Source organism: Anabrus simplex, chromosome 2 (genome assembly GCF_040414725.1).
Source record: "Anabrus simplex isolate iqAnaSimp1 chromosome 2, ASM4041472v1, whole genome shotgun sequence".
NCBI lineage: Eukaryota > Metazoa > Arthropoda > Insecta > Orthoptera > Tettigoniidae > Anabrus > Anabrus simplex.
This window is the reverse complement of record NC_090266.1, coordinates 691,844,389-691,916,477: the sequence shown is the minus strand read 5'-3', so window position 1 is coordinate 691,916,477 and position 72,089 is coordinate 691,844,389.

Here is a 72,089-nt window from a genome sequence, read left to right as displayed (position 1 = left end):
GGATTTTCGGAAAACAAAAAACACATATTGCTTTATTTTTAAAGGTAATTTTAAATAGCACTTTTTACGTCTGTAAACTTTTAGGTTTTTGAGATATAGATTTGCTCATTTAAACAATTCACGTCCCCCCCCCTTTTCACCCCCTCTGCGAAGGAATATCCAGAAGTCCTCCCTTAGTGAGTACCTACGCTCTAACATAAATTTATCCCCAAAATTTCATTTCTTTATGTCCAGTAGTGTTGTCTCGCCGATGAAGAATCAGTCAGTCAGTCAGTCAGTCAGTCAGTCAGTCAGTCAGTCAGTCAGTCAGTCAGTCGGTATATATAGATTGGAAATCATTTGAGGCTTACATACAACAGGGTACGTAGTGCAGTCGGTTGGGGAGCACGCATTCGATACTCAAGGGCTGCGAGATTAATTGACTTTTGAAAAAGGCGTAAATGTGATATAATCGTCTCGTAGATTTATTGGAATTTTAGAACAAATTTAAAGACAAAATTTCGGCACTCTGGTGCCTATTTGAAGGGTCATTAAACCCATATTAATTATTGTTTTAAAAATCCTATGTCTTATATAGGATAGTCGGAAACAACGTTAACCGTCTATAAGTTATGAGCATTAGAGATTTGGTCATACTGTCAAAACCGGGTTAGTTTGCCGTGCGGTTAGGAGCGCGCAGCTGTGAGCTCACATCCGGGAGATCGTGGGTTCGAACCCGACTGTCGGTATCCCTGAAGATGGTTTTCCGTGGTTTCCCATTTTCACACCAAACAAATGCTGGGCTGTACCTTAATTAAGGCCACGGCCGCTTCCTTCCCATTCCTAGGCCTCTCCTGTCCCATTGTCGCCATAAGACCTATCTGTGTCGGTGCGACGTAAAGCAACTAGCAAAAAACATACTGACAAATAATTTTAAGAACATGATTCTGTATCTCGCAACTTTGTTATTTATCAGCTGCTAAAGTTAGCCAATCAGATCGGTTTTTTTCTTGTTTCATTCCCCACTCTGAGGGAGTGGGGCGGGCCACCTAAAGGGTAACGCCCTCTCTCTGGCCAGGTGGCCAATCAGATCACTTCACGGGCGAATTTAAATGGCTCGGTGTTGCCAAATCAGCACGTGTCTTAAGACTGGCTTGAGAGCACCAGTCCAAGGAAAACTTCGCCAGGAGATGCATTTGAACACGGACCACCGAGCTGACAAGTACGCTACGGTCACACCACCCGAAACCCGCGGTGTGTTCGTATTTGAAGTTGATTTCTCGGCATCGGTAGCTGCTAGGCGATCGGTCATGTACGGAAATGTTCTTTAAGCAGCCATGTGGCATGCGTACAGCGGACTTGGACTCAAATTGCGATGCAAGCCGGTGTCAAGCCATGTGCAGATTTTACATCACCATCTCACAAAGTCCATTAAATTCGCCCACGAAGCGATCTGATTGGCTAAATTCAGCAGCTTATGAAATGACAACGGCGCGAGATACCGAATTGTACTTTTAAAATTATTTATCGGTATAACCTAAATTCTAACGCCCATGTGGCAGGTTCGCGTTGTTTCCGACCTACATGTACAATCAATTTTGGGCTTAGGCTTGCCAATAACCAGCACAGATTTGCAATGCCGGTGCCATGTAGTAGGGGCTGCCTGGCCGAGGCGGTAAGGGCGTGCTCGGTTCGCCCGAAAGGACGTGGGTTCGAATCCCCGTCAGGAAGTCGTAAAATTTAAGAAGCGAGATTTCCACTTCCGGAGGTGCATATGGCCCTGAGTTTCACTCAGCCTACACCAAAAATGAGCACCAGGTTCATTCCTGGAGGCAGAGGCGGCCGGGCGTAAAGATAGCCACTCTACCCCATCACGTGCCGAGGTTAACAATGGTGGAAGTCCTTACCTTCCACTTCTCCAAGGGCCTTCATGGCCTGTACGGAGGTGACTTTGCTTTGCTTTGCTTTGCTTTTGTTTTTGGTGCCATGTAGTGCACATGACGAATTTACAGTGCTCAACATTAGCATGTTCTGGCTTAGCGCACATCTTATTTTCCTATGGGTATGTACATACATTATACCTTACGAAAGCATATAAGAAGAAAAACATACTCTCAGCTAAACAAACCAAAGAAACACGACAGAATCCATGAAGGTGGTGTTGTTGTATTTTGAACAAAATTTCTCGTTCACTGTGTGGCAAATAAATACCTTGCATAGCCACGTCAGGCCCTAAGGCGTACTTGAGTACGACGAAGCATACTCATCACCAAAAAAGCCAACTTATGCTGGGGCAGATTATCCCACACTTGGATAGAGTCTTCGATCAGTTGCTGAATGTTAGCAGGTGGATTAGGACGGTCATATCACTCCTTGTTTGCTCAATACAGTTCACGTTCTCAGAATTGCCGGCCGAACAATTTGCTGTATGTGACGCGTCTCAAGGAACTGATTAACCACTCTGACTCAATGGGCACTGCTATTACTATCCACTGCTGTGCAACTCTCACCCAAAGCGGCAGCAAATACTGTAACTACAGGCTGGATGATTTTACCTTTGTATACCAAACCAGTCTTGTTACCCTGGATAGGAATTAGAGGCGTACGTCGATCAAACATGACCCCACCCAAAAATATGACGGAACCCCTTTGTTGCTGATGACGCTCCGTGATGAAGGGCTTGTTCCATCTCGCACCGCATCGTCTCCAGACACTAATGTGCTCGTTTAAGGGCGCAAGTTTATGATCTCATTAGAAAAGAGCACACGCATTCACTCTTGATGCCGTGGGTATGAGTTGTTGTCCACCTGAGGCGAGCTGCCCTATGGTATGGTTTAAGATGATGTTTTTGTACAGGCTTCCTTGATACCACTCGTCCATCGTGCAGCCGATTTTTCACTGTCTAATTCGACACATTCGCTACGGTAGGTTTCCCAATGTCCTGGTAGAAAGAGGTGACAGTAGCAGTAAGCCTACGATGTGCTGAAAGCATCAAATGCCGATCCTTCCTGAGAGTTGTTTTCCGTGGGCATCCGTGCACTGCCGAACGGCAACCTTTCTTGCCTCCCTAAACTTCTTCCCAATTCTGGAAACTTCATTCTAACTCACTCCAAAACGAATGGCGAGATCCACTTGTCACCATCCTTCTTTCATCATCATCATCATCATCATCATCTGTTTACCCTCCAGATTCGGTTTTTCCCTCAGACTTAGCGAGGGATCCCACCTCTACCGCCTCAAGGGCAGTGTCCTGGAGCTTCAGACTCTTGGTCGTGGAATACAACTGGGGAGTATGACCAGTACCTCGCCCAGGAGGCCTCACCTGCTATGCTGAACAGGGGCCTTGTGGAGGGATGGGAAGATTGGAAGGGATAGGCAAGGAAGAGGGAAGGAAGCGGCCGTGGCCTTAAGTTAGGTACCATCCCGGCATTCGCCTGGAGGAGAAGTGGGAAACCACGGAAAACCACTTCGAGGATGGCTGAGGTGGGAATCGAACCCACCTCTACTCAGTTGACCTCCCGAGGCTGAGTGGACCCGTTCCAGCCCTCGTACCACTTTTCAAATTTTCGTGGCAGAGCCGGGAATCGAACCCGGGCCTCCGGGGGTGGCAGCTAATCACGCTAACCACTACACCACAGAGGTGGACCCTTCTTTCATCATTGTCACAATTCGAATGCGTTCAGTAGCAGAAATGAGTACTCATGGCATGTTTGACTGAGTCGTACACATACTGTCTGAGCACCACCGATCTCACAAGAGGCGTTGTTAAACTGACTGACATGACAAATGCATTCTCGAACCTGATCTGGGTTTAGCGTTGCGATGTGTCTCACATTGGCTTACATTGCATACCACAGTGACGTTGGGCCACGTCACAGGCCCTGAAGAATAGGCGAAGTTCTCCCGGTCACCCTCGATCACTGCAGCGATATCCGAGTTTGAAATGGAGACAGAAAGTAATAAAATAAAGATGGAAAATAATCCACGTCATTTTCAATTTACGTTGTAAGAAATAAGTTTTATGTTCATTGCAGTTTATATATTTTGTCAGGATTCAATAAATGGTTAGGCCTATAGCCTCAAATATTTCTGTAATCTACGTAATAAATTATAATTTTCACTGTTACGTTATGAGAGGTGCTTTAGGAACAGTTCTAATACAATACGGAATTAAGGTGGATAAGTTGTGGGTTGTGGTTGTTCGGGTTTAAATTATCTGATAAACTCTTAGGTAGTAAATGTCGATGTCCACACTCCCTCTCGACATTTAGAGGCTAGCTATTATCACCGGACGCCTATTAAATTTGAAATACTATTTTGAGAAATTCAGTGAACAGGGAAACATTACAACACTGTGCATTATGTAATTTTATTACTTTTTGTTTAATGAATAACTGGAATTTTACTTTTTTAATGGAAATACTGCATTCCCATCCAAGGAATGGTAAATCGTAGCTTGTACACTTAAACCCTCTTCCTTTGTAGACTGCAGCAGAAAATTATAACGTGTCAGTTGTCTTTGAATGAATAAATATAAGGAAATAAAACTGACTGTTTATGTCGAAGGCAGGATAAATCAAACCGGATTTCTTGAAAAGGTCAGCTTTTTGTTGCTGTTATAAAGTTTTATTTTAAACAATGTGGAGGAGAGGTTTCTAGTCACAATCGAACGTCGCCGCTCAACATTTCTCTTAAGTATGTTCGCTCTCTCGCTTCACAGTGATGTATGCTTGCTGCATAAGCTGCCCGCATTTACGTCACGACAGCCCGGCCGCACTGGGCTAGCCTCAACGGGTGCCCACCTGAGCACCTCTGTGTTAGCATATTCCGTGCGAAACAGTAATATGCAAAATTATTTTTGAGCACTGTATTATTGTTACTGATGAATTGTGTCTGCGTCTGGCTCCTTGGCTGAATGGTCGGCGTAGTGACCTTCGGTTCAGAAGGTCCCGGGCTCGATTTCCGACGGGGTCGAAGATTTTAACCGCGTCTGGTTAATTCTTCAAGCGCAAGGACTCTGTGTTATTGTTCATCTTAATACACATCTTCATTAACGTACAATACATCGCACTACAAACCACCACAGAAGCAGACAGTAGTGAATACAGTACAACACTTTACGTAGGGTTGTAGTGAGGAAGGGCACCTGGCCGTAAAACTGGGCCAAATTAACAAGTACTGCTGATCTCAAAATAACTGGGAAAAGTTGAGGAAAAGCTATAATAAAAAAGGAAGAACATAATAGAGTATAGGAATATGCTTCAGAAGTTTCCATGGTGAATTTCAAAACTAAACATCTTGTCTCTAGTTCTGTAGGGCCGTGGTCGACTAACTTGCAGCCGTCACGCCAAAATTCAAACTACGCGTTCGAATAGTAACTTTACAAACAAATTCGTCTAAGTGGAAGCAGTTCGCAAGAAATTAGCATTATTGATTGTCTAGGAAATTCTTCTTCTTTTTCTACCGCTATTCCCACACCTGTGGAGTCGCGGGCGCGAACTGTGTCGCACATGTGGATTTGGCCTTGTTTTACGGCCGGATGCCCTTCTTGACGCCAACCATATATGGAGGGATGAAATCACTATTGCGTGTTTCTGCGATGGTTCGTAGTGTAGTGTGTTGTGTGAATATGAAGAGAAAACTGTTGGGACAAACACAAACACCCAGTCCCCGGGCCAGAAGAATTAATTAGAGGCAATTAAAATCCCCGACCCGGCCGGGAATCGAACCCGGGACCCTCTGAACAGAAGGCCTCAACGCTGACCATTCAGCCAATGAGTCGGACTGTTGATTGTCCAGAACATTATATTAAATAAATCCGCATTTATTAACAAATTCAATTGCAATTTCCCATACACTCTTCATATGAGATTCCTTATGTAAGTAATGATAGAAATGCTTCATATATGTGCTCAAAGCGCCGGGTTGAATGGTTCAGACTGTTGAGGAGCTAGCCTTCTGACCCCAAGTTGGCAGATTCTCTCCTGGCTCAGTCCGGTGGTATTTGAAGGTGCTCAAATACGTCACCCTTGTGTCGGTACATTTACGGACTAAATGAAGAACTCCTGTGGGACTAAATTCCGGCATCTCGGTGACTCCGAAAACCGTAAAGAAGTAGTTAGTGGGACGTTTTTTTGCTAGGGGCTTTACGTCGCACCGACACAGATAGGTCTTATGGCGACGATGGGATACGAAAGGCTTAGGAGTTGGAAGGAAGCGGCCGTGGCCTTAGTTAAGGTACAGCCCCAGCATTTGCCTGGTGTGAAAATGGGAAACCACGGAAAACCATTTTCAGGGCTGCCGATAGTGGGATTCGAACCTACTATCTCCCGAATGCAAGCTCACAGCCGAGCGCCTCTACGCGCACGGCCAACTCGCCCGGTTTAGTGGGACGTAAAGCCAATAAAAGTATTATTATTATTATTATTATTATTATTATTATTATTATTATTATTATTATTATTTCGTGTGGCTATATCTAGCCGGGTGCAGCCCTTGTAAGGCAGACCCTCCGATGAGGGTGGGCGGCATCTGCCGTGTGTAGGTAAATGCGTGTTATTGTTGTGGAGGATAGTGTTATGTGTGGTGTGTGAATTGCAGGGGTGTTGGGGCAGCAAAACACCCAGTCCGCGAGCCAAGGGAATTAACCATTTAAGATTAAAATCTCCGACTCGGCTTGGAATAGAACCTGGGACCCTCTGGGCCAAGGGGAAGCACGCTAACCATTCTGCCATGGAGCCGGACATTATTATTATTATTATTATTATTATTATTATTATTATTATTATTATTATTACACTGGAGCACCACAATCGCCAACACGAGGATATAATCTACAAGTGCAAGTACGAACTAAAAGAAACAGAAGTATTCGTCTTAATTATAATATGTTCACGTGGAAATATAATCAGGATGTTTACACTTTCTGGAACAGATTAAATTATTATTATTATTATTATTATTATTATTATTATTATTATTATTATTATTATTATTATTATTACACTGGAGCACCACAATCGCCAACACGAGGATATAATCTACAAGTGCAAGTACGAACTAAAAGAAACAGAAGTATTCGTCTTAATTATAATATGATCACGTGGAAATATAATCAGGATGTTTACACTTTCTGGAACAGATTAAAATTGCCAATTATAATGTAAACATTTTTGTCGTAGGTACGTGGATTATCAGACATTTTTTAACCACAATTATATTTTAAAATTATTAACGAGTGCATGTGTACGTATGATAGTTGTTATACGTGTTCTTTAGAAAGTCAAACCCTTTGGCTGAATGGTCAGCGTTGTGACCTTCGATTCAGAGGGTCCTGGGTTCGATTCCTAGACGGTTCGGGGATTTTAATCGCGTTTGATTAATTCTTCTGACCCAGGGCTCTCCCAACACTTCCTTATACTCAGACAACACACTACACTACCAACCACCACAGAAACATGCAATTACATCCCTCCATATAGGGTTGGCGTCAGGAAAGGCATCTGGCAGAAAACAGGGCCAAATCCACATGTGCTACACAGTTCGCACCCACGACCCCACAGATATGTGAAAAGCCGTGGAGGAAGAAGAAGAAGATACACGTTCTTTAGAAGCCCCGTACCGAGCTCGATAGCTGCATTCGCTTAAGTGCGTCCAGTATCCAGTATTCGGGAGATAGTAGGTTCGAACCCCACTGTCGGCAGCCCTGAAAATGGTTTTCCGTGGTTTCCCATTTTCACACCAGGCAAATGCTGGGGCTGTATCTTAATTAAGGCCACGGCCGCTTCCTTCCCACTCCTAGCCCTTCCCTGTCCCATCGTCGCCATAAGACCTATCTGTGTCGGTGCGACGCAAAGCAACTAGCAAAAAGAAGCCCCGTATAGTCTTATTTGATTATTTTAATATTTTACGAGTTTTTAGTGGATTCAATTTATTTGAAGGAATGTTTTGCTTTCGAATACTTCCATTTAATTTTGAGATAGTGTGTTATGGCTAATATTATCCTCAGGGAAACTCAAATTGTCTTGGAAGCAGTGTCACGTTTAATTCATAAAGGATCTTAACGGGGAACTGTTGGAAGGGAGATAGATCAGTAAAGTCTTTACGCTGAATATAAACGGTTGACCACTTCGCCATGATGTACTGGACCAATCGGGTATCGACAGTTTGCTATGGTCTTGCAACAGGTAGCATTTTTACCACCTGTGGCTATGGTAGCACAATCGAAATTTGCTATCGAGTACGACAACTTAGTTTTGCTGCGTTGGGACGGTAACAGTTTCTTCTAGACGGTTGCCCACGTTTAACGTTGTGTAGACCGTATATATACAAATGTTTGAACACCTTGTAATAAGATCATTTGAACTACAAACAGACTTTCTTCCTACCTGTAGGTCGCAACTGGTAATGCATAAAAGTAACACTAAACAGTGAAATAAAGATAGCATTCCAATCTTAATTTTATTCTTGTTGACTGGGCGCAATACAGATAAAATATCATGTAGGCCTACAGTAAATTATTTACATCATTACATTCTTATGCTATTCGAACTGTGGCGTGAATGCTTATTACCGTACTTGACAGCCCATCATCTCCTATCAACGTATTCTTTGTGTCCCACGCGTTTCATCTCTAACAACTGATATAAAACCAGTATTTGTGCCTCTCTTGCATGAAATATGAGTGTTACTAATTCAGTGATGAATGTGCGCTGTTGCGAGGAATGGCCAGAAGCTGTTAGCCGCCAAATAGCAGCGTAAAGACCTTTTTATATAGGCTGTGAGAAACCGCGCTGGCTGACCCTAATGCTGCACACCCTCCTCTGCATGGAGGTAAATAAAATCCCTCCTCTTATTTGCCCCGGAGAAGCCAAAAACCAGAAACTCGGTTTTAAATATGACACCGATTTGTGTGCATTCCAGATTTAACAAGGAGGCAAAAAATGAACGGACTGTGTTGGTATTCGAATAAATGGGGTTGTAGCACGACTAAATTAATATCGAAAGTGAGGGATAGAAACGGATGAAGAAAAAACATATAGGATGAGGTGAACGTATTAGGTTTTGAAGAATGAATATATTTTTACCCACGCTGTTTCTTAATTAGGCATTTATTTTAAACGTATGTTAAGAAATAGTGTATCGTTGTTACGAAAAGAAGAGTGGAAACTTGACGTAAAAAATTAAATTTCGTGTCGCTATTTCTAGCCAGGTGCAGCCCTCGTAAGGCAGACCCTCCGATGAGGGTGGGCGCCACCTGCCATGTGTAGGTAACGGCGTGTTATTGTGGTGGAGGATAGTGTTATGCGTGGTGTGTGAGTTGAAGGGATGTTAGGGTCAGCACAAACCCCCAGCCTCCGAGCCACTGGAATTAACCAATGAAGGTTAAAATCCCCGACCAGGCCGGGAATCGAACCTGGGACCCTCTGAACCGAAGGCCAGTACGATGACCATTCAGCCAACGAGTCAGACTACTTGACGTAAGAGTTGGCTATATAGGACGTGTATCTGTCTGGATTAATTCATTATCCTGGAGCCTGATTTCTTCCTCAAATAGCACCTTTAAATTTATGCGGTTACACGGATAAAGCAAATGACACCATCAGTGACGTGTACTAGGCTAGATAAGGGGTGAGATGGTTTACGTTTCATACAATTCAGAACCATGCTCCGAATGTCGTTACTCAGCATCACCCATACCTCAGCAGTGTGTGTAGATCTACTGCCACAACCATGACTGAGAATTCCACAATATATCAAAATATGCTCACAGCGAATGTTTACCAACCCGGTTTACAGCCTGCGGCCTGGGAATACGATTACTGATCAGCGAGATGACCTAACAATAGGTCCAATCACGTGGTCAGTATGGGTTTCTTCCGTCATAGGCTATCACTTGATTTTCTTGACAAGATTCGCTCTCATTCATGTCATATAACTCCCCAGATGACTTCAAAGGCCTACACTTCGTTCCAACCCCCGTAAAAGAGCCGGAAATCGAACCCGTGATCTTCAGGTATGAGGCTGAAACGCCACCCCTACACTACATATAGCCCTATGTGTGATGCGTTTATTAAAAATATAGCTTGCTTGTTGGTTTGGTCCCTTTTAAATGCGAGAGCAATGTTTCAATAGATTTACTGGCATATCAAAGGAAGACTCGCATTTCAGGGCAACGCTATGACACTCCGGCAACTTTTGAAGGCTATATAAGTTGAAGGAAAGTTGAGCACTTATTATTATTATTATTATTATTATTATTATTATTATTATTATTATTATTATTATTATTATTATTATTATTAATGTGTGGGGGTATTCTTTATAAAGTCGCCGTTTAGCACGTCCGCCACTGGTTAAGAGTGTTGTTAAGTTTGATATTTTCGTACCGTATTAAACACACCATACAGCAGCGAGAGCAAGTAGTGGGAGCTGTGGGAATTGGCAATTTCCTGGCCAGGTAACTGTTAGGACGCTCCAGAGAGTTTGAACGCTCCATGACTCATTATGTTTCTCATCCTTCCATGATGCTTCTTAATCAAGCACTAAATAAATCTCTGGCAAGCCTCCAAGAAGATCTCTGGAAGTGTTTCTGCTAAGAGTATTAGACATTAACTGAAATGAGGAACCACCACTTACAACATTCGGTATCTGAAGCGTTGGAACGAGGAAAATAAAAACAATCACATGCTTCGCATCCTCATTAAGAAACATGAACATCAATTAATCAGAACAGAAGTGAATACTACTACTACTACTACTACTACTAATAATAATAATAATAATAATAATAATAATAATAATAATAATATCTGGTCTGTGGCTGAATAGTGAGGCTACTATTCTGTGTTTCTAAGGGGTGTGGGCTGTACATATGCGCGACACTGTTCGTACCGTCGGCCCCACCAGGACGTGCGATAACAGAAGAAGAAGATTCCATTATATGAATGAACTGCTGTTCAGATATTTCCTAGCCATTACTTAATCTGGAGAAACCATTATTGAGCAATATTGGTAAGCTGTGCTAAATTCAGTAAAATCTTAAGGTTATGCCGAACTAACAGAACCCATGAAGCATCCGTTGTGGCAAGAATATTTTTTAGCTGATAACGTAATCAGCAGAGGACTGTCAGTTAACAATCAGATATTAAGGTGTGGTACGAAGGCATTATGTGCAAGCTAGCTTTTACAAGGTTTTTTATTAATCAGGGAATATAAATGTAGTGTCTACTACCATAGTTTTGGGGTTAGTATAGTATAGTCTCGTCTGGTTAAATGGGTTCCATTTTTCTCTCTATTATAAGTTTAAGACGAATTTGGTGATGGGTGACATAATTATTGAGTACAGACAAGTGGGTTTAAGTCCATTATTGATATCGTAGGGGTAGTTTCCCGTGTCTCCTCACTTCCGCTTCCAGTGGCACCTAAAGTACAGGTCGCAGACACTTTATTTCCTATCCCAATTCCAAGTTATTAAATATATCATAGGTTGTCTGTATACCCTATAAATCACTAAGCACCTGCACAAGGAACTCAACTTACATGGAGCACAGCAACTAGAAAATAACAAAAAGAAAATAGAATCCAGGAGCCACCAACTTAGTTCACGATCATGCAAGCTCGGTTTATTCGCCTGCACGGGTCTGTCATTCAAGCACTGTGTATGCAGCATGGGAATTAGGGGGGTGGGGGAATCAGGTGATAACAGAGGCATCTTGCCAGGCAGTCAACCACTGCAGCGTAACAGTAATTTTAACACGTCATGCAATTAAAGCAAATAAAGGTTTTGTATTAGACATAAAGAATTTGTTTTTCATTTTGGGACAGGAATCACAACACGCTACTAGGTATAGTATATTCTTCTTCATGGCCTCTTTCCCACTTTATTGGGGTCAACACTTGATGTAGATTTGGCTCAGGTGTTATAGTCGGATGCCTTTCCTGATGCCAAACTTACTGTAAATAAAAGGAAGTGTTCACTATTCCATGTTTCTGTGGTTATTCGTAGTGCGGTATGTTGTACGTAATTGAAGAGGAGTGTATTAAGATGAGCATAGTGAGATGAAACCAATTGCATTTAACATCTTTGCCTTGACTGGAAGCAGAACCCTGGCCCTACGCTGACTATTTAGCCAAGGAGCTAGATTATACTAAATCTTACTAAAATAGTTCAAACGAAACAGCTGTTTTAATTTGTTTAAATTAATGTTATTGGTTTTGGGTACCACTAACTACTTATACGGTTTTCGAAGACGCCGACGTACCGGAATTTTGTTCTGCAAAATTTCTTTAACAAGTCAGTAAATCTACCAACACGGGGCGGACATATTTGAAAACCTTCAAATACCTCCGGACTGAGCCAAGATCGAACCCGCCAAGTTGGGCTCAGAAGGCCGGTGCTATGACGTCTGAGCGATTCAGCCCGGAATAGCTGCTTTTGTTTTGAAGTACTTGTGAACATGAAAATACTGACCTTTTCTGTGGCTTAATATATTTAAAATATTGGGCCCAAAACCATGTCTGGATCACAGCCTATTTTTCCTGTGCACAATCCAAGTCAAATTATAGCCTAAATGAAATTATGAATGTTATATTTTGTACCTGAAACTACACAAAACAAAATTCATTCCTCGCCTTGATAGCACGGGAAAGTAGTATTTCTGACAACAACAGGAAACTTAATTTTTTGTATGTCCAGCCCTTATTACCCTTTTCCTGATACGGGGTCGAAGATGAGGTGAGATGAATTAGAGTATATGGCATGTTTTTAAAGCCGCATGCCCTTCCTGTCACCAACCTCAGTAGAGGAGCTGATGAAGATGAAACGAAAGGAGGTGAATGAAATTGCGTAAGTAGGTGGGAGGAATCGGCTGTGGCCAATGAATAGGAACTGTCCCGGCATTTACCTGTAAGTCAAAAATGGAGAACCACAGAACCCAATTCTCAGGACAGCGGACGGTGGGATTCGAACCCACCCGAACTACGAATGTAGATCTTGGCTTATATCTGTAGCGCTTTAACATGCGCGGCCGCTCCACTCGGTAACAAGAATTCAAATTAGCCTACTGTATTGAAATTCAGACAAAAACTACAAAACTGATAAAAATGAATAAATTGTCATTTAGGCTATCAAAAATTATAATTGTCGTCCCAGCCACACAATTATTCATCATTTGCTTTACTTATTGAAACATTCGGTCAACCAACCCACTACTGTAGATTGTAATGAATGTCTGCGACCACATGCATGCACACCGCTGTTCAGGCGTCGACGAAACTACAGGCCAGTTATAGACAAGCCGATCATAATGAAATGAAATGGCGTATGGCTATATATCCGAGGACTTCGGCTCGCCATGTGCAAGTTTTTGATTTGACTCCCGTAGGCGACCTGCGCGTCGTAATGAGGATACATACACCCAGTCCCCGTGCCAGGAGAATTACCCAATACGGTTAAAATTCCCTACCCTGCTGGGAATCGAACTCGGGACCCCTGTGACCAAAGGCCAGCACGCTAACCATTTAGCCGTGGAGCCGGACAGCGATGATAATCATTCTTTATCTCTAAACCCATTAACGGAGGTATGGCATATTACACAATCACAGTGTAAAGATATTAACTTTGCAGGACCCGTGTTTATAGCTCACCAGGAACCTGTGGCATCCTTCTTTAATACTAGAAACAAACGCTGCTATGGAAAAAATATTTCAGACCTTGTTTTCAAACCTCAGCCACAAAGTAATTGAATTTAAACACACAAGGCCTGGGCTCGTTATCTGCCTTATCCAAGGATTTCAATCCTAGACTGAGTTCTGGACCAGAGTTTACGCAAGCTCGTGAGCACATTTTGAGGAGCTAGCAGTATCAGAGGTAGCAAATTTGATGAAGGAAGCCAAAGAATACAGCTGAGGAAATCGTTACGCTGACCATGTGTTACAGCTATATTTGCAGCCCTAATGGCTGAATAGCATCATCATGCCATAGCAAGTGGAGTAGGAGACATATTTTTATAACATACCTAGTAATTTCAACTGCTTAACTGTTTTTGGAATACCGAAATCCTTGATATTTAAGAAACGAGATTTTCACTTCTGGAGCAGCTCACGGCCCTGATGTTCACTCAGCCTACACCCAAATAGAGTGCCAGGTTAATTCCAGGGGGCAAAGGCAGCCGGGCAGAGAACTATTCGCATTATCCCACTTAGTATCGAGGTTACGTTCCACCACCTTTCACTCTCCAGTGGCCTTTATGGCCTGCAAGGAGATGGCTTGACTTTGCTTTTAGAATTCCTCGATATATCCCAACATAAACAACAATTATCTTCGTGTGTAAAAATAGTCCGATGCCATTACCCACTGCAAATAAAAGAAGAGGGTGGTTGGGGGCAGGATAGCTGATTGACATTCTACTGTATTCTCATAAAGGTGGCCGCGGTTCGATCTGAGCTAGCGCTTAGTGAATTTTGGAAATTAAATGCTACATCCACGTTAAAGTTTATATCCCGTAGCCAAGATCACGATATCAAGTCATGTAAAACACCGAGCTTTCTTATTCACAGGAGAGGTATTACCAACCCCACGGAATATGTGTCCACCTCAAATCACCTCGCCGGCCGTGGAGTCTATGAGAGCTAACCTGCCCCTTAGTCGGACACCCCGGGTTCGATTCCCGTTCAAGTTAGGGGTTTTACCTAGATCTGAGAGCTATTCGAGGTCCACTCAGTCTACTTGATTACGACAGGAGCTACCTTACTGTGAGAAAACCATGAATAACGTCCGAGGGGATTCATTACGCTGACCACGTGTCACTCTCTAATCTGCAGGCCTTCGGGCTGAGTAGAATTCGTTCAGGGCTATAGATCGAAGATTTTTTCAACTCACCTCTTCAGTGGCACTTCCCCACTTCGAAGAGTTCTAGGGAACCAATACGTCCCGAATATAATCAAATGGACGAGACATTTATACGGATTACAACAGACAGTATTGAGCCACATTAAATTAGATGAACACCACATAACGAAGGATAGTTTACTAGCCGATGCAGAATGAAAGCTCCAATCCGATGTGTTGCAGAGTGATGGAGTAAATAATTACCAGTAGGACTACTTCGTTCCTTATGGTTCAAAAGCCTATACCCATGAATAGATATAAAATATTTACTTTTTTAAAAAAAATTCCGAATTGAGCTGCGAGGAAATCCGTAGGTAGAATGAAGACGTACACTTCTGATTTGATGTTGCACGAGTCAAGTCTAGAAAAAAATGTAACTGTATTGGTCTCAACTCATCCGCAATGTACCTTAAGAAGGAAATCTCTCAGTCATTCCTGGGATCCCGCCTCTAAAACAGGTTTTTAATCCTTCAACTTTAATAATCACATCACATTGCATTGATATGAAAGAAATTCGACTCTTTTTATTATTCGAGCATTAGGCCTATACGTAAACTTTTGCATGAGATAAGCTACTGTTTCTATTCAAGAGAATCGTATTTTACACCCACTGATAAAATACAATAAGTTAGGTTCCCAGAGGTAACGATTTGGTAACGATGCTTGTGTAAATATTGAAAGTTTGCAAGGATCGGTAACACATAAAACTGTTACCAAAGTGTATTAGTTCACCAGCACTTATAGCAATAGTGTCAACAGGTACGTGCAGAGCGCCAGTGAAAACAGTAAGCGAAGTACACAATATCACATACAGCAAAATCTACGGTATTATCACTTATACACATACCAAGCAAAATCATTATACTCGTTGCAACCGCTGTGTTCCATGGCATTTAAAACTATCTTGAACGAGCAGAATTTCAAATTTCAGTAAGCGTGTGTAAGTTTAACCAATTGACCATTAAATTACTGTAGTCTATGTAGTGAACAAAGGACTGCCGGATTAATATACCTACGCAGTGCTTAAATAGTGAAACGCTTTCATAACTTAACACCTTTCTTTTTGCTACGGTTTTTTTTTGGCTAGGGGCTTTACGCCGCACCTACACAGATAGGACTTATGGCGACGATGGGATGGGAAAGGCCTAGGAGTTGGAAGGAAGCGGCCGTGGCCTTAATTAAGGTACAGCCCCAGCATTTGCCTGGTGTGAAAATGGGAAACCACGGAAAACCATCTTCAGGGCTGCCGATAGTGGGATTCGAACCTACTATCTCCCGGATGCAAGCTCACAGCCGCGCGCCTCTACGCGCACGGCCAGCTCGCCCGGTTTGCTAGGGTTTGAGGTAGCACTCGGACTTTGGACGACTGTGAGACTAGGACTGGGAAGGAATCATTTTTTAAAGTTGCTTTACGTCGCAGGGACACAGATGGGTATTACGGCGACGATGGGATAGGCCTTCTGTTCAGAGGGTGCCCGGTTCGTTTCCTGGCTGGGTTGGGGATTTTAATTGCGTCTGATTAATTCTTCTGGCTCGGAGGCTGGGTATTTGTGTGTGTTCCAACACATTCCTCGTTATACAGACAATACATTACGCTAACAATAACCACCACAGAAACACGCAATTTTGATTACATCTCTTCATACAGGTTGGCGTCAGTAAGGGCAACCGGCCGTAAAACAGGGCCAAGTCCACATACGAGACACAGTTGGCACCCACAATCCCACAGATGTGGAACAAGCGGTAGAAGAAGAAGAAGAAGAAGAAGAAGAAGAAAGTAATCATACTGTGCGGTACGGGTCGTGTAGCAGTACAAGTTATCGTTCGGGAGGTGATGGCTTCGAATCTCACTGATAACAGCCCTCAATATTGTTTTCCTGACTTCCCACCCAATTATCAGGGCTGTACCATGCCAGCGTAACCTTCTTATTCGCAACTCTATCCTATCCTATCCTATCCTATCCTATCCTATCCTATCCTATCCTATCCTATCCTATCCTATCCTATCCTATTCCAGGGTACCCAGAAACCTAAATGTTGTGGACGATTTACATAGCACACTCTATAGTACACTGTAGGCAATAGGACACACTGCTTATTTGGTCTCTACTCACACAAGTCCATTCGTACACATTTTCCTGTAAAGTGTTTAATATTTCCTGTTGATTTAAGGTATGTAGGAGTTCAGTTATAAGTTAGATAGACATTAAGTCAGTAGTTATAAAATATGAGGCAACATTTCTCTTTTTTTGCAATTTGTTTAACGTCGTACTGTCACATATACTACTGGTTTTCGGCGACAATAGGATAGGTAAGGGCTAGAATTGGGAAAGAGTGGCCGTAACCTTAATTAAGGTACGGCCCTGGCATTTGTCTGGTGTGAAACAGCTATATGAACCATACCACGTAGCCAGCTAGCTCAGTAAAGCTACATTTAAGGAAGATTAAGTTAACTTCGAAAGCAGAACGACAATGTCCATTGACAGGTTGTATGTAGCCTACTGCGTTATTATTATTATTATTATTATTATTATTATTATTATTATTATTATTATTATTATTATTATTAATCGAAAGAGTAAATCCCACTTTCGGGCATCCTGGAAGTAGATTTCCGAGGATTCTCTCTTCAACTGCAGTAGAAAATCAGGATGCTACCTAGCATATAAACCATAGTCCCTTCTTTCTCGTTATCGTCGCGCTCAGACGGTCGAGCCCTGGCTTTCTGAGTCCTAGTTGATGGGTTCGATGGCGGCTGAGTCTGGTGGGATTTGAATGTGCTCCAATACGCCAACCCTGTGTTGATGCCTGCAAGTAAATTAACTCCTGTAGAGCAAAATTTCCGATATCCCTGCGTCTCCGAAAACCATAAAATTACTAAGTGGGACGCAAAGCCTACTCCGTTAATCCCTTCCTAATTCTAGTTCTGATTAATAAAATCTGCAATAGTTAGCTTCCTGACACAGACTTTACTTCCACACGGACTAAGTAGGCCTACTCGAAAAGTGCAAGTTATAGGCCTATCAAACAGCAGCAACACAAATAAAGCCCATAGTTAAATCTCGGGATACATCCCGTCTAGAGGATAGGATATCTTCCACCATACTTTGCCTGGGATGATTCCCTGACTGTGTCTAGTTTAACAAAATATGTTGCTGTAGAACTATTTCCATTTGACTCGAGAAATAATTCGAGGTAGGTCCCCGCCTCGAAATAACATAATATTACAAAGTCAATAATCAACTAAATGCAAGATAAACAATCTTCAGTCCAATTCCTTAGCTCAATGATCAGTGTGGTGGCCTTCGGTCCAGAGGATCCCAGATTCAATTCCCTGTCGGGCTGGGAATCTTAGCCTCATTTGACTAACTTCTCTGGCTCGGGGACTGACGTTTGCCTTAGTCTTAAAACACACCTCTTCAAATGCGCACAAAACGTCACCCTATTAATCAGAGACACACAACAGTGAATAGACCTACAGTATATTCTTCACGTAGAATGGCGTCAGGAAGGGCATCTGGCAGTAAAACCGTGACAAATCAACACATAATGCTAGTCCCTAATAACTGAGAATAGACCATTAAGAGGTAAGGTAAGGGTTATTCTGCCCGAAGGCAGGTCAGAACCTCCGCAGAGGTGTTCCTGAGCCGGAGTTTACGTGCGGTAGGGTGGCCAGTTCCTTTCCGCTCCTCCATTCCCTTACCCCAAACCAACAGCGCCTGGCAACCCATCCAACTCCTGACCACGCCCAATGTTGCTTAACTTCGGAGATCTCACGGGATCCGGTGTTTCAACACGGCTACGGCCGTTGGCAGACCATTAAGAGGAAGATGTAAATTCAGCTCCTCAGTTTGGACTTCCGATTTTTTATTATTTTTTGTTTCTTGTTTAACATGGAACTAACACATGGAAGATTTTCGGCGGCAGAAGGATAGGAAAGGGCTAGGGTTTGGAAGGTAGTGGCCATGGCCTTAATTAAGGTACATCCCCAGCATTTGCCTGGTGTGAAAATGGTAAACCACGGAGAACCATCTTCAGGACTGCCGACGGTGGGATTCGTACCCACTATCACACAGCTGCGCGACCCTAACCGCACGGCCAACTCACTCTGTAGTTGAGAATGAATAGTGCTCCAATACGCCAACCCTGTGGTGATACCTGAAAGTAAATGAACTCCCGTAGAACAAAATTTCCGACATCCCGGCGTCACCGAAAGCCATAAAATTACTAAGTGCGACGTAAAACCTATAGGGTCATTATTCTCTTCCTAATTCTAGCTCTAATTAATAAAAACTGCAATAGTTAGTTTTTCAGACACAAAGTTTACTTCCACACGGAGTATGTAGTTAAATAACATTGGGCATGATCAGTACGGTATTCTGATATGTTCTCTGGCCATTCTACTGCAAGTTAATGTAGGCTCCTAATATCATATCAATATCAGTGATTCTCAGGCATAGCTGGGGGCACTGACCAGGTTGTCGTTTGACAAATAGCTAATCAGAGGTACAAATGCAAGATTTGTTCTTACACATATTTTTACTAGGCCTATACCGTATTTAGCTTATGCATCATCATCATCTGTTTACCCTCCAGGTTCGGTTTTTCCCTCGGACTCAGCGAGGGATCCCACCTCTACCGCCTCAAGGGCAGTGTCCTGGAGCTTCAGACTCTTGGTCGGGGGATACAACTGGGGAGAATGACCAGTACCTCGCCCAGGCGGCCTCACCTGCTATGCTGAACAGGGGCATTGTGGAGGGATGGGAAGATTGGAAGGGATAGGCAAGGAAGAGGGAAGGAAGCGGCCGTGGTCTGAGGTTAGGTACCATCCCGGCATTCGCCTGGAGGAGAAGTGGGAAACCACGGAAAACCACTTCCAGGATGGCTGAGGTGGGAATCGAACCCATCTCTACTCAGTTGACCTCCCGAGGCTGAGTGGACCCCGTTCCAGCCCTCGTACCACTTTTCAAATTTCGTGGCAGAGCCGGGAATCGAACCCGGGCCTCCGGGGGTGGCAGCTAATCACGCTAACCACTACAGCACAGAGGCTGACTTAGCATATGCATACTTTAAAATATTCTTCACTCCTGGGAGTGAGTAGGTCTATTGCCCGCATGGATTAGACTTTATTTCTGCAAAGTGGAGGCTCGGCTCACAGCTACTTTCCGAGCCAGATGAAAAGAGTTCTACAAGTTTCATTAGAGCTCAGAGACTCTTCCGAGACACGCTGTTGTTCACCTTGTTTTATTTGACAGACTCCTCGTTTGATGTGCGGAATATGCGAAGATATCGACCCTAGTCTCATCGATCATTCCGCAGCTCCGTCCTAGGCTGTTTGACATAATTTCCCCTTCCCTCTTCTCGTCCCCCCTTCCCCCCGCCACACGACGCTCCATCCTCTTCCTTCGTCTTCCCTCTCACAGGGTGGGGTCACCCCAGCTAAGACAAAATGGCGTTTCCAAACCTTACCGGGGCGAAATTATGCTTTACTGGAATATTGGTGGCTCCGACTACATTAACGCTTACGTTAGTGAAAATATATTGCAGTACCGTAGTTAAAGAACAAATTTATTTTTAGAACTTGTTCGCTGATGACATTAGAATAAAATGTTACATTACATCTTTATTAAATTTATAGTGAAAGCAGGACGAGCTATGCGATACCAATGCAGTACCGTGTGTGTTCCCAAAGCTGGGAACAATAGAACATGGCTAAAATTACTGTCACTAATTGGAATTTGAAGACATTGGAGGTAAATTGCATTCATCATTCTGTAATGACTCCATTCAGTAGTATAGATGGTAACTAACTATAATATTTATGTTTCACTCAACTGTATGCTGTTGCATGAAGGCTTTTCCGGGCTTATCAAATGTGCAGTAATATTATAAATGTCTTTTAGATAATTACCAAGTCTCTCTAAACCCCAAATAATAATAATAATAATAATAATAATAATAATAATAATAATAATAATAATAATAATGTAGATCAATAGCCTATGTATATCCTACTGATGTAGTTATGTATGTACCGTATGCTTCATGTCCCTTCAAATGCAATATTTTATTTCTAATGAAATAACGTAGACTACCACAATAATAAATTTTGTTAAATCAACTGTGATCGAGAGTAAAAATGTATTTTTTTTTAATAGAAAAAGTGATGTGCGAGTGACTGGTGCTGTTCGAGTGAAGACCTAGTCCGAATGTAGCGTATTAAAAAGTGCGCTAGCCACTGGAAGAGATGCGGCGCGTGCGACTGCGCACTCTAACATACCTTACGCGTCGCAGGTGAAAGAATACGGCGTTCTTTCTTTTCGTACATTCGAAATTCGGATAATCCGTAGACTACAGTAGAATTAATCAGTGACATACGTGTGTGTAACTCATTACACATTATTAATATTTTCATCATATCGAGAATTTTTTCCAATAGCCTATTCAAATGTGTCAGATAAACATATTAATATATCGATATCAAAGCAACTACAGAATTCTATCAATATACCTTTTGAGAAATAACATGGAACAGATAGACAGGTCTACTGTAACATATTTCGAGCGAAAATAATTGTTAGTTTCATACTTTTTAGCTATTAGAATGAGCCTTCTCATGACTATTTCCACGCAATAGGGCTTGTGAAGTCTTTACATTCTGTTAGTGAAAATGAAATAAACAGAACTATATCCTATTATTCATAGGATTCAATGTTTCCTGTACATTATAGTCAAGAACAGGATATTTATCATTTATGTTTACCTATCTTAATTACTAAACGTTTCAATCAACGCATGGTTAAAGAGAATTATCTCGAAGAATTTGCTTTACGTTCTGTAAGTCTATCAAATTTCCAAAACCTTCATTGTCAAGGAATATCTTGTCAAGGAATGTCTTAAAATGTTTTAAAAACTTACCATTTTATAACAACATTCACCATCGTCGTGGTTTACTGAGTGCATGAAAACGGGTGAGCATTTCGAAAGCATGTAATCAGATTTGCATACGTGGTTAGTACCTAGGGCCTATATAATCATTTCCTTGGTACAGAGTTTGAAAAATATCAAATATTGGAAGCATTATAATAGATCATTCACAAAATGAAGTATAAATCATAAAAATGGATTATTTCAAGGCACGAAATAGGTCCTACCTTGAAACAATTATTTAAGAAATGATTTAAAAGAGTTCTTCTTTTCCATTCCCAGCACAAAGGCAACAATGGTTACTTTATAACTGTTAGAAATTTAAAACCCTACCATTTTCTCGCGATAGAGAACAAAATCTCAATTTTCACAGTCGTGGATTTTTCCAGAAATACAACGTCGTTGTTACTGTTAATAAAGTATTAAAGTCAAAAAGTCAATCGAACACATATTTAACCTAAGTTAGCATTTTGTGTGAAACTGTGCACCAATCATATTTGTGCGAATCAATTAGGCAAAATCATCTGAAAATGTGACAAAACAAGTGAACACTTTCACACGGATCATTTCAACATTAAAAATTAAATATTCTTCGTATTATTGTATTCGAAATACACAAATTTAGAGAAGAAATAACCTTTAACATACAATAGTTTATGTGCATTGTACTGAAAAATGAATTCAAGAATTAATTTATAGAATGATATCGGGAGTACAGCCTATTCTGTAACTTCTTCTACTTCAACTTTTAGCTGACCAGCGTCGCACATGGTTACTTGCCCCGGTTTTACGGCTGGATGTCCTTCCTGACACCAAACCTATGTGTAGGGTGCGTGTCTGTGTGGTGGTTGATAGTGTAGTGTGTTGTCTGAATATGAGGAGTGTGTTGGGACAAACACAAACAACCAGTCCCCAAGCCAGAAGACTTAATCAGACGCGATTACAATCCCCGACCCGGCCGGGAATCGTATCCGGGACCCTCCGAATCGGAGACCTCAACTCTGACCATTCAGCCAAGGAGTCGGACGGAAATATATTCCGTATAAACTATAAACAGGGTATTAATTTGTGATATATCACAAGCAAGTTGATCACTCTTTCATTTGCAGGAAGTCTGTAGGGCATAAAAAATTATAAGTCATAATTGTTCAAAATTATAAAACGTGATTTTTTAGAATACAACATGATGAATATTTCCTTAACAATAAATATATGAGTAAATTGACCTCGAGTTGATTCATATTGCTCGCAGCATCAGATAGGCCTACCTCTTGTAAAAGCAATATTCCTCTTTATTTTCTCTCCTCTTTCTTGTCTTGTACCACTCTACTCTTGTGTCTAGGTTAATATAAGTATTATGTTAAATAACAAATAATTATGATTACACATATTGAGCTATTTTACATGTTGATAAGTGTAACAACTGACGATGTTATACTAAAAAATCCTATAGGTCTTATGGCGACGATGGGATAGGAAAGGCCTAGGAATGGGAAGGAAGCGGCCATGGCCTTAATTAAGGTACAGTCCCAGCATTTGCCTGGTGTGAAATTGGGAAATCACGGAAAACCATCTACAGGGCTGCCGACAGTGGGATTCGAACCCACTATGTCCCGGATGCAAGCTCACAGCCGCGTGCCACTGACCGCACGGCCAACTCGCCCGGTCGATACAACTTCTAACGTGGTACACTTTAGAATATACCTACTTAGTTACAGAATGGAGTCAGCATTCGTCTTGCATAAATTTTTGTGATAATTGTGGTTTACCGGATGACATAAGTAGACTAACAGAAGCCTCCTTGTTGTTGGATCTTTACCAAATAGTTGTCCGACTCGTTGGCTGAATGGTCAGCGTACTGGCCTTCAGTTCGGAGGGTCCCGGGCTCGATTCCCGGCCGAGTCTGGGATTTTAACCTTCATAGGCTAATTCGAATGGCTCGGGGGCGGGACCTTTGTACTTTCCCCAACATCCCTGCAACACACACACCACACATAACACACCACAAAAACACGCAGTTACCTACACATGGCAGATGCCGCCCACACTCATCGGAGGGTCTGCCTTATAAGGGCTGCACTCGGCTATAAATAGCCACACGAAATTAATTATACCAAATAGTCTAAGAAAATTTTGTTGTTGAAAGAGCTGAGAATAGTGGTGACTGTAGCCTAAATCAATCAGACGGTAAGGTAGGTAAGGGTTATTCTGCCCGAAGGCAGGTCCGAACCTCCGCAGAGGTGTTCCTGAGCCGGAGTTTACGTGCGGTAGGGTGGCCAGTTCCTTTCCGCTCCTCCATTCCCTTACCCCCCACCAACAGCACGTGACAACCCATCCAACTTCTGACCACGCCCAATGTTGCTTAACTTCGGAGATCTCACGGGATCCGGTGTTTCAACACGGCTACGGGCGTTGGTATCAATCAGATATTTTACGTAATAAGTTTTGCACCATATTTATGAAAGTACCGAAGCGTGGTTTGTCCACTATTATATGTTCAACTTTAATTTATGTGCAGAGTGCTAAGTACTATGACACCATAAGGTTACGTAATATTTTGTTATTTCTGTGCCCTCCACATTTGAGAAAATTATCTGCTTCTTTTGAATTACCCTATCTCCATCTTCAAAAGTGGAAATACAGTACATATTTCCTGTTCAACCTTCTGAGAGCTAAAACATCGTTAAAGATAAGATTGAAGAAAGCTATATGACAGGAATTGTAGTCTATAAAAAATGACGATTCTTTGGAGTTGTCGAGATTAAAACAGCAATTTTAGTTCCGTCTGCCTTTGGTCATCTCAAGGAGGTTAAACATTTTACAGTCTAAGATTTTGCAGCAGTGTGTAAGGATGTCCTACGAGAAATACGTTTATGTGGACTGAAAACATTGCGTGTCATTAATTACGATTATATGGTGAATCGTGTCATATTTCATGGAGTAACTAAAGATTCAGGAAGTAGCTAGGTAGGCCTACTCCTTCCAAATTGAAAATTGTTCCATAACATGCTTTGTTCTCTATAACGCCGTGCACGTACTTAAAAACATTTTGTAGGGTATAATTCGTAGGCAAGTGTAAAAACAAAAGGCAATAACAGTTAGTGTCATCGTCATAAGGTAAACAGGCAAACGAAGACTGTATGTTATAAAAGTAAAGAAATATTTAATGACGTTGGATGTAGGCCTATTTGTTTTGTTGATTGACTTCTTAAATATTCAGTTTAGGCTTACGAGAGAATGTTGACTGATGTAGTTCAACAATCATTCACCATCGTGTTGAAATACAAGTACGAGTACCTGGGTGTTGATTTTACTCCCGGCTGAGCCTAGTTAAAGGACGACAACCACCTCCCTCTAAGACTTTGCTACATAGCGTAGGCCAGGCCATGGTCAGAGACAGCCGTGGTAAAATTCATCGCCCAATGGGGAAAATACTGATAGGCCTGTTTTAAAACTGCGATATATTGTTCGAAATAACAGACATTTTGAAAAATCTGGGTGATGTGGTCACGAAATTGGCTGAAGAAATCTTGTTATGAGGTGTAGTCTAATCCGTCTCAAGTTGCTCTTTAGAAATAAGTTATTTTAATCCTTTAAGAAGGAACCTGCGTCTTTCTCGTTTGCGATAAAACCGAATCATTAAAGAAATTCCAAAATGCTTAGGACACGGTTTTCCGCCACCATACTTCAATAATTAACACTTCTTATGAAGAAGACTAGGGCCTCCATGGCTCAGGCGGCAGCGCACCGGCCTCTCACCTCTGGGTGCCGTGGTTCAAATCCCGGTCAATCCATGTGAGATTTGTGCTGGACAAAGAGGAGGTTGGACAGGTTTTATTCCGGGTACTTCGGTTTACCCTGTCATATTTCATTCCAGCAACATTCTCCAATATAATTTCATTTCATCTATCATTCATTAATCATTGCCCCAGAGGAGTGCGACAGGCTTCGGCAGCCGGCACAATTCCTATCCTCGCCGCTAGATGGGGGCTTCCTTCATTCCATTCCTGACCCGGTCGAATGACTGGAAACAGGCTGTGGATGTTCATATTCATGAAGAAGACTACCCCGTTTGATTGCTGTCAATTTAGTCTCTCAGTCCACTTACGGTACTTTACCCAAGCATTGTTCTGAGCTTCTGACGTGAACTACAAAGTGAGTAACATAGCAGCCGGTAAGCGGGCACGTTTTCCTCAATGTTTTGGTTAAAGCCAGTTGTTACGAAGATGTTCAATTGACAGTCATTGTGAGGTCTTTAGTCACTATGGTATCCGCGTGCCAGTGTTGACTGTGAACGTTTCTTTTCTTCCTACCGAGGAATCTTGAGCGACCTGCGTTGCAACATGAAACGAACACCATGGCAATGTTCTCCCTTGACATTAAGTAAGCCTCCGTGGCTCAGATGGCAGCGCGTCGGCTTCTCACAGCTTCCGTAGTTCAAATTCCAGCCACTCCATGTGATATTTGTGCTGGACGAAGCGGAGCCGGAACAGGTTTTTCTCCGGGTACTCCGGTCATCTTTCATTCCAGCAACACTCTCCACTATCATTTCATTTCATCGTCCGACTCGTTGGCTGAACGGGCAGCGTACTGGCCTTCGGTTCAGAGGGTCCCGGGTTCGATTCCCGGCCGGGTCGGGGATTTTAACCTTAATTGGTTAATTCCAATGGCGCGGGGGCTGGGTGTATGTGTTGTCTTCATCATCATTTCATCCTCATCACGACGCGCAGGTCGCCTACGGGAGGCAAATAGAAAGACCTGCATCTGGCGAGCCGAACCCGTCCTGGGATATCCCGGCACTAAAAGCCATACGACATTTCATTTTTTTCATTTCATTTCATCTGTCAGTCTTTAATCATTGCCCTAGAGGAGTGCGACAGGCTTCGGCAGCCGGCACAATTACTATCCTCGCCGCAAGATGGGTTCTTCATTCATTTCATCCCTGATCCGTTCATTGACTGGAAAACAGGTTGTAGGTTTTCATTTTCAGTTTCACTAAGTGAGCGAATCTTTGACTGAATGGTCAGCGTAGTGGCCTTCGGTTCAGAGGGCCTGGGTTCCATTCCCGACCGGTTCAGCGCTTTTAATCGTCAATGGTTAATTCTCTTGGCTCCAGGATGGTGTACAACGGATACATAATTATAACCTCTACCACAATAACACTCTGTTTCTCATAACTTCCCCACTTCGGGGGGGTCTGCCTTAAAAGGGCTGTACCAGACTAGCAAAGCCGTACGAAATTATTATTATTTGTAAATTTGGCATTATAAAATTGCTTTTCTTTAATAATAACTCAATATTATCATTCAATTTGTTTTACGTCGCACCGACACAGATACGTCTTATGGCGACGATAGGTTAGGAAGGGCCAGGAGTGGGACGGAAGTGGCCGTAGTCTTCATTAAGGTACAGACCCAGCATTTGCCTGGTGTGAAAATGGGAAACCACGGAAAACCACCTTCATTTCTGCCCACAGTGGAGTTCCGAATACAAGCTCACAGCTGCGCAACCCTCCCGCGTGGGAGTCCAACTGAGTAGAAGGTGGGGTTGATTCCCACCTCAAGCATCTTGGAAGTGGTTTTCCGTGGTTTCTCACTTCTCCTCCGGCAAATGCCGGGATGGTATCGAACTTAAGGCCACGGCCATTTCTTTCCCTATTTCCTTGTCTATCCCTTCCAATAAACCCATCCTCCCCACAAGGCCCCTGTTCAGCATAGCATGTTAGGCCACATGGGGCGAGGCACTGTCCTCCTCCCCAGTTGTATACCGCGACGCAAAGTCTCACGCTCCAGGACACTGCCCTTGAAGTGGTAGAAGTGGGATCCCTCGCTGAGTCCGAGGGAAAAGCCAACCCTGGACGGTAAACAGTTTAAGAAAGAAATACCTTTTAATTGTGCCATATCACCGAAAACCTATCAAAATCATACAAACCATCTTCAAATTTCAGTTACAGGAAATGTTTTAAAATAACATCGATTTCCATCAAGAAAAAAAGACTAAGAATGCAGGTCCCTGTTTGTAAGTCACCAAAAGAAATAACAGAACCTGTTAAAATTTATCTACGAACCCAGGTAGGTACTGCGAACAATACTCTGCGCAGTAATGGTTTCGACACAGATTGAAATCAGTAGGATTTGACGAGTCCAGACGTGACGTGATATTCACTTCAAGGACAATGATCAAGCACATACGAACCTCGCCTTTTTTCCCGTGCTTTATTATATCTTTCCTATTTGCTATTCATGGTCAGCCACCAAACATGAAATAAGAACCAAACTAGGCACCATGGCCTGTCCGGAAATAAAAATTCTTCATTTTTCTGAATAGTAGTTCGGCCTATGTTTCCCCTTTCGCAGTACTCCCCCAGGGTTTTAATGTTCGCTGGATTTCTTTCTCTAGAGCCTCAAACTTCTTGCGAGAATAATTTCCTTAATTCTCATGTTTGTGGGTTACTGTAGTCACGTCCTAGTTCGTGAACCATGGGCAACGGCTGAGTGGCCTAGTAAGTGGTCCTGAGAGTCGGGATACCAGTTGCTATGGAATGGGAGTGGGCATCTCGGACATATTCTGAGTCGTGGCCCTCCTTGTGCTCAGGCGGCCGGGACTACACAATTCACCGGTGGTCCATAACCCGTTAGAGGAGAGATCCTCACTTGGACTATGTGCAAGTAGGGCAGCATCCTGCTTCATGAATTTACCGAGCTCAGAACACTTTAAGCAAGCCTCGGACCTATGGGAGTAATGGAGTCCCACTCCCATTTGACAGGCGAGGAACTCCTTGGAAACAACTTGGCGAACGAAATGGAATTCGATGGGGAGCTATCAATATTAATGGGGCTTATGGAAGAAAGAAGGTAGAACTTGCTGAGTCAGCAAAGAGGATGCATCTGGATGTGCTAGGAGTAAGTGATATTCGGGTAAGGGGAGATAAGGAGGAAGAGATAGGAGATTATAAAGTGTACTTGACGGGTGTTAGAAAGGGAAGGGCAGAGTCTGGGGTAGGGCTCTTTATCAGGAATACCATTGCACGCAACATAGTTTCTGTTAGGCACGTAAGTGAGCGAATGATGTGGGTAGATTTGTCAGTGGGAGGAATTAGGACAAGAATTGTGTCCGTGTATTCACCATGTGAGGGTGCAGATGAGGATGAAGTTGACAAGTTTTATGAAGCATTGAGTGACATCGTGGTCAGGGTCAACAGCAAGGATAGAATAGTGCTAATGGGCGATTTCAATGCGAGAGTTGGGAATAGAACTGAAGGATACGAAAGGGTGATTGGTAAATGTGGGGAAGATATGGAAGCTAATGGGAATGGGAAGCGTTTGCTGGACTTCTGTGCTAGTATGGGTTTAGCTGTTACAAATACATTCTTCAAGCATAAGGCTATTCACCGCTACACATGGGAGGCTAGGGGTACCAGATCCATAATAGACTATATCTTAACAGACTTTGAATTCAGGAAATCTTTTAGGAATGTACGAGTTTTTCGGGGATTTTTCGATGATACAGACCATTATCTGATCTGTAGTGAACTAAGTATCTCTAGGCCTAGGGTAGAGAAAGTGAAATCTGTCTGCAAACGAATAAGGGTAGAAAATCTCCAGGATGAGGAAATTAGACAGAAGTACATGGATATGATTAGTGAGAAGTTTCGAACAGTAGACAGTAAGCAGGTTCAGGATATAGAAAGTGAATGGGTGGCATACAGGGATGCTGTAGTAGAAACAGCAAGGGAATGCCTAGGAACAACTGTGTGTAAAGATGGGAAAAGGCGAACATCTTGGTGGAATGAAGAAGTGAGAGCAGCCTGTAAACGTAAAAAGAAGGCTTATCAGAAATGGCTCCAAACAAGGGCCGAGGCAGACAGGGATTTGTGCGTAGATGAAAGAAACAGAGCGAAACAAATAGTTGTTGAATCCAAAAAGAAGTCATGGGAAGATTTTGGTAATAACCTGGAAAGGCTAGGTCAAGCAGCAGGGAAACCATTCTGGACAGTAATAAAGAATCTTAGGAAGGGAGGGAAAAAGGAAATGAACAGTGTTTTGAGTAATTCAGGTGAACTCATAACAGATCCCAGGGAATCACTGGAGAGGTGGAGGGAATATTTTGAACATCTTCTCAATGTAAAAGGAAATCATCATGGTGGTGTTGCAAACAGTCAAGGTCATGGGGAGGAGGAAAATGATGTTGGTGAAATTATGCTTGAGGAAGTGGAAAGGGTAGTAAATAAACTCCATTGTCATAAGGCAGCAGGAATAGATGAAATTAGACCTGAAATGGTGAAGTATAGTGGGAAGGCAGGGATGAAATGGCTTCATAGAGTAGTCAAATTAGCGTGGAGTGTTGGTAAGGTACCTTCAGATTGGACAAAAGCAGTAATTGCACCTATCTATAAGCAAGGGAACAGGAAGGATTGCAACAACTATCGAGGTATTTCATTGATTAGTATACCAGGCAAAGTATTCACAGGCATCTTGGAAGGGAGGGTGCGATCAGTCGTTGAGAGGAAGTTGGATGAAAACCAGTGTGGTTTCAGACCACAGAGAGGCTGTCAGGATCAGATTTTCAGTATGCGCCAGGTAATTGAAAAATGCTACGAGAGGAATAGGCAGTTGTGTTTATGTTTCGTAGATCTAGAGAAAGCATATGACAGGGTACCGAGGGAAAAGATGTTCGCTATACTGGGGGACTATGGAATTAAAGGTAGATTATTAAAATCAATCAAAGGCATTTATGTTGACAATTGGGCTTCAGTGAGAATTGATGGTAGAATGAGTTCGTGGTTCAGGGTACTCACAGGAGTTAGACAAGGCTGTAATCTTTCACCTTTGCTGTTCGTAGTTTACATGGATCATATGCTGAAAGGTATAAAATGGCAGGGAGGGATTCAGTTAGGTGGAAATGTAGTAAGCAGCCTGGCCTATGCTGACGACTTGGTCTTAATGGCAGACTGTGCCGAAAGCCTGCAGTCTAACATCTTAGAACTTGAAAATAGGTGCAATGAGTATGGTATGAAAATTAGCCTCTCGAAGACTAAATTGATGTCAGTAGGTAAGAAATTCAACAGAATTGAATGTCAGATTGGTGATACAAAGCTAGAACAGGTCGATAATTTCAAGTATTTAGGTTGTGTGTTTTCCCAGGATGGTAATATAGTAAGTGAGATTGAATCAAGGTGTAGTAAAGCTAATGCAGTGAGCTCGCAGTTGCGATCAGCAGTATTCTGTAAGAAGGAAGTCAGCTCCCAGACGAAACTATCTTTACATCGGTCTGTTTTCAGACCAACTTTGCTTTATGGGAGCGAAAGCTGGTTGGACTCAGGATATCTTATTCATAAGTTAGAAGTAACAGACATGAAAGTAGCAAGAATGATTGCTGGTACAAACAGGTGGGAACAATGGAAGGAGGGAACTCGGAATGAGGCGATAAAGGCTAATTTAGGAATGAACTCGATAGATGAAGCTGTACGCATAAACCGGCTTCGGTGGTGGGGTCATGTGAGGCGAATGGAGGAGGGTAGGTTACCTAGGAGAATAATGGACTCTGTTATGGAGGGTAAGAGAAGTAGAGGTAGACCAAGACGACGATGGTTAGACTCGGTTTATAACGATTTAAAGATAAGAGATATAGAACTAAATGAGGCCACAACACTAGTTGCAAATCGAGGATTGTGGCGACGTTTAGTAAATTCTCAGAGGCTTGCAGACTGAACGCTGAAAGGCATAACAGTCTATAATGATAATGTATGTATGTATGTATGTATGTATGTTGTAATGAATATTATTCCGCCCGAGGAAAGCCGAATAATACTTGTGGCAAAGGAAACAAAATTAAACATCTTCGGCTGAATCCTATCTTTTATTAAAAGTCTCCCCTTTGCCACCTGGTCTTTTCCGTATTCGTGGATAGCATTATGAGACTCAAAGTAATTACACCTTACAAGGCTTTAGAGAATGCGTTACTTTGATCTTTCAGTCACGAACAAGGCAGCTTGCAAGCAAAAGGAAACGAAAACAAGACAAGGGAGAGAGAAATTAGTGAAAAAGTAGTTGCTGACGAGAAGCAAGGCGTAGATTCTCTCTCGCTCCCGGGTTCCCTTTGGCTCCAGCTCACTTTTACCACGAGAGGGGGCTTCAGGCTGGAAATGATCGAACATAACACTCAGCTATTGTGCTACTTAGATGATCAATGTAATGCGAACGTGAGCGACATTTTCCAGGCAATATTCGATTGTTCTCTTCGATTATTTCCTGTCGTCATCGTTAACGTCAGATGTGCACTTGACACACACTTCTATTGTGCCCCGGCTATACTCAATTTCGAAGATTTAAAAATGACTTATTTTTTGCTATTTGCTTTACGCCGCACCGACACAGATATGTCTTATGGCGACGATGGGAGAGGAAAGGCCTATGAATGGGAAGGAAGCGGCCGTGGCCTTAATTAAGGTACTGCCCCAGCATTTGCCTGGTGTGAAAATGCGAAACCACGGAAAACCGTCTTTAGGGCTGCCAACAGTGGAGTTCGAACCCACTATCTCCCGATTACTGGATACTGGCCGCACTTAAGCGACTGAAGCTATCGAGCTCAGTTAAAATGACTTAAAAGCCACATTCTCTCATAAAAATCGTCAGTTTTGCAAATAACAAGGTCTTATTTGAATATTCGTATTACTATCGAGATACATTGTGCAGATTGTACTAGGACTTCTGGTATGGACTAGGCCTATATCAAGTTTGTTATATTAAATTTTTCCTCAGTCTCGTCCTTGGCTTTGACGACATGAACGTGACTGAGGTTTAATCGATGCTGGTAATGCCATTCCTTATGCAGTCATTCCTTGTGATAAATGGTGTGAAAGTGTTACACATAAAGTCGGCCTATGCATTTCAGTGGGATTGGCGGACTAATATGTAATATCACCTCCTAGCTCAGCGTGGAAAGCAACGGGAAACAGTCGTACTCATACCCCGCCTTTTCGGTGACATATAGGCTACTAATGACAGCTAATCAATCCGTTGACGTTCCATTTAGCCTTCCGACTGAGTACCTCATCATGCATACAGTATAGTACAGACAATGTGCTAACCTCGAATCTGTGGCCCAGTTGGGTAGTCGTTGTCTTTGCAATAATATTATTGGTTTTTACTCATACTGAATATATTTTGTGGTTAACGGGGAAGTTTAAGAGACGGCATTTTTTCCATTCTTTCCAAGTATCTTTACGTCGCACCGACACAGATATAGTCGCTCCTACGTCAAAACCGCAAATGTGACAATGCTTATCCTATCCATGAAATGAAATGGCGTATGGCTTTTAGTGTTAGGAGTGACCGAGGAGAATTTCGGCTCGCCAGATGCAGGTCCTTAATTTGCCTCCCGTAGGTGACCTGCGCATCGTAATGAGGATGAAATGATGATGGAGACGACACATAAACTGGAATTAACCAACTATGGTTAAAATTTACGACCCTGCCGGGAATAGAACCCGGGACCCTGTGACCAAAGGCCAGCACGCTAACGATTTAGCTATGGAGCCGGACTCCTATCCATTATTGTCCTTAAGACTGGTCACGCTTCCCAGCCACACATTTATATACAGTCCATCACAACAAATTTCTTTGAGTTCATTTTCCTATGCTAAACTGCAGCGGAAAATGAACCTTCCTGTACCGTACGTTAGGAATGTATGTTTGCATGACATATTTACCCGCTCGTAGAGTATGATGTATAGTATTTAAGGTGCATTTTCCTTTACACACGCGCATAGGAAAATTAACTCAATGGAAATTGTTCTGATGGACTGCATATCAACATGTGGGTGGGAGGCATGACCAGTCTTAAGGGAAATAATGGATAGGAAGAGAATTGCCACATTCGTGGTTTTGGTATAGGAGCGAATATATGTCTTATGGCGACAATTGAATAGGAAAGGGGTAGGGGTGGGAAGGAATTGGCCGTGGCCTTCATTAAGATACAGCCCCAGAATTTACTTGGTATGAAAATGGGAAATTAAGGAAAACCATCTTCAGGGTTACAGAACCCACTACCTCCCGAATACTGTGTAGGCTACCGGCCGCACTTAAGTGACTGCAACTATACGAACACCTGCAAACACCACCGGACTGAGCCGGGATCGAACCTGCCAACTTAGCCAGAGAAGGCACGTCAAATGTCTACTGCGGAATGGTCACAATATATTGAAGAGACTTTACACATATATTTTATTGTTAGTAGTAAGCCTAGTATAAAATATGTATCAAGCGGAAATATCAAAGTTCTGACAGATGATATTGTTGATCATATCAAGAGAAATGCATAAACAAGATTGCAATTTTATATAACTACTGACATTGTAACTGTAGCCACCTCAGCTTTTCGTGGAATCTGAAGCGCAAGGATGAAATTTTTCGTTTAAGAAATCTTACATGAATTGCCTAGGATTCAAATCGGTTGTGCATTGGTGGGAAGTTAGTGCCAATGCCACTCGGTTTTCACGTCACCCACCAAAAAATTTAATTAGCACATGGATCCCTTTCCGGTGTTTATTATTTTGTTTCCTTCCTCTTCTCCTTCTTCTCCTTTATCTGTTTACCTTCAAGGATCGGGTTTTCCCTCGGGCTCAGCGAGGGATCCCACCTCTGCCGCCTCAAGGGCAGTGTCCTGGAGCATCAGACTCTGGGTCTGGGATACAACTGGGGGATGACCAGTACCTCGCCCAGGCGGCCTCCCCTGCTATGCTGAACAGGGGCCTTGCGGGGATGGGAAGATTTGAAGGGATGTATAAGGAAGAGGGAAGGAAGTGGCCGTGGCATTAAGTTAGGTATCATCCCGGCATTTGCCTGGAGGAGAAGTGGGAAACCACGCAAAACCACTTCCAGGATGGCTGAGGTGGGAATAGAACCCCCCTCTACTCAGTTGACATCCCGAGGCTGAGTGTACCCCATTCCAGCCCTCGTACCACTTTTCAAATTTCGTGGCTGAGCCGGGAATCGAACCCGGGCCTCAGTGGTTGGCAGCTAATCGCACTAACCACTACACCACAGAGGCGGACCTATTTTGTTTCCAAAATTTATAAAAAATATGTATACTCTGCGAAATACTCATATTTCATACCAAAGAGCAGCATAGTTCGTATTTAAGCACTTGAGGCTCTAGACGTCTAGAGGGTGGTAATAGAAGAGAATTAGCGAAAATATGGAAGTCAATAAATAAGTAAAGTCTTCTTCTTCCTCCTTTCCTACCGCTGTGGGGTACACCTGTGGGGTGGCGGGTGTGAACTGAGTCGCACATATCGATTTGGCCCTATTTTACGGGAGGATGCCCTTCCTGACGCCAACCCTATATGGTGGGATGTAATCAATATTGCGTATTTCTGTAATGGTTGGTAGTGTGGTATGTTGTTTGAATATGATGAGGAGAGTGTTGGGACGGATACATACACCCAGTCCCCGAGCCAGAAGAATTAATCAAAAGCGATTAAAATCCCCGACCCACCCGGGAATCGAACCCGGGACCCTCTGAACCGACTCCAGTACGCTGACCATTCAGCCAAAGAGTCGTACTCAGTAAATAAGTATCAAGCTAATATTCTTGCATTTAGACCGTTCTTAATAAAGCCTACGCATGTAGGCTATAGAGTAAAATCTGATGATTGATGCATTTAATTTTCCTCATGAATTATTATTATTATTATTATTATTATTATTATTATTATTATTATTATTATTATTATTATTAATATGCGTATAAATACCCCTCAATTGTTACAGACGTTAAGAGACACCAGAGTCACGTAAAAATCCGACTCCATGGCTAAATGCTTAGCGGACTGGCCTATGGCCACAGGGGTCCCGGGTTCGACTCCCGGCAGTGTCGGAAATTTTAATCATCATTGGTTAATTTCGCTGGCACGGAGGCTGGGTGTATGTGTCGTCTTCATCATCATTTCATCCTCATCACGACGCGCAGGTCGCCTACGGGAGTCTAATTAAAAGACCTGCTCCGGTGAGCCGAATATTTACTGGGACACTCCCGGCACTAAAAGCCATACGCCATTTTATTAATATGAACAAAAATATTTTACGTTCCCGTAAATCTAATGACACGGGCTCCCCCAGTGCAGCATGATACACATACTAATCCTACTGTGAGTCTTAAAGTTCTAACAGCACCGGGAATCGAATCCGGGCTCCCGTGGGCGGCAGCTAATGGCGTTAACTGTTACACTACGGAGGTGGTCAAAGTAAATTCGTGTACTCGTGCCGAGATAGTGGAGCTCTTTCAGGCACACCCCCAATGCAGGTGACCTTCTACAGTTTAAACACCATTCCAGCCCTCCTTCCATTCTCAAATTTCTGGCAGTACAGCGAATCGAAACCCGGGCCACCAAGAACGGCAGCTAATAATGCTAACCATTAGACCTACGCTACGGAAGGGGCACACATAGCTGTGAGGTAGGCTATATGACTCGTACTCTTGTGAAACTGATGGACCTCTTGAATAATATATCACGCTTTCTGAAACAGTCCATATTAATTTTGCAGATACGGAATCGAATTAAATGTTGAATCATTATTTTGTTCTATTTTTTGAACAAAATATCCTCTCCAATATTTTCATAAACCAATGAGACTGACGTCTATATTTCTTTCCTATCTATTTTATATCACGCTAGAAGTTTACACTGACACTGAGATAAGAAGGGTCTAGGACAAATAAGGTAGTGGCTTTAATTAATTAATTGCTTGGGGTGGCGAGCCATAGAAAACCACCCAGGGTTCCGACATCACCATCTCCCGTACGCAAGTTTTACAGTTACAGGACTCGGTAAGGCGTAACCAAGTGGATCGGTGCCACCGTTATTAATAGTAATGTAGTGATTTTGATTATTATTCCCTTGACGATATTCTTTAATTTCTTGTACGAAACAAAGTATGTTGTATTCTTGAGGGAAGCAATCTCTTATTGAGTACGGAACGTTTTACAATTTAGCTACAAAGTACGAATGAAGAGAAATTAAGTTCAGAAAGTACGTTTTAATTCTTGTCAGGTCATCTGGATATTCAAAGCAATAGAGAACGTTCCCAGGCCAACTGCTTCAAGTCAACTACGGCCTTTGCACCATGGAATCGGATTTCCTGCTGCCCCTTAACCAATTTGATTGAAAACCGGATTGTAACGATTATATACATATACTTTAGTCTCCAAACAAGTTTAACAAGCGAAAGACAAGTTGGCCCTTGGACCGGACTACTAGCCGCTGGTCTTCCTAACTGACCTTCATGTGAAGGGTCATGAGAATTTAGGCGTCTGAAATGGCAACCTTTTGGTTTGTTGTAGCGTGCATCAAGTTCTCAGCGACAACATATCATGCAGCGGGCGAGTTCCAGGCCGACCCACCACCTCGACAAGTCCAGTTCTCGCCCAAGACGGCTCTCTTTAGTTCAGATAGACACAAGTGGATCCTGGACAGTGGTGGACAGCCAGCAGTGATGAGCGCAACGGAACGGTAAGACTTCAGTACATATTATAACAAATTCAGAAATCACCTTTAATAAGGCTTGAAGATAATATGGCAACAACTTTTACACTGCCCGTAGCTGAATCTTGTTTTCTAAACAAGGAATTACTGGAAGAAAGATTCAGAGACAATTTTATAATTAATATCTGACGATGAGAGCCTCCGTGGCTCAGACGGCAGCGCACCGGCCTCTCACCGCTGAGTTCCGTGGTTCAAATCCCGGTCACATTATGTGAGATTTGTGCTGGACAAAGCGGAGGCGGGACAGACTTTTCTCCGGGTATTCCGGTTTTCCCTGTCATATTTCATTCCAGCAACACTCTCCAATTTCATCTGTCATTCAGAGGAGTGCGACAGACTTCGGCAGCCGGCACAATTCCTATCCTCGCCGCTAGTTGGGGGCTTCATTCATTCCATTCCTGACCCGGTCGAATGACTGGAAACAGGCTGTGGATTTTCATTTTTATCTCACGATGAAAAAGAGTTTTTAATTTTTGTGCGGCTAATTGCTTAACAGGTGTAGCCCTCGTATGGCAGACCCTCGGACGAGGGTGGGCGGCATCTGCTGGGTATGGGAAATAGCGTGTTATTGCGACAGAGGATGGTGTTTTTTGGACTAAGTACTCCTGTAGCCTGTAAATTAACTCCTTCACCTTATTTCCTAGTCGTGAAAGTCAAGCAATACAGCTAAAGATGCCACGCAGACTGCGTGGCACTCCAATATCTCTCTGGTCTTGGTAGGTCAAGGCCCTATATCGGTTCTCTGTCCCACGTTTTCTCAGTTTACCTTATTACGTAAGCCTATTTTAATAATTCTGGTTGCTCTATGGCACAGATTATGAGATACTGCCGTGATGACAATAGATCTGATGGTTGAGCGCTGGTTTCCTGCGCTCAAGTTGGCGGGGACGATCAGTCTGATGGTAATTGAATGTGCTCAAATACGCCGACCTCGTGTCGGTAGTTTACTGGCTCATCAAACCTTGTAGGACAAATTGCCGGCAAACCGCTGTCTCTAAAAATGGAAAAATTAGTTTTGGGTAACAAAAATTTTAATGCATTATTATTATTATTATTATTATTATTATTATTATTATTATTATTATTATTATTATTATTATTATTATTATTATTATTATATTGGCGTGTAATCGCTGCATATCCAGTTTTTATTTTTTTATTTGCTTTACGTCGTACCGACACAGATAGGTTTTATGGTGAGGATGGGATAGGAAAGGGCTAGAAGTGGGAAGGAAGCGGCCGTGGCCTTAATTATGCTACACCCAGAGCATTTGCCTGGTGTGAAGTGGGGAACCACGGAAAACCATCTTCAACACTGCCGATACTGGGACTCGAACCCACTATCTCCCGAATGCAAGCTCACAGCTGCGCGACCCTAACCCCACGGCCAACTCGCTCGGTGCATATGAAGTCTAAAATCTCTTTAAATTCATGTAAAGTTGAATCAGAAAAATTGGACGTGGAGTGAACTCTCCGGATTTCCCCATCAGTTAGGTAAGTTCCAAAAATATTTCGTGAACATTCATTGCCTCTATCGCTCAGATTGATGACATGCTTTGTCAGTCGATATTTTTCATCACCTCGTAGTCCGGCTGCATGGTTAAATGGTTAGCGTGCTAGCCTTTGGTCTCAGGGGTCCCGGGTTCGATTCCCGGCAGGGTCGGGAACTTTAACCTTAATTGGTTAATTCCCCTGGCACGGGGACTGGGTGTATGTGTCGTCTTCATCATCATTTAATCCTCATCACGACGCGTAGGTCGCCTACGGGTGTCAAATCAAAAGACCTGCACCTGGCGAGCCAAAGTCCTCGGACACCTCCCGGCACTAAAAGCCATACGCCATTTCATTTTTCATTACCTCGTCGTAAGTTAAGGCACTCTACTTATAAACTAACACATCACTGGTTTCGGATTAAGTCGGCTACATTGTTATGATGTCTATTATAATGTTCAAATCAAGCGTTGTAAATGTAGAGACATTCGTCTATTTAATCAAGTTCAGAGTTACATTTCTCTGCAAAGTAGTGGTTGGAAATGTTCAGCATTCAATGGGGATGTGAATGGCGGTGTATGTGAAATTCCAACTGTACGCAGTGAATGCGAGACACATTCTTCAAGGTATTACCAATTTCGATTTTATTCCTTTTTCATAGGGGCTTTACGTCCCATTAACTGAAATAGGTGTTAGGCGACTGTGGAATAGTAAAGGAGTCTATCAGAGAAGGAAGTTTTTCTTGTTCTTTTCATATTTTTTTAAATTCCATATTGGTTCTATATTAAATCGACATAGACAAGGTTTGTGGCGACGATGGAGTCGGACAGGATTAGGATGGGAAGGAAGCGAACGTAGCCTTAATTGTGGTATAGTCTAAGCATTTGCCTGGTGAGAAAATGGGAAACCACCGGGTGAGTTGGCCATGCGGTTAGGAGCGCGCGTCTGTGAGCTTGCATCCGGGAGATAATGGGTCGGAATCCCACTGTCGGCAGCCCTGAAGATGGTTTTCCGTGGTTTCCCATTTTCACATCAGGCAAATGCTGGGGCTGTACCTTAATTAAGGGCACGGCCGCTTCCTTCCAACTCCTAGGCCTTTCCAATCCCATCGTTGCCATAAGACCTATCTGCGTCGGTGCGACGTAAAGCAACTACCAAAAAAAAAAAAAAATGATTCACTCAACCTACATCAGAAATTAGTACCCTGGAGGAAAGTGGCCGGGTATAGAGCTAATCACTCTATCATACTTAGTGCTTATACATGGTTAGTGTGCTGGCCTTTGGTCACTGGGGTCCCGGGTTCGATTCCCGGCGGGGTCGGGACTTTAAGTTCGTCTGGTTAATTTCTCCGGCTCGGGGCTGGGTGTTTGTGTTCGTCTTAAATGTATAAGTTCAACTCATCAAACTCGATTCATAATTAGTAATCAGAAACACACAAAAAGTGAATTAATAATTAATAATGAGAAACATACAAATTTGTAGCTGGCTGAATGGTCGTTAAGACCGAAACCAAAATTTATAATAAAAAGGAATACTTAAGTGCTTAGGTTACGGATAGTGAATATCTTTACCTTACAGTCCTCCGAGTACGTACCCACATGATTTTGCTTTTAAATGCTTGAAGGAGATCCAGATCGTTTGTTTTACAAGGAGGCCTACTCTGAATATCACATGAAGTTTTCTTCTTATACTTCTCCTCAAGTCGATTTCCACCTAAAAAGTAGGATTGGGCTAAGAACATTAATTGAGCGGTTCATCGAAGTCTTAGAACTCTTAGAAAAATTTTATACGATGTAGGCATTGAACTAATAGTCTTTGAAGTAATCGACGATATAGCATTGTAGTGCTATTGTTGAGAATGCAGAAGACCCAGAATTACTTCGTCACTGTTCGGGAAAAAGGTTATATCTCAAAATGCTCTTCCTATCCATTATTTTCCTTAAGACTAGTCACGCCTCCCAGCTACATAATTATTAGTATTTAATCCATCAGAACAACTTTACACGCCAGCATAGGAAAATGAACCTTACCGTACCACACTCTAGGTATGTATGTTTGCATGACTTATTTACGCACTCCTACAGTAAAATGTACTTAAGTTTAATTTTCCTTTACAGGTTATCATACGAAAATAAACACAACTAAAATTGTTCTGATGGACTGCGTGATCACCCAGTCAAACTAAGAGTAGTGCGATATGAGAGGCAGAGGACCTGGTGGAGAAAGCCAAGCAATACGGCAGAGGAAGTCATCGCGCTGACCCTGTGGACTCCAGGATATACAGGCTGTACTGATGGGCAGCAATTTTCTGGGGCATTGGTTATTAAGAATGATCCTGTAAAATTATGCTTCCTTTTAAAGTCAGGGATCAGCAAATCAATTGTAAGCAGTCAGGTATGTTATAATTGTGACTTTGATCGTTGCTAGATAACGTTCCCAGTCGTCTCTAATTAATACAATTAATCCAATTATTTTATAACTCATAATTTTTTATTAAGTTCGGCTCCATGGCTAAGTGGTTAGCGAGCTGGCCTTTAGCAACAGGGGTCCCGGGTTCGATTCCCGGGAGGGTCGGGAATTTTAACCATCATTGGTTAATTTCGCTGGCAGGTCGCCTACGGGCGTCAACTCAAAAGACCTGCACCTATGGAGCCGAACATGCCCTCGGACATTCCCGGCACTAAAAGCCATACGCCATTTCATTACTGATTAAAGGAAACGGAGGGAGATCAGGAAGATGACAGCAAGTCTCGATTTACGTTTCTTTAGGGTGTGTTAGTAAATGACGCTAGTGCCAGTTGTAAATAGTGGACTACAGTGATGCTGAATTCATTAATACAGGCTTGGATAGTTTCGTTGATCTAAAAAAATCTATAATAGGCCTACTGCATGTATATTGTGGTCAGAGCGGAACCTCTATTTAGACAGCACCGCCGAATCCAACCAGAAAATGTTTCATGGTCCTTACACATAAATAGTTAATTTTGAATGCAATATACTGACTTATGATTGGCGAACATCTACTAGCGTTCATAGTTAACTTCCTAAATAATAATAATAATAATAATAATAATAATAATGAAGTGCCTAATCCATACCGGGAGGTTGGTGACCTGTTCAGAACACCCAACTAGGCCAGGAGGCCACTGATCAAACATTCTGTGCCGGAGTTCACTTGCGTTGTTAGGATGAACAGTTTCTTCCCGCTCCTCCAACTAAAGCCACAGTTCCTTCAGCCTCTTGAGACCAATGGAAAAGCTGTCGGAACGATATAAGAGGCAGTACACCCGGTCAAGATAGTGAAACGGCACATCTGAGGGTTCATCTTACGCTGACCATGTCCCACTCCAATATCTGCTGGCCATCTGGCTGATCAGCAGTCGTCTTAGCTGGCTGGTGATATTAGAAGGCTGCGTGTGTCAAGGATTTGTTTTCTTTAACGCTTTTCTTACTATAATCCGTGAGAGATGTCAAAGAAAAATGCTTGATCGACGCCATAAGACCTATCTGTGCTGGTGCGACGTAACGCCAATTAAAAAAAAAAGAGAGAAAGAAAATCCTATCATAAATGACTTCATCTAAACCACATAACAAATTGTATAAACAAACATGACATCTTTTGTTTTTCAATTGCTGCTGTGTTGAGCTGTTTCGTTTTTAATACTTAGGCTACTCCATTGATTTTTAGGTCGTGTTAAGGTTTTCTGAAAGTATATGATCTAAGATACTCTTCTGCGGAGATGTCGCGTAGTCTTAAACGTATTTCTCAAGATACTGGCTAATGCAGTTGTTAAGTTCTAACACAGTAAGAATGTTAACTCTGAAATCAATGAGCCTCTTTTCCGTTACACTTGAGTGTCTGACTGTCGAATAGACTTCAGATATATAACATTAGTTTCATCAAAAAATTTCGTCTTGCTAAGTTTTTTGTACATTGTTAACAATATCGTGTGAAAGTACTTGTTCGTACGACACTCAGTTCTTTAGATCTAAATAATTAAACATTTGTTTATTAGCTAATGTTTGTAGGTACGCTATACAACACGTTTTTTATTTGACAATTAAAGTGTGATTTGTCAATAAAATACTTCAAGGGCTATTAGACATCCCATCCGAAAGAAGAAATTACGTTTTCAAACTTCAATCAACAATCTTCATACCCCTTCAGCGAAACGTTGCACATGAATGCATGTAGATTAAAAGTAATTTCAGTTCGTAATGTGCAGTACAGTTCGTCAGGGAGGTAGAAATATTAAAATCCAGATTGTGGGTTCGAATATTACTGTCGGGAGCCCTGCAAATAATTTTCTGTAGTTTTCCACTTTCACACCATGCAAATGCTGGAGGCTGTACCTTAATTGAGGCCATGGTCACTCACTACCTTCTCAATCTTAGCCTTTTCCCATCCTATTATTACCGAAAGCCTTCGATGTGTTAGTGCGACGTTAAAACACTATTTACAAAAAGTGATTGGCATTTCTACTGTTTCTTTGTTTTCCTGTTCGTCATCGTTTAATGTGCTCTCTTCTTGCCGACCTCAATTCGACAAGTCATTATCCTGTTTCCAAGTTATCTAGACTGGTATCTGGCGAGGTCTGTTGCCTTTGAGAGTGTTTAAATGTGACAAATCCGTGTCGTTGGCTTCCAGTACGTTGAAGCCCAGATCTATAGCCATTGAAGTAAGGATAAAATTACACTAGAGTCCCGTTAATCCGAAAGTCCGGTTAATCCGAACTGAAATATTCAATTTTTTTTTAAAAAAAGTTCTCCTTATTGAAATTAAAGAACATATTATAGAATGAAGACTTACTTGCACTTTATTAGTCATATTTTACTAGAATAACTTAATGTAAACATAATTACACACCAATCACTGCGCGTTCATCTTTACAAAGACTTAGTTTCTTTTGCCGTAGTGATTGGGACCTGCCCCTGTTCAGCATAGCAGGTGAGGCCGCCTGGGCGAGGTACTGGTCATTCTCCCCAGTTGTATCCCCGACCCAAAGTCTGAAGCTTCAGGACACTGCCCTTGAGGCGGTAGAGGTGGGATCCCTCGCTGAGTCCGAGGGAAAAACCAACCCTAAAGGGTAAACAGATTAAGAAGAAGAAGAAGAAGAAGATTGGGACCTACTCGAAGATGCAGTGTTAAACCAGAATCTCATGAACATCACATCAATGGGCGTAGTAGCGGAGTGTTGCTCGACGTAGCGTACGGCAAGTTCTAGGCGGACGTAGCATCTGAATATGAGACTAGTGTAACCCGTTACCGTATTTTAGCAGTTATAGGAGACAAGTTTTAACCTAGTTTTACTCGTTCTTAACTACCCTACTGTAATGTTATACAGTATTTTATTAATGTAACTGCTAAATAATGGGCTTTTAAAATTACAGTATGTACTCTACTGTATTATAGAAGCTATTTTCCTCAGACGGTTGAGGTGCTGACCTTCTGACCCCAACTTGGCAGGTTCGATCCTGGCTCAGTTTTGTGGCATTCGAATGTGCTCAAATACGTCAGCCTCGTGTAAGTAGATTTACTGACACGTAAAAGAACACCTGCGGTAGAAAATCCCGGCACCTAGGCGTCTCTGGAAACCGTAAGACTAGTTAGTGGGACGTAAAAACAATAACATTATTATTAGAAAATATTTACCGGTTAATCCGAAAATTTCGTAATCCGAACAGATTGTGGTCCCAATTAGTTCGGATTAACTAGACTCTACTGTATTATTATTATTATTATTATTATTATTATTATTATTATTATTATTATTAGGAGCTTCCTTACCGAGGTGACAAAAGAGAGCTTGGTTCACCCGGAAGGACGTGGATCCGATTCCCCGTCAGGAAGTCGAAAAATTTAAGAAATACTGCACCAAAAATGAGTGACACGTTAATTCCTGCCGGTTGTGTTTGTCTATTTTAATGTGGTTTTTTTCATATAGTCATGTGCATGACCTAGTATATATTATTGAATTTTAAGGCAATGTCTTATTCTACCATGACCTAGCATCTTTCATTTTACCGATAATAAAGTATTGTGAATTAGATCCACTGATTATTTTAAATGCACCATCATTATTCATCTTCATTTGTTTTAAATTCTAGTCAGTGGATACATTTTAACATTTTAATTATATCATGTCATCTTTTTTGTACCATTAGTCAGCGATGACCTTAGATGTTAGGCCCCATTAAATAACAAGCATCATCATCATCATCATCATCAATTCCTGCTGGCAAAGGCGGGCCCACAAAGCGCCGAGGTTACGGATAGTGGAAGATCTTACCTTCCACAACTCCAAGGGTCTTCATGGCCTGTACGGATATGACTTTGTTTTCGATTTTCTTTTCATACATAACATCACTTAGTATTTATGTAAATTTAAATTCTACGATTCCTTTTATATCGTTTTAATTATATTTCGTGTAATATTGTTGGAAATCTGATCTTTTTTTTGCTAGTTGCTTTACGTCGCACCGACACAGATAGGTCTTATGGCGACGATGGGATAGGAAAGGGCTATGAATGGGAAGGAAGCAGCCGTGGCCTTAATTAAGGTACAGCCCCAGCATTTGCCTGGTGTGAAAATGGGAAACCACGGAAAACCATTTTCAGAGCTGCCGTCAGTGGGGTTGGAACCTACTATCTCCCGAATACTGGATACTGGCCGCACTTATGCGACTGCAGCTATCGAGCTCGGTATTCTGATCTTTTACCTACACTCATGGGCCTTTCTGAATTCAATGATTGTTCCTAGCCATCGGCCTAATTGATTAATATAATGTTTCCATTGATGAAACGAAGATATAAAGCGAAATGCACATGAATAAACACGAATAAATAAATAAAAAATATGGAATAATTGCTTCTTTCATTTTTAACCTTATGTTAACTTGTCAGTACCATGGTCTTGTCTTGCTTTTTTCTTTCTTTCTTAATTTCTTTCTTTTCTTTCGTTTCTTTTTTCTTTCTTCCTTTCTTTCTCTTTTTTTACAGTTTACTCTGCGTCGCACCGACACAGATAGGTGTTATGGCGACAATGGGTACAGCCCAAACATTTGCCTGGTGTTAAAATGGGAAACCACGGTAAACAGGCCTGCTGACAGTGGGGTTCGAACCCACTATATCCCGAACGCAAACCTACTTTCTTCTTTATGGTAACCTGCCGTGAACACGGCAACATTCACGAGGTATAGTTGTTCAGTCTTAATGAGCAGGATGGTTAAATTGTGCACTGACAGGTTTCGTCGTCTGCTATTTCAATTAGAGGCTGACGCTGAAAGAGATGGTGAATTTCAAAGTAGGGTTTGCATATTCTGTTACAGCGCAAGGTGTGCTTCTTATCGTTTACGTTGTGAGCAATCATTGGCATCTTATTCTCGCAATGAAGTAAATGGTTTAATGTAACGTACTCGAGAATAATGTTCAGACTCTCAAAATACTGCGAGAAATTTGTTTCACAGTGGTGTGCAGTATAGAGCCTAGTTTTCATTATATTACTATATCCTACTGCTGATAAGAAGTGACTAACTTACTACTCTCTGTGAATCAGGTGTGAAGAAGTAATTGCATTCCTGAAAGGGATTAGCAATAATATCATGTTTCAAACGGTTATAGTTTCTGAAACCATAACTAGGCACTTTAAAAATGACAATTCTGAAATTAATACATATTGGTAGATATTCTGAACAAAACAGTCTGCAATTTACAGTTACGGTGACATGTCGATGAATTACTTTCAGAAATTATTATTATTATTATTATTATTATTATTATCATTATTATTATTATTATTATTATTATTATTATTAATATTAAAAATCCGAAAGGAAAGATTAAATTTTCTAGCTTAAAACTTCAGGAGATTCTCAAATGGTACTTTTAATTTGATACCCATATTTGTGATACTTTCCTCACTCACCATGAGCACACTCACATAGTTTGGGACATCAATCAATACCTCCCCATCTCTATTACATCCTCATACACATGCACAAGTAGGCGCTATTCTTGGGTATTAGGACCTTTGCAGCAATAGCAACTTCACTGATGTCAATATTTAATTTTCCATTACAAGTTAAATTTTAAATTAATTTCATGGAAAAAGAAATTCCATTTTGCTGCCTTCTGCGTCCAGGAGGGACTTTCTTCCACTTGTTTAGGGATCATACAGAAATGATTAGGTTGCTGAACTATCAAAACCACGAATGTTACAAGGCTCTTCCTGTCCATTATTTCCCTTAAGACTGGTCACGCTTCCCAGCCACATATTGATATGCAGTCCATCAGAACAATTTTCGTTGAGTTCATTTTCCTATGATCCTGTGTAAATGAAAATGAACCTTACTGTACCATAATGTATACTTGCATGACATATTTACCCGCTTCTACAGAATTATAATATTAAAGTTTCATTTTCCATTGGCACCGCAGCGATGCTATTTGTTCAACGAGTTTCAAAATTACAGTTTAAGTGAAATGCTCACGATTGAAAAATCGGTTAGTTTTCCGGTTTAAAATCAATTGGCCTTAGTACTTCGATCGAATTTCTAGCGGTTAATCATTGAAGTTTATCAATGAGAGTTGAAAGAACGTTATACAATCAGTTCACAGTTTTAGTCTTCATGCTTGGGTGTGATTGAAGATGGCTTGTGAGGAACGAAAGAGAATCACTTATCATACCACAAGTTCACAAAAGACATCTCTTTTGGAAAGGCTTTTCAAGTGTATCGAAAATAATGACAAACATATTTTTTTACTGAAACAAAGTTAAATTGTGTTCGTCATTCTAGGAAACTAGTTATCGAGTGGAGTGGCCAAGCTCTGCTTTCGGGAGACGAGTGAGCTCCAATCCCATTGTCGGCTGTCCTGATTAAGTTTTATGCGTTTTTCTATTTTCCCTTCCAGGCAAATGCCGGGGCAGTTCCTACTCATAAAACACAGCAGATTCCTTCCACCTCTCCATCGAATTTCAATTATCATCTTTCATTTCATCTCCATTAGCTCCCCAACAGACATTGGCGCCAGGAAGAGCATCCGGCCGTAAAATCATCCCATATAATTTCATCTCACCTTATCCCCGACCCCACATCATAAACATGACTAAGGTATGGACATATATACGTTCTAGAGTAGCCTACTAGTCACGACCCTTTCAGAAGTATTAACTTATGCCAAATTCTACTTTATATCATAAGTTATGAATCGAAAATAAACCAGGCACAATAGGTGGACTACATACAGATTTCTTACGGACTCACAGAGCCGGTGGACTGGAGAAAAGTATTCCTGCATATAAGTCATTATTATAAAAATTGTACTTCTTTAGAGACAGACACCTTAGCAATAAGACGATGCTGATTGCTTGGGTCAGTATACTCAGTATGCTTATCCCGAATGCCTACGTACCGAATCCTTATATTTCATATAAGTATTAGTTGCGCCAATCAATGTTATTCTAAATTGGCCAGGTACGTCAAGGAACGTAAATCACTTTTTAAATTCGAAAAATAATTTCCATTTTAAATTTGAACGATATATAATTATAATTACATCACAAGATTGGAACTGTTTTAGTTCCCTAGGTAAGATGAAACAGTTGAAATTAGTTATCTTCGTTTTTCAAAACAGGCTCTTGTATTTCTAACTTACTCGTTTACTTAACAAAATATTTAACTGATTCTTAAAGGAAAATCTCTTTGTATTCCAATTGTATTATAAATGCCTAGATGCTTTAATATTCAAAAAAATTAAATATAAAGGATATTTAAAGAAAAGTCAATAAATTTGATCAACGAGAAAACACTGAGGACTGGCATGCCCAATGTCCACACCTTTGTTTTGGAATGTAAACATGGTGGTCAGCGTACGTGTTCTGTATTCCATAATGAACTTCGTGAAGTACAATTCATTACTCCTGAATATGCTAACAACAATTCAAGATTTGTTACAAGTAGATTTCATTTGCCACTGAGATCAGTGCAATTTCAGATATAATTTAGCTCTTTTCACAGGATACCCAGAGGGCTGTAACATAACAAAGAACTGAAGTATCAAGTGACTTATCAAAATTTTAATTAAATTTATAAATATTAACTGATGTTTCAGTATATTCGGGCTGTAGAGTAAATATTCAAGCATACTTACCGTAGAAGTGTGTGTTCTCAAGGAGAGGAATATGTGATTTTGCAAGTAAATCTTGAGATAGGCGCCTATTTTCCAGAATAAATATTTGCTAGAACTTGTCGCTTTCTTCTGCCATATTCTCATCATCTGCTGAGGAACTAAGCGTACGTCGCTGGAAGCAAGGTTAAGTAACACAGCGATCGAATATTTAATCTGCTCAAGTTATTCGGAATGGTATAGCTTGGCTTGGCAGCTGGGTTGAACGGAACGGGGGTTGGGTGGGTGTTTAGCAACCTAGGGCGAAGGATGAAGAGGGAGGGAGATACATAAGCTTTTGCTGTGTTCACAAAATGGCGCGTAGAAACGAAGAGGCTGAAGCGCAGAGAGTAGACGGGAAGGCAGACGGACCTAAGAACAACATCAAGTTTTAATTGAACCACACTAGGACATACAAACACACCCACACACACACTCACAACCAGTAGAAAATACGTTGGCTGACTTAGAAAGCTAACAACGCAATTATGTTTTCTTGATCTGTGGTGCAGGGCTCGATGCCATCACGAAACTTTGTGCTCACTGTTGGTAAAGACGTTCCTGGTTCCTGAAATTTACATATCATACCAAGCCAATATTCACTTGCTTACAAACGATTGCAAATAACTTGTGACTCGAAATTACCCTCTGTCGTGTTTGATCCGTTCTTCGATGGGTTGTAACTTTCAACTGATGGCCTTCAAGCGTAGACATTCATAAGATGGTTGTCCAGCTTCATGGCTAAATGGTTATCGTGCTGGCCTTTGGTCACAGGCGTCCCGGGTTCGATTCCCGGCAGGGTCGGGAATTTTAACCATCATTGGTTAATTTCTCTGGCAGGGGGACTGAGTGTAGTATGTGTGTCGTCTTCATCATCATTTCATACTCATCATGTCGCGCAGGTCGCCTACGGGTGTCAAATCCGAAGACCTGCATCTGGCGAGCCGAACATGTCCTGGGACACTCGCGGCACTAAAAACCATACGACATTTCATTTCATCACATTAATAATACGACCTATCTAGGGAACAGATGGGCAACGACAAATCTACTGCGCTGCTGAACTCGACACCAACAATGATATCTACTTAAGTAATGTGTAGAGTAACAATAATAAAATAATAATAATCTGTTGTTTTTATGCCCCACTGATTACATTTATGGCTTTTTGGAATCACTGAGATAGCAGAATGTTGTCCTCTTGGAGTTCTTTCACGAGTCCCACGTATTCAAGCACCTACAAAACTGAGCCTGGATCTAACCCAGGAACTGAGTGTGGCTATCCTCTTTTGTCTGTTTCACTATACGTCTCAATTGGTTTACACAGCCTCATTACAAGACCAGAGCACAGACACGTTAGAGATGCTTCAGAACATTTTTAAGTTATTATATGATGTCCTTCTCCTAGACATACAAGAATGTATGTCTATAATCAAATACCATAGTAGGCTATATCGAACTCAGATTGTTTACTTTGCACTCAAAGACACTGACCTCTGTGGAATGCTAATTTCACTAAGAAGATGAGAATTATTTGTAGTAGAACCCCCGGACCTTCTAAGCGAAAATACCTTGAAATTCTTCAACACTTGGTCGTGATTGACAATATATGGTATTTTTTTTAACTGAAGTGAATAGGCTAGCCTATATAATCATGATCGTGCGAAGCAGAGTATCAGTCTATATCTGTTCCAAAAGAAATATTAAGCGTAATCATAAATCTATTTTAAATAACTCTTTTATTTCCGCATAACTACCTTACCAACAGTATATTAATGGTTTCTTAATATTAATTTTGCCGGGTATCTCATACACCAAAAATAAATTTATGGAGAAGAGTTACTATTCGATGTTTAGCTAAGCAAATGGCGTCTGATGAAAGCAGCCTCAAAGAGACCTCCTCCTGATTGCTCTGTGAAGTATAAAGTGCGTGTGACGGTGAGGTTTAAGACGGAAAGCGCTCACTTTATTGCTCGCCATCGAGGAAAACATCTCAATGGAGCTTATATTTCAAACCTTCGATACACCCATCTTACAGCATGTATGCTAGCATATAACTTTAGCAAAGTAATACAAAAAATCCGCGGGCTGCTAACGTTTTTTTTTGGGTAGTTGCTTTACGTCGCACCGACACAGACAGGACTTATGGCGACGATGGGACGGGGAAGGGCTAGAAGTGGGAAGGAAGCGGCCGTGGCCTTAATTAAGGTACAGCCCCAGCATTTGCCTGGTGTGAAAATGGGAAACCACGGAAAACCATCTTCAGGGCTGCCGACAGTGGGATTCGAACCTACTATCTTCCGAATACTGGATACTGGCCGCGCTTTGGCTGCTAACGTTTGACGGATATTAGTGTATTTTCATTTGTCGGCCGACTAGACTTTTCACATTATGTAATGCGCTCAGGGTGCTGTGGAATTTATGAGATTCTCTCTAACTACGAAATATTCCTTGATGTTCTCTAGGGATTCAATCAGCCCAAGGAATGATGGCTTATCACTCAGTACTAAAACCACCGAGCTCGATAGCTGCAGTCGCTTAAGTGCGGCCAGTATCCAGTATTCGGGAGATAGTAGGTTCGAACCCCACTGTCAGCTGTCCTGAAAATGGTTTTCCGTGGTTTCCCATTTTCACACCAGGCAAATGCTGGGGCTGTACCTTAATTAAGGCCACGGCCGCTTCCTTCCCACTCCTAGCCCTTTCGTGTCCCATCGTCGCCGTAATACCTATCTGTGTCGGTGCGACGTAAAACAACTAGCAAAAAAAGTACTAAAACCATTGATATAAAGAGAGAACGAAAAATCTTCCAGAATGCTTAACGCCGGCACTAAGTGAGACAGAGTGGATGCTTCTATGCCTGGCATTCAGGAATTAAACTGGTACTCATTTTATGGTGGAGGCTATGTGAACCCAGGACCATAGGGTAAAGTGGTACAATTTCGATATATATTCAATTCCGATCAGTCTTAGAAAATCCTCTATATACCACTTTCGTTGTGACCGGCTGTGAAAGAGTGAAGCAGCTCCTTTGTGAATGTGAAAAATAATACATTTGTTTTTATTAGCTTGCAAGGAACTGCCAATTTTACATTGCAAGGTGATCGAAGTTTCATTGTATTTCACGTTGTTGTAAGTTGGAAGTGTTCTTATCTAAGCTCTGAGATCTTTTCTTGAAGTGTAAAGTGCTCTTTATAATAACGCCATATCTCTGCGAACATCAAGACGAGAGTGTGATACTGGAAGCATTATCTGTTGTATTTATCTGTAAGTAGTTTAGGAATCCATTGTTGAAGTACATGCGGTACATTTTCGATCGGATGGAATGATACAATTTCGATCATAGATGTTTGCATTTTTCTCATTGCGGATGCCGCACATGTCAGAGAAGAAAGTTTATAAGAAAAGGTCAATTATGCACCTTCATTGACATTCAGTAATTTGGTTATCGAAGAAATAATACCTTTGCTTACAATTTCTGAGACTCCTTCAAACAGACAACCCAAAATGAGTCGCCATCCTGTCGCCGAATGTAATAAATGACTACAATTCAGATAATTAAACCATTGTGGAACATGCTTCAACTTCAACTTTTAACTTTAAAAGTTCTGTATCACCCGACGATTCTATGAAAAAGTATCGTATCGTCACCTGAAAAGAAATCAACGCCAAAAAAGTGAAAGGCAATATCTTCATCCAATCTGAGATCAGATTAGTATTTTCAGATTGTTAAGTTCAAAGAAACCTCTCTTTAAGAACGACAGTAGCGTAAACATAAATGAAAAGATAACCGGCATGTCAAGCACAACAAATCTTCAAGATGATAAATCTCAATGAGAGCATTCGAAAGTCAACCGGTTCGGATTTTTTCATTTATAACTGTGTGAATTATGTGATTAAAGGACCATGGATTCAATGTCAGGACTACAATACATGCATGCTCCTCTGTTTCGTACAATTTTTATAATTTTATAATGTTCATCTATATTATAACTGTGTGAATTACGTGATTAAAGGACCATGGATTCAATGTCAAGACTGCAATACATACATGCTTCTCTGTTTCGTACACTTTTTATAATGAGGGTTTATTTAAATTCTATGATTAATAATGTGTGCCATTGTTTAAGGTGGCTACTTCATGTAATGTAAAATAATGTTGATAGTACTGCAAATTAAGTGTGATTAATTAAATTTTGATCGAAAATGTACCACCTTTTATATCTCTTAGTTGAATTACATCAGCATTGATTGTGACTCTTTCGGCTGTAGCCTACGGGTGATGGGTATTCAGCCTGAAGGCTGGTTTGTTCCTCAACAGCTCCACCATCAGCTGTCATAGATGGACTAGGCGTCACTGAAGAGGCATTCTATGGAAATGAGGAGTACTGTAGTTTCCCGTTGCTTTCCTCACCGAGCCAGAAGTTGCTGTCACATAACAGACTGCCGAGCCCACTGAAATGGACGCACCAGCCGATCTTATGAGTGGTTTCTTCACACCATTCATAACCAGAAATTGCTGTATGAGGAATGGTGTTGCTAGCATCGCTCATACCTCAGTCACGTTCATACTGTATCGTCAAAGCAAAGGGTGAGATAGAGACAGGTCAGTGAAGGTTACAAATTTGTTCTAGCCCATAACAGAATACAGTGTTCGCCATACACTGGGCATCGCTAGCAAAGGCACGGTAGACTCTATGCGGATGAACTAGCCTATAAACTTTACGTTTTAAATGTGTTCCAGACACAGAGTAGGCCCTCGCTAGATAATACCTACAAAATGCGTAGTGCAGGACACTTAACACAATAGTTAAAAAAACAATTTCATTCCACAAATAGAGTGTGAATTTAATTATTATGGTCAGTTTTTTATGATGGAAGATACTGTGGTATAGAGGCCTACCATATTTGCAAAAATAAGCCAATAAAAAATAAGTAAGTCGTTTAAACTATATTTACGCCTATTATTGCTTGAAAAAATGATCAGGAATCGAGAATTTTACTAAACAACTCATTTTTTTTTTACCAAGAGCTAGATCTTTCTATAAATATAAGAAGCTACACCCTGGGATCCAATTGTGTGAATGGGCAGAATGGCTCATACTGTAGAACACTGACTTTCGGAGTCCAAGATGAGAGGTTCGATCCCGACTCTATCTGGTGGCATTTGAAGTTCCTCAACTACGTCAGCCTCTCATCGGTAGATTTACCAGCAAGTAGAATAATTCCTCCGGGACAAAATTCCGACACCTTAGCATCTCTGAAAGCCGTAAAAGTAGTTAGGCATAGCGGGACGTAGAGCAAATATTACTATTAGCCTATTGTTTTTATTAAATTGTGCATCGTATAAAAAGCGATGAAGGATCAGGTTTTTATTTATCTAGGTGTAATGATAAAAACCTCCTCAGGGTCAACTGATGAAGATCAAAACCCAGTATTCCTCTAGGGTTGCCTGTGAGTGTGCTTGTACTTTATGTGTGTGAATGCGTCTGCTCGGGATATAGGAGGAGAGGAGATAGGGAGAGAGAGAGAGAGAGAGAGCGAGAGAGAGAGAGAGAGAGAGTAATAAAGGACAAAGATTGAAGATTGTGGATGAATGTGAGAGAATGATTCGGTGGGTGAAGATGGAGGGATTAATGTAAGTGAGAAAGCAATTCAATTCGTGCATGTACGGGTAAGAATGCGTTATAAATTCATGAATGAATGAATGAATTCAGTGAATGGGGCAGTGACTGTAGGAGCAACCGCTAGACTTCTTTTCAAGCATGATCTGTTTCAAATATTTTATATAAATACTTCCATGTATCATAAAAAAAGATTTATGTATCACTTTATAGCCGACATTCTAAAGTTAATTTTATATTAAAAAATAAGAAAATTGATTTAATAATGATAATGTTATTCGTTTTCACGTTCCACTAACTACTGTTACGGTATTTGGAGACGCCGAGGTGGCGGAATTTAGTCCCACAGGTGTTCTCTTACGCGCCAGTAAGTCTACGGATACGAGATTGGCGTCTCTGAATACATTCAAATGCTATCGGACTGAACAGGGATCGAACACGCCAACTTCAGTTCAGAAAACCAGCAGTCTACGATCTGCTCTACTCAGCACGGAGAAAACGAGAGGAAATCAATAACGTTATTAACAATGATATGTGTTTACTACTTTAAAATGAAAACCTACAACCTGCTTTCCAGTCATGGACCGGTCTGGGATGGAATGAATGAAGCAGATAGGCCTATAGGCTATTAGTACGATGGGGTTGCCACTCCCAAAGTGATTTATCAATGACAGATAGATGCTATGAAATGAAACTGGAGAGTGTTGGGGGAATGAAAGATGACAGGGAAAACCGGAATACCCGGAGAACAACCTGCGCCGCCTCCGCTTTGTCCAGCACAAATCTCACATGGAGTGATCGGGATTTGAACCACGGTCTCCAGCGGTGAGAGGCCGACGCGCTGCCGTCTAAGCCACGGAGGCTCTTTACTACTTTAAATGCAACTAATTTTAAGAGACGCTGGAGTGCACGAATTTTGCCTTGAAAAAGCACCTTTTAACGTCACAGTAAGTTTACTGGCAACCATCTGTAAATATTTAAGCACTCTTAATATGCAAGCGATCGTGCCCTGTGATTCGACCGCACAATCTTAAGCAGAGAAAATAAGTGTTTTAAAGAACCACGCTCTGTAGCTCGCCAAAAATATTTATTATTATTATTATTTTATTGTTATTATTATTATTATTATTATTATTATTATTATTATTATTATTATTATTATTGGGGACATGATTACCGCAGTGGCTTAGTAGCTGGCTTTCCGCCCAGACGGCCGAAGTTCAAATCCCGGTCGGTCGTGGGTCGGAATTTTCATCTGAAACGTCGCTTGACGTTAGGAATAGCATCCGGCCTTAAACCTACAGCCAAAACCAGAATGAATCTTAGTGGCCCCAGTGACCCTAGAAATATCTGGAATAAGCTGAGGAAAGGAGAGTAAAGTTATGACGACGACGACGACGACGATGATGATGATGATGATGATTATTATTATTATTATTATTATTATTATTATTATTATTATTATTATTATTATTATCGCAGGTCGCCTACGGGCATCAAATCAAAAAGATCTGCACCTGGCGAACCGAAGTCCTCGGACACATCCAGGCTCAGAATGTTTGATCAGTGGCCTCCTGGCCTAGTTGGGTGTTCTGAACAGGTCACCAACCTCCCGGTTTGGATTAGGCACTTCATTATTATTCGCGTATTATTATTATTATTATTATTATTATTATTATTATTATTATTATTATTATTATTATTATTATTATTATTATTATAAATCGTAGGTGCATAATTCTTTCCTTGGTCATACCTCTCATATTTATTTGATTATCTAGTTTTCTCTTGTTGCTTCATTCTGTTGGATAGAAAGAATGGTCGCCAGTCAGGTCTGCTCTACTTATTGCGTGTACAATATATTGTCTCATAATTTGTGTTATTGAGTTTCTTACAGGCACAGGAAGAAGTGAATTGGTAGGTAATTTTTCGTAACTGCGAGCTGCTGGGCTGCGGTAGTAATGTCATGCTCGTTTTATTCGGAATGGTCTGATGGAAGTTGAGAAACTTAGAAACGAAACTTGCTCTTGTAAGGCATGGCTCTGAGGTTCACTCATCCTACAACAGTAATGAAGATCAGGGAAATTTCTTTACGTCGCACCGACACAGATAGGTTTTTGGTGACGATGGGACAGGAAAATGGTAGTAGTGGAAGGAAGCAGCCGTGGCCTTAATTAATGTTAAGTATCTATCTGGTGAGAAAATGGGGAACCACGGATAACCTTATTCAGGGCTGCCGACAGTGGGGTTCGAACGCACTATCTCAGGTTAATTCCTGAGGGCAAGGACAGAGGGGCCTAGGACTAACTCTATTCCACTTAGCACAGAGGGATGGGTTCGAACCATCATCCTCCCAACGTGAACTTCCAGCTACACGTTTCGTACATCGTAGTCAATACGATCGACTGAAACTCATTTAGTACCTTGTTCCGGCATTTCGTCTTCTTCTTCTTTTTCCGCTTCCTCGCCTCTTTCCCAGTTAACTGGGATCGGCCGTGCATGGGAATTCGCCCTAGTGTTACGAATGAATGCCAACCTTGCGTCGAGGGATGGATTCACTATTGGCTGTTACATTGGCTGATAGTGTGATGTGTTTTGTGTAACCTATATGAAGATGTGTATATTAAGACGAACACTAATGCCCCTCCCTGAGCCATGGAAATTAATCGGACGCGGTTAAAATCCTTGGTCATACCGAGAATAGAACCCCGGCCCTCTGAAGCGAAGGCCACTAAGTTGACCGTTCATTCAAGGAGTCTCTAGGCCTATTGTCCCAGCATTTGTCTGAATTAAATGTGGACTATTCTTCTGAAAAGTATTACACAAGGTCTTGTATTGAATCAGTTTAACTTGGCTGTGTAGAAGTCCAACGGCACATTTCTTAAAATGCAAGGTTGTACCGGTACGTACCTTATTATGAGACGGCAAGGGACGGAAGTCAGAAGTGGAAACCACCAGCTGTCAGACGAGTTATGCGGGAGACTTCAATGTTTCCCCTTCCTCAAATCCTCTATTTCCTATTCACGGTGATATGCAGTATGATACGCCGTCCAGGTTCGTACCTGCGGTCAAGACTCTGGCGGCTCATTTCCCCCTTCCCTCTACGAACCAGTACTTGTCGCTACCGAACCATGCCCTACCGCAATATTGTAAATGGATCATGACCATACTTAACCTCATTGTTCCTGAACGGACATTCAAAACTTGTTCCCGTGTCTTGTTGTAAAACCGGAATTCATTGATTGTGTACAGTAACTTATTGTAAATTGTACGCGCATCTACAAATGCATGTGCTAGTTGAATATAAACAGGCTCCTTCTTGGGAACTAGTTACAACTTCGATAGATCAAGCAAGTTCATAGAGGGTAATGAAATTCGGGTGCTATGGAAGTTCTGTTCAGAGACGTCCACTAAAATACAACAGACAATCTTCTAACTAACGGATGTTAACAAGATGAATTTTTAAAAAGTATGCAGTATGCATCAGTCCCGTAGCAAGTAGGCCTATTTTTTCGAGGGGGTCCAAAGTAGATTATTATTGTTTGGTTTGTTTTCAACATTCGACTTTCGTAGTCTCAGCCTGTTTCGGAACCAAATTGGAATTTGAAAGTTACTTTATATACAAGTCCGACTCCTTGGCTGGATGTTCAGCATTGAGGCCTTCGGGTCATAGGGTCTAGAGTTCGATTCCCTGTTGAGTCGGAGATTTCAATTCTTTTCTCTCGGGGACTGGCTGTTTGTGTTTGTTCCAACACTCTCCTTTTCGTATTCAGGCAACGCCACACTGCCAACCACTACGGACACACGCAATAGTGATTATATCCCTACACATGAAGTAGGAGTCAGGAAGGGCATCCGGACGTAAAACTGGGTCAAATCTACATGTGCGACACAATTCGCATCCATGACCCCATAAGTGTGGGAAAAGCGGTAGGAGAAGAGGAAGAAACGAAGATAGCTAGTTTATATAAAAAGTAATACATTGGAAAAAGTTTAGGCCTATATCGTTTCGAATCCTATTATTTATATAATTTTAAAACTTTTTTTTTTTGCTATTTGCTTTACGTCGCACCGACACAGAAGGGTGTTATGGCGACGATGGGAGAGGAAAGGCCTAGGAATGGGAAGGAAACGGCCGTGGCCTTAATTAAGGTACAGCCCAAGCATTTGCCTGGTGTGAAAATGGGAAACCACGGAAAACCATTTTCAGGGCTGCCGACAGTGGGGTTCGAACCCACTATCTCCCGAATACTGGATACTGACCGCAATTAAGCGACTGCAGCTAGGAGTGGGAAAGAAGCATTATTGAAGGTACAGCCCTAACATTTGCATGGTGTGAAAATGGGAAACCACGGAAAAACATCCTCAGGTCTGCCGAGAGTGGGGTTCGAACCAACTATCTCCCGAATACTGGGTACTGGCCGCACTTAAGCGACTGCAGCTATCGAGCTCGGTAACTAGCTGTAATAAATAAGCTAGTCATAATAGCAAAACTTAATAATAAGTTAAAAGAGAACTTATAGCCTATACTACTATGGTTTAAATATATTGCATTATTGTGCCTAAAACTGAGAAATATACGATCAAAATTGACAGGCCGCCAAACTGCGCGTGCGAAGAGTTGGCTCACCATCAACTGCAGTCGAATACACGACAGTAACGTGTCCCCAAACGTAGGGGACTTAAGTAATTCAGTAGAGCGTGTTGGCCAAGTTAAGTTTGGATAACTCTGCAATTATGTATCCCCGGACCCATGTTATCATACACATGTTTTCTTCTCCTTGTATGAGGAATCCATCCCTGAACTTTTTTTGCTGAGTTTTGATACGCCCTGTAACTTTATATCCACTAGCCGGGCTTAATGGCTCAGATGTTTGAGGCGGTGGCCTTCTGACCCCAACTTGGCAGGATCAATCCTGGCTCAGTCCGGTGTTATTTGAAGGTGTTCAAATACGCCAGATTCGTGTCGGTAGATTTACTGGAGCGTAAAAGAACTCCCGAGGGACTCAATTCCTGCACCTCGGCTTATCCGAAAACCATAAAAGGGTACATAGTGGAACGTAAAACCAAGAACATTATTTTTAATGTTATTGTATATCCAATATGAAAAAAAGTGTGATTAATGTATTGTGTGTAGCCTACTTTCCCAATGAATTCATTTTGACTACATTACATCACCGGGCGAGTTGGCCGTACGGTTAGAGGCGCGCGGCTGTGAGCTTGCATCCGGGACATAGTGGGTTTAAATCCCACTGTCGGCAGCCCTGAAGATGGTTTTTTGTGGTTTCCCATTTTCACACCAGGCAAATGCTGGGGCTGTACCTTAATTAAGGCCACGACCGCTTCCTTCCAACTCCTAGGCCTTTCCTATCCCATCGTCGCCATAAAACCTTTCTGTGTCGGTGCGACGTAAAGCCACTAGCAAAAAAAGAAGCATTGCGACACCAAATGAACGGCAAATAATACGTGCTAAGCACTGAAAAGAAGAAACTAGGATTAATATCACTCTGAGGAAAAGTTCCGCAGTGTGTTTTCTATCGTGTTTTTGAGAACGAAGGCACTGTGTATATATTCCACTGTTTTGGAGACTAACACTATGCTCTGTGAATTCGCACGAGGGAAAATAACGCGTAAATTTGTGACTCCACAGCTTTTTGACTTTTGGTCCAAAACGACTGTCAGCCGTCTTTCGTATTGTTGGAATTCACGATGATTGCAACGACATTCTCGGCCACATCTGGGCTTCCTGGCCTGAATAATGTACAGTACGTTAATAATGTTCCTATCTTTTAGGAAAAAATAAAGATCCTTCACTTAGAGATATTTCTTTACATAAACGAATAACAGATATATTATTTTCTTAACCGTCATATATAACAGAAGCAAAGCCACGGAGATTCATGGAGGAGTGGAAGGTAAAGGCTTCCACTTCTCGTAATCTCGGGATAAAATGAAATAGAGCTACCTTTGTCACCTGAAATTAATTTGGTACACATTCTGCCTGAGGAAGAATGAACCTCTCCAAAATTGGAAATCTCGTTTCGAAATATCATTATTCCTCGCAGGAATCGAACCCATGTCTTAATGGGTGAATTGTATATAACTAAATCTCCATGATTAAAGTGCTTGATATTAATAAATTAACTCCTTCGGTGAAGATTAAGGTGATGAAATTCGTTTTTTTACGCATGGATTTTATGTACTGCCGGGAGTGTCCGCCAATGTTTGTCTCGCCATTTCTGTAGTTGCTTTTCCCGGTACGCCGCATGGGGATGAGCTACATGTACCGCTTTGTGAGGGTGTTCCCTCCGGGTGTGGAGCTGATATGGGAAACCACTGAAGACCATTTCGAGGATGACCACCGATGATTCGAACACATCTGTCCCCCAGGTACAGAATTAACAACCAAAACTGGCCGTACCGCAGAGTACTGAGCTAATCTGTTCGGTAATACCGTCTGAATTAAAGGGTGAAGGAAAATACACTTTGAATTAGGCATCCATGAAATATTCCACACATTCCAAAATTGAGAGGAGTGGAATAAGAGGAATTACAAACTCCATTGTGTAATGAGTTATAATGGAGAGGATACGTTGTAAACAATTCAATACTCATCAAGTCCTCCAGAAACAATAATGTGTAAGTTTGTCAACTTTACGCAGAGAAACAGAGCTCTCTAAATATTTCACACTGAATACAACGTTAAATAATACTTACGAAGTGCTTCCCTCTCAAGAAGTTAGCGAGGAATAAATACTGCAAATGGGCTCCACTTGTAATGAGTTATAGTCATAGAGATCCTCGTAAATCTCCTTTTAACAAGCGAGGGGAACACTCGTAAAACGATCCACTGTAAAATATACTGGTAAAGAAGTGCTCGTGAATTATGTGCTCATTGCAAATTATGTGAAAAAGTAACACCTCGCATTCCTATACTCCAATAGGTAAACATTTTCCAACTATGCCAAGTAATTGCTATCTCCCCTGATTAGGGGTACTGAGTTCATCTCGTCTCTCCAGCAGCTGCAGTTATCAACGTTATCAAAATCATCCCCAATAAACTTGAGACCAACTTACCTCAGGACTTTTCATTATACATAAATAGTTGTTTGTTACTGATTGGTATTACCTACTCATCTCCATTACAAGCTATGGAGGTCTATAGAGCGGGGAAATTTCAAAGCTCCCACAATAATTTGAAACCTCAACCCTAAGTGAGATACTGTAGATTGGTTATCTGTATGCTCGGTCGCCTTTCCTCCCGGGGAATTAACTTGGTACTCATTGTACAACGAGTGAACCAAAAGCTCATTAACTGCCCGAGAATTCGAACCCGTTCACTTCTAGATGAACCAAATGCTCCTCTACCAGGTTGGCTGAGACAACACTCAATTCTCATTGAGGGTTCCCAGTACTTGAAGTTGTAGACTGCTTAAACTTAATAATTAGAGTTTAGGATCACGAAAAAGTTCTAGGAGGTACTAATCAAACATGACCATTTAGTGAATGTAAGAAAGCAGGGGAAAGTCGCAGCCTGAATTGAGGAAGCTAGCGCAGGATTGTAACCTCTGAACTTCGAACAGTGCGGTTACCCAGGCTAATCGCGGATCACCAATCAGCGGCTTACAAAGCGATAGGTTATAGCTTAACCTTGTTGCAAGCATGTTCTGCTATTCTGAAGAAAATATCTGAATAATAATAATAATAATAATAATAATAATAATAATAATAATAATAATAATAATAATAATAATAATAATAATTGTTCCGGGGTTGCCCGTGGAGCAGAAAGAGGTTAAAGAAGGTGCGGGCTTGAATGGGTCTAACTACAAAATCATATTTAATTTAAAACTTAAACTGAAGGTTATATTTTCAGAATGTCAAACATAACAATTTTTTTCATGACAATATTCCAAGTATAAGTAGCAATCATTAAACAGGATGTGGAAAATCCAAGTTTAGTGTTTTAACAGATCCTGGGCTTCAAGCCCTTGCTTTACTTTTCCTGAGCTCCTAGCTCAATTTTACAAAAGAGCACAAATTTATACAAGGGCAGAAATCCCCTAATTCAAAGAGCACTTGCTCCCAAAATTACAACATCTAGCCTTCAAGAGGCATTCATTAATCTTACAAAAACTTTGAAATTGCTCTCAGTTTTCCAAGCCTACTCAAGGCAACATCAACTTACAATTCCTAGCCTCTCAAAGCACAACTTACAATTGGAAAAGGATTATACAGGGGTATTTAATACCCAACCTACTGGGCCTTCATGGAGAAAGAGCAATGGTTAAATAAATGGCCCCAACACAAAATGAATGGAGGCGAAAACTTTCACTCCTAGATGTGAACACTTAAAACCTAAAGGTCACTAGGCCGATGAAACAGGGGCTATTCCCAAACTACTGAGGTGGCTCGTATAAGGGTAAATTAATGCATTACGGAAAGGAAGAAAAACAGTTACAAAGCATAGTCAACTCGAACCAAGATGAAGGGGACCTCGAGAGGGTACATCACTCTCTATCCCCGATTTGCAGTTAAAGATTTATGAAGTTCTTACATTTGCCGGCAGAAGTTACATTTTTAGAAAAGAAGGTTACTTAGTTAACGATTCGGAACTTTCCCTCAGGTTAACCTGCGGAGTTTGCAAGAATGAAAGATGTAATTATGTGGCCATACCTTGTAGTAGTTCTAGTTGCCGACGAAAAGGCCGCCCGCCTCCTGCTTAACACACACACTCAGATAGATGTCGATCAATTGGGCAAGAGACGAGAAAAACCGCAGTTTATAAATCCTCAGGGAAGGTTCGAGATCATTCACGATTAATCAAGACACACCCCCTGAATTTTATTGGTAGATTTCAAAAGTAACACTCAGAATCGGAGAAGAAGCCTGTGATAGGTGGAAAATTAATTACAGAAATTAGTGATTGGTTGGATTCAGAACTGGCGGAAAGAAAAGGTAAATATTGCCAACCCAAAAATAAAAGAACATCAATTAGTTTAAAAAACCTAGAAATACAAAACTTCTTTAAATTATAGGTTCTTTCACTTCGCACCAGGGTGCATGATCATAGTTTTTAGTTGTGTCATCTGTGGAAGAATGTCCAAACTTCTTGATGAATGCCAAACAAAACAAATAGAAATTAACTCAGGTTAGGAAACTGCAAAAAAACAAAATTAGCCTACATCATATTTCTGTGGTGACATCGTCAGAGTAAAGTTCTAAGTTCGTCTAGTTTCAATTTCAATGTTTTTCCACTAGAGGAGTACGTTTAGGCGCTGAATTTAAATGCGCGGTGTTGGGGTGTATCTCCCGGTACAATAATAATAATAGTAATAATAATAATAATAATAATAATAATAATAATAATAATAATAATAATAATAATAATAATAAAGACGGTAAGCAGCTGACAGTTAGTTAAACCATGATTAAGGAAATTATTATAATAATGTTTTCCAGGTTGCTGTGTTGGCCCGGATTAGAGCCGTGGTGACTCCTTTGACAGCAGAGTGACTCCAGCCACAACGAAGACACAAGTATTGTACATTACTGGTGCCAACACAATGTGCTGAACTTTTGGCTGTCTCTTCTATATTTATAATTCGTGAAGTTATTGTAACAATTTCATATGAAGTTCCATGCGAGTAAAAATAATTGTTTATGAATATTTTCTTTTCTTATTGAATAACAAGATTTTAACAAATTCGTGACAAATTACTTCCTTAAAGAGTTACGTACGAATGCAGGAAACTTCAATATATATTCAATCACAGTTCTATTCTTTTTATGTAGGCCTATTGATATTCGCATGTCAGTGCATCGACAATACGTTCCAATTACTATTGCTTAATTTATGGTTTGAAGTTATCATCAGCCCGGTCCGACTCGTTGGCTGAACGGTCAGCGTACTGGCCTTCGTTTCAGAGGGTCCCGGGTTCGATTCCCGGCCGGGTCGGGGATTTTAACCTTAATTGGTTAATTCCAATGGCACGGGGGCTGGGTGTATGTGTTGTCTTCATCATCATTTCATCCTCATCACGACGCGCAGGTCGCGTACGGGAGTCAAACAGAAAGACCTGCACCTGGCGAGCCGAACCCGTCCTGGGATATCCCGGCACTAAAAGCCATACGACATTTCATTTCATTTTCATCAGCCCGAATTTCTTCTGTAACTCTTATCCTTATGGCACCAGAATTGGTGTGTGTTTTTTCTAATTAAATGGCCACTAGAGTTCTGGCCTGGAGACTTGAATTTCGCCAGCATCTCAGCATTTGCATGCAGACAGTGTAAGGGAACCACAATCAGGACAGTCACAAGTCACCGTGGACCAGGTTCTTTTTTTTTTTTTGCTAGGGGCTTTACGTCGCACCGACACAGATAGGTCTTATGGCGACGATGGGATAGGAAAGGCCTAGGAGTTGGAAGGAAGCGGCCGTGGTCTTAATTAAGGTACAGCCCCAGCATTTGCCTGGTGTGAAAATGGGGAAACCACGGAAAACCATCTTCAGGGCTGCCGATAGTGGGATTCGAACCTACTATCTCCCGGATGCAAGCTCACAGCCGCGCGCCTCTACGCGCACGGCCAACTCGCCCGGTAGGACCAGGTTCAAACCACTCAGGATTGTCTTTATTGTCTTCTAGTAATACTAACAGTTACTGTCCTAGGTATGGAGGTTTATTACTACAACTGTTCAAATAGGTGTAGGAGATACATGTTTAGCTCCATTTCTTGACCTGTCTACCTCGCAAAGACCTTCACAGGATAAGACCTTAGCGGGATAACTTAGGCTCAAATAGATGCTTCTCTGCAATATGTCTTTTAACGTCGTACTAACTCATCTAGGTCTCCAGTGATAATGGGACAGGAGAAGGCTAAGACTAGGAAGGTAGGGACCGTAGCCTTAAAAAAAGTACAGCCCCGATAATTATGTGGTGTGAAAAGGATAAACAACTGAGCAAGTGGTTGTGCGGTTTGGGTCACGTAGCTATCAGCTTGCATTCGGGAGGTAGTGGGTTCGAACCCCATTGTCGGCAGCCCTGAAGATGGTTTTCCGTGGTTTCCCAGTTCCACACCAGGCAAATGCTGGGGGCTGTACATTCCTTCCCACTCCTAACCCTTTACTATCCCATTGTTGCCTTAAGACCTATCTGTGTCGGTGCGACTTAGAGCAGATTGTTAAAAAAAGTACTATGTGAAAATCATCTTCAGGGCTGCCAACGTGACGGTGGGTTTCGCATGCTCACTTGTTAAACCGGGAAGAAGATAAAATACTTCTACTAATTCTAATACTACCGGGCGAGTTGGCCGTGCGGTTAGGAGCGCGCAGCTGTGAGCTCGCATCCGAGAGATAGTGGGTGCGAACCCCACTGTCGGCAGCCTGAAAATGTTTTCCGTGGTTTCCCATTTTCACACCAGGCAAATGCTGGGGCTGTACCTTAATTAAGGCCACGGCCGCTTCCTTCCCATTCCTAGGCCTTTCCTGTCCCATCGTCGCAATAAGACCTATCTGTGTCGGTGCGACGTAAAACAAATAGAAAAAATATACTAATATTGCTGCTATTACTACCAAGAACTTAGCTGCGGTCAATGCTAGTTTTATGCCTTGCGAGAATGACATGAGGAGTCATTTGTTAGGCAGTTTCCTCCCTTAGTCCGTCGATAAATGATCGATTAATTTTCCAACAACACTTTGTTTTAGTGTATGACATTTCCTGCCGGAAGTATCCGAGGATATGCTCGGCTTGCCTGTTCTGCAGTTGCTTTCTCGGTATACTCCATGTGTGTGAACTACATGTACTACTGTGTGAGGGTGTTGTGTGTGAGTCTAGATGTAATTGGACGGGCTAGGAATGGGAAGGAAGTGATAGCCGTGGTCTTGAGAAAGGTACCGTCCCGGCGTTTGCCTTGGGTTGAAATGGGAAATCACGAATATCCGTTTCGAGGACGGTCGACGGGAGATTCGAACCCACCTGTCTCACGAGTACAGAGCTAGCAGCCATAACTGGCCTTGCCAGTAACGTGCTTCCATAACTTCTTTCGCGTTATAAGACGTACGCATTATAGGCGTTTCATCTCATATAGAAGAAATACGTAAGCTGCTGGAGGGCACCATATGTTTAACAGTACAAACTATGTACTGTTCCACCGTTCGATGTGGGCTGAATCGGAACTCTGTTCTTATCACTAAACGATCTTGTAAACAGATCTGCACTAGTTTGTGGAAATATGTATGACCTCATCGTGGTGACTTTCCGTGGTATTTTCCTCAAAACAGCTAGCGTTCCAAATTATTTGGAGACGGGCTGAGTAGCTCAGGCGCTTGAGGCGCTGGCCTTCTAACCCCAACTTGGCAGGTTCGATCCTGGCTCAGTCCCATCATCTGATGGGTGCAGTATATTTATTGGCACGTAAAAGAACTCCTGCGGGAAAAAATTCCGGCACATCCGCGTCTCTGAAAACCATAAGAGTAGTAAGTGGGACGTAAAGCAAATACCATTATTATTATTATTATTATTATTATTATTATTATTATTATTATTATTATTATTATTATTATTATTACAACATTTAGCCGGCCTGAGTGGCTCAAACGGTTAAGGCCTTCTGACCCCAACTTGGCAGAGTGATCCTGACTCAGACCGGTGGTATTTGAAGGTTCTCAAGTACGTAATCTTCATGTCCTTAGATTTACTGGCACCTAAGAGATTTCCTGCGGGATAAAATTCCGGCACCTCGGAGTCTCCTGAAACCTTAGAAACGTAATTAGTGGGATATAAAATAAATAAAATAATTCAAAACATTTAAAAGCCGGGCTGAGTGGCTTAGACGGTCGAGGTGGTGCCCTTCTGATTCCAGCTTGGCAGGTTCGAACCTGGCTCAGTCCGGTGGTATTTCAAAGTGGTCAAATACGTCAGCCTCGTGTCGGTAGATTTTCTGGCACTTGAAAAAACTCCTGCGAGGCTGAATTCCGACACCTCGGCGTCTCCAAAAACTGTAAAAGATGTCAGTGAGACGTAAATCATTTACTATTATTATTATTATTATTATTATTATTATTATTATTATTATTATTATTATTATTATTATTATTATTTATAACATTTAAAAGACGTTTCCTGGGCTAGACCACAAATCCTTTCTTTCTAATATTGATAAACTGGTATTATGTACAATGAAAAAATATTTATTTTTCAACTCTTGTGATTTCTTTTGCAGTGACACATGTAGCTACGGCATGTAGCCACGACGGAGAAGCTTAAGATAACCCATCAACGTGTCCTGAAGGAAGAGAGTCCATTTATCCAGTCGTCAGCTCCAGGGAAGAGAGCAATCTCTCTGTTGCTTGCTGGTGTATAGGTCTCAACTTAATTTTAGTGATAGATGGTGACTGCAACTCGATATAAAATGGTGTAGATGTACTTTAGTCCAATAAGTGGTAATGACTGATGTAATTTCCTCTCTATGTACCGTAACTCCTTAATTATTATTAGAATATTACGTATGTTCAAGATTCTTTTACTTTCAAACCCCAGGTGATTACTGACATTGTTTAGCGGTTAATGAGTGTTATGTAACTTTGTTTGTAACACTTTTGATCTGAGAAGTTTATTCGAGACGAAAGGATATAATTGAAATATTTACAAATGTTATTTCATATAACTATCCATGAAATAAATAGCCACCGAGTAAGTTGGCTACGTGGTACGAACTGTTTAGCTGTTTCTTTTCATTCGGAATATGGGTGTTTCGAACCGTCTTCAGCCCCGAAGATGGTTCTCCGTGGCTTTCCGTTTTCACACCAGGCAAATATTGGGGCTGTACCTTAATTAAGGCTGCGGCCACTTCTTTCATTTTTTATCCTTTTCCTGCTTTGGGTCGCCAAAAACTCTTCGATGAGTTAAGGCAGCGTTAAACAACCAGCAGAAACCAACCAAATAAGAAAGAAAAGGAGATAGCTATTACCAATCCAAGTTCATCGTTGTTAAATTCCTTAATGTATTCATGCTCTATTTTTCGCATGACCACTCATTAAATGCATTATTAATATTATTATTATTATTCCCTTGAAATAAAAAGGATGAATATTGAGGTGTTGGTTATAGGACGCCCCATTTGAATTCTTGTTGAGTTTCGAATTTGAAGCTGTTTTGAAAAACGAGGTATCAAAGCAAAAGCCACTCCGTTACAGGCCATTAAGACTGAAATTGGAAAGTAAGGTAAATGCTTCTACTACTTGCAACCTCGGCACTGAAGTGTGCTAGAGTGGCTAACCTTATGCATAGCCATATTCCCTCCCACACCCAGGAATTAACCTCTTATTCATTTCTGTTGTAGGGTGAATGAACCTGAGATTCATGAGCCCCGTTTCTGAATTTCTAGAATTCCTGATGGAAAATCGAACCCATATCCTTCCAGGTGAACTGAGCACACCTTTTCTTAATTTTAGTTGACATTGTGTGGGACCTGTATTAAACGCTCATTCATATCTCTTTCAGTTGGTCCACTGCTGTGCATTCTGTGAAATTTGCAGTGTTTTCCGCTAGTGCTGTTCTGTATGTTAAGTAGGCCTATACACATACGTTTATCCAGTTATTAACAGTCTTCTTGATATATTTTTCTCCCAAAGAACAACATTTCCCCAATGTTCCCCTTTCGCTCTTCTTCTCATTTTTCGAAGACAAAGAAAGAAAGGAAGGAAGATTCAGAGGAAAATTAACCTGTTCACGTAACTGTGCTATATTTTATTTTCACAGTTGCATTTCTCTGGCACAAAAGACCAACTGCTATCAGCCTCACGTCACGGGTGTTCGCCAGAATGCTCACGTCACGTTACCTCCAGCTGTTTACTATCGCTCTATATGATTGTCTGGATGTCCGGCTAGATGGCTAAATGGTTAGCGTGCTGGTCTTTAGCCACATGAGTTCCGGGTTCGATTCCCGGTAAGGTCGGGAATTTTAACCATCATTGGTTAATTTCGCTGGCACGGGGGCTGGATGTATGTGTCGTCTTCATCATCATTTCATCTTCATCTCTACGCGCAGGTTGCCTACGGGTGTCAAATCAAAAGACCTGCACCTGGCGATCCGAACATGTCATCGGACACTCCAGGCACTAAAAGACATACGCCATTTCATTTCATTGTCTGGATGTAACTCATGACTCTAAACTGTCCTTAAAGAGCCTTAGGACTTGGAATGGTACGTGGTCAACGTGTTGACTCCCTCAGTAGTGTGGCTTGGTTTTCACAATACGCATCTCTACTTCCCATACATGACATTCATTATCCACACAATATTTTAATGGGCTTTAAGAAGACACTCAAAAAACAATTTTAAATCCTCAGTTGGGCCAGAAACCGAACACTTTTACGCCAACATAAGGGACGTAGAGGCTATCCCTACGTTATGGGGCTTACTCCCGAGGTGTACTGAACTCCCTGAAGTACTTTTCACCCAATAGTAGAATTTGATTAAGCCCAAAGACTGGCTGGATCCTCTGTATCTCCAATATCAACCAGTACATGGCCCAGGCGTAGTAAATAATGCGTCACAAAACTGGCTCTATCACGAAAAGAACCTCTGGGCTAATGGAGACCCCAGATTCGTGAAGCGCAAACTGAACAAGACAAAACAAAATAAATCTTTAATTCAGTTTTAAACTTCATTTCAGTGAGAACGTTGTTGTTTGGCACGAATAAGATTACGAAAATGTGGAATGCCCTGTGACATTCAATCTATTTTAACCATTTTCGCGGTAAACTTTCCGCGTTGCCAGACTCACATTTCAGGCATTTCTGAACAGCTGGCAGCAAGTTGGAGTCAGAAGGCCAGCGCCTCAACCGTCTGAGCCACTTATCCCGGTGACAACATATTAATTAAACCCCTTAAAGTAAGAGTTCACCCTTCATCATCATTATCATCATCATAGTTATATATTTCTCATTCATTGTCATGGGAGATGATTTGGTTACTGGAACAGTCGTTCGTAACATTTGAGTTCAACCGTTTCCTTTATAATTTTTTCAGAAAATATTTTCCCTGTTTGCCAAATGTTCTCTTATGATGATGTAGATGACAATAGTGATTACATATGCTGTAGATCAAGCGATCTGGCTACACGGTACGAGTCGAGTAGCTGTTAAGCTTGCATTTAGGACATTACGGTTACCCACAACAAAGGAAACAGGAAGTATTCTTCCTCCTTGAAATATTACCTAGATTGCACCTAGTAAATCAAGCATCAGTTTGGCAGGTTGGATCCTGGCTCATTCCGGTGGTGTTTGCAAGTGTTCAAATACGTCAGCCCTGTGTCGGAAGATTTACTGGCACGTAAAGGAATTCCTGCGGGACTAAACTCCGACACCTCGGTGTCTCCGAAAACAGTAAAAATTGTTAGTGGGACATAAATACATTATTGAAATAATAATAATAATAATAATAATAATAATAATAATAATAATAATAATAATAATAATAATAATAATTACTATCAATATTATTATTATTATTATTATTATTATTATTATTATTATTATTATTATTATTATTATTATTATTATTATTATTATTATTATTATTATTGCATGTTGTCGATCCAAGTATCATGGTTCATATATGTACACGTAAATGAAGGTAGCTTCCCTTCCTTCTCAATTGATAGGTTGATTTCTGCAGTGTGACCCTCACGTCAGTCCACAGTTGTCAGCTGATGGTCTGTTTTGTAACAGGAGTTGAATAATGTTCCCCGTTTATTATTTTATAGGAATATATATATATTTGATTTGATTACTTATTCATTTGATTATTTAGATAGTTCGTTCGTTTATTCGTTTGTTTATTAAAAGAAACTCGTAATTTGACATTACTGTTGATACCATGATCAGAGACACGAGATATCTAGATTTAAGCGGAATCCGAATCACGAGAGTATGATTTTCACTTGAAAAATCCCACAAGCAAGGGCCGGGAATGGAACCGCGGTCACCTTAGTGAAAAATCTGTGACGACATCCCCCAGCTCTAACGCACCAGTTAATTAGTTAGATAGTTATTAAATTTAATTAGCACTTATCTATTCGTATACAGTGTAAATTCTGTGTTACGATTCAAGGAAAGCATAGGTGTGTGTGTTACTGAGGAAAGTCTTTATTCCTGTATGATTAACTGAATTTTATTCCTACTTACGGAAACTGATGGAACTTTTAATTTTTTCTTTATTTTGGTACAGGCTTTTTGTGAGTGTGCTTAGTAGCACTTATTGCCGTGGGTCTTCACCTGGGGCCCACGGAACTTCTCAGATCAAGCAGCTTCAACTGAAGGGAAAGCGGGCAGAGGGCGAGGTTGGCACGTTCTGTGTTAGCGTGCCGACATCGAAGGACAGTTATTTATTAGAGTGCAGCAGTAGCAGACACGTACAACTAGAGTATGGTGTCGGCTTGTGTATTATAATGTAAATGAATGCGATGGAA